This window comes from Pleurodeles waltl, chromosome 6 (genome assembly GCF_031143425.1).
Source record: "Pleurodeles waltl isolate 20211129_DDA chromosome 6, aPleWal1.hap1.20221129, whole genome shotgun sequence".
Lineage (NCBI taxonomy): Eukaryota > Metazoa > Chordata > Amphibia > Caudata > Salamandridae > Pleurodeles > Pleurodeles waltl.
Window position 1 is genome coordinate 83,367,236 of NC_090445.1, and position 72,089 is coordinate 83,439,324.

Sequence of the window (72,089 nt, forward strand, 5' to 3'; positions counted from 1 at the left end):
AGGGATGCCCAGCATGGCTGCATGGGCATAAAACTCTACATCAGCCCAACCTGAGGCCTCTAGGTCATTACCTAAGAGACAGTCTACAGGTAAGCTAGGTGATACCACCACCTGCTTAGGGCCAGTAACTCCACCCCAACTAAACTGAATTATAGCTAAGGGAAGAAACTTAGTGGCGTTATGGACATCTATAATTTTAAACTGTTGTCCAATGATGTGTTGATCATTGTGCACTAGGTTTTCAGTCACCAAAGTGATACTGGCACCTGTGTCCCTGTAGGCCAAGGCCTCAACACCATTTATTGAAACTGTCTGCCTGTACTTATCCATTGTAAGGGGACAAGCAGCCAGTGTGGCAAGGCCAATGCCACTAGGTGTGACAGAAACTGTCTTGGGAGTGACTACCCCAGTTTCTACTATGGACCCATAAGTGAACCCAACTACACCCTTAACTTGACTGTTGCCAGCAGTCCCACCACTAGTACCACTACTGCTAGGGGCACTAGAGCTTGATGTATTAGTGGTGGTAGGCTCAGGGGGTTTACCTTGACAGGACTTATCCCCTGGCCTATGGTCTCTATTTTTACACACAAAGCACCAAGTCTTTTTAAATTGTGTAGGTTGAGAAGAAGAGGAAGAATTTGTTTTTTCTCCACCCCCTGAAGAGTGTTTAAGATTAGAAGTGGGATCTTTGGTTTTACCCTTATCCCTATGCTTATCTTGAGATTTTTCACCATCTTTCTTCTTATTGTTCTCTTTGTCACCCCCTGTATGAACTTTTCTGTTCACCCTTGTTCTGACCCATTTGTCTGCCTTCTTTCCCAATTGTTGGGGAGAGGTCAGATCAGAGTCTACCAGGTACTGGTGCAACAAATCAGACACACAATTATTAAGAATATGCTCTCTCAGGATCAAGTTATACAGGCTGTCATAATCAGTAACTTTACTGCCATGTAACCACCTCTCCAAGGCCTTCACTGAATGGTCAACAAAATCAACCCAGTCTTGTGAAGACTCCTTTTTGGTCTCTCTGAACTTTATCCTGTATTGTTCAGTGGTTAAGCCATAACCATCCAGGAGTGCATTCTTAAGAACTGTAAAATTATTGGCATCACTTTCTTTCACAGTAAGGAGCCTACCCCTACCTTTTCCACTAAATGATAGCCATAGGATAGCAGCCCACTGCCTTTGAGGGACATCCTGTACAACACAGGCCCTCTCAAGTGCAGCAAACCACTTGTTAATGTCATCCCCCTCCTTGTAAGGGGGAACTATCTTGTGCAGATTCCTTGAATCATGCTCTCTTGCAGGATGACTATGGGGAATACTGCTGCTGCCACCATGGGTTTCTAAACCCAATTTCTGTCTCTCCTTCTCTACTTCTAAGGTCTGTCTATCCAAATCCAGCTGTTGCTTCTTGAGCTTCAGTCTGGTTTGTTCCACTCTCAATCTATTGAGCTCCCTTTCTAACAATCTGTCTTCAGGGTGGGTGGGAGGGACATTCCTAGACACAGAAGTATGGTGAGAATGGACAGAAGGAGACCTGTCCCTTACAGAAGGCACCCTAACAGCTTGGCTAACAGAAACATCAGTTCTACTGTGGTGAGAAACAATGCTCTTGCTATGATGTGAGACAACACTATCTGTATGGTGTGACTCTACATCAGTACCAACTATGCTAGACTGTCTAGTAATGGGCAGGTTGAGAAGTTTCTTTCCTGAATCTTTTCCTGGGGGAGTCCCTGGATCAGATTGGGAACCATTAGCTACTTTTTCAACAGATGGGGCACTTTTAGCCTTATCTTGTTCTCTAAGCATGTTAAGTAACAATTCCAAGGAAGGATTCTTCCCTACACTCAAACCTCTTTCTATACAAAGACTCCTTCCTCCTTTCCAGCTAAGGTGGTCATATGCAAGTTTGGACAGATCAACATTTTGGTCTGTGCCAGACATTTTAGAAAGAGTTTAAGTGATAGAAAAAGTGAAGAAAAAGGTTTTCAGAACTTTTAGAAAGAGAAAAAAAACTTTTTAAACTTTTAAAGAACTTTTTAGAAAGTTAGAAGTACTTTTCAGCACTTAGAAAAGAGTGAAAAGAAGAAATGCAAAACTTTTAGCAATGTGTACACACGCTGAACTTGTTTTATATATTTTTCTCTTATGAAAAGTACAATGACAAGAGTGGTAAGTAGTCTCAAAGCACTTATCCCACCGCTGCACAACCAATGTAGGAGGCTGGACTGGCTTGTAGTGAGTACCAAGGGGTACTTGCACCTTGCACCAGGCCCAGTTATCCCTTATTAGTGTATAGGGTGTCTAGCAGCATAGGCTGATAGATAATGGTAGCTTTGCAGAGCAGCTTAGGCTGAACTAGGAGACGAGTGAAGCTCCTACAGTACCACTAGTGTCACTTGCACAATATCATAAGAAAACACAATACACAGTTATACTAAAAATAAAGGTACTTTATTTTTATGACAATATGCCAAAGTATCTCAGAGTGTACCCTCAGTGAGAGGATAGGAAATATACACAAGATATATGTACACAATACCAAAAATATGCAGTATAGTCTTAGACAACAGTGCAAACAATGTATAGTTACAATAGGATGCAATGGGGACACATAGGGATAGGGGCAACACAAACCATATACTCCAAAAGTGGAATGCGAACCACGAATGGACCCCAAACCTATGTGACCTTGTAGAGGGTCGCTGGGACTATTAGAAAATAGTGAGAGATAGAAAAATAACCCTCCCCAAGACCCTGAAAAGTGAGTGCAAAGTGCACTAAAGTTCCCCAAAGGACAAAGAAGTCATGATAGGGGAATAATGCAGGAAAGACACAAACCAGCAATGCAACAACGGTGGATTTCCAATCTAGGGTACCTGTGGAACAAGGGGACCAAGTCCAAAAGTCACAAGCAAGTCGGAGATGGGCAGATGCCCAGGAAATGCCAGCTGTGGGTGCAAAGAAGCTTCTACTGGACAGAAGAAGCTGAGGTTTCTGCAGGAACGCAAAGGGCTAGAGACTTCCCCTTTAGAGGACGGATCCCTCTCGCCTTCGAAAGTCGTACAAAAGTGTTTTCCCGCCAAAAGACTGCCAACAAGCCTTGCTAGCTGCAAATCGTGCGGTAAGCGTTTTTGGGTGCTGCTGTGGCCCAGGAGAGATCAGGATGTCGCAAATTGCGTCAGGAGAGAGAGGGGACGTCGAGCAAGACAAAGAGCCCTCTAAGCAGCAGGTAGCACCCAGAAAAGTGCCAGAAATAGGCACTACAAGGATGCGTGAAACGGTGCTCACCGAAGTTGCACAAAGGAGACCCACGTCACCGGAGACCAACTTAGAAAGTCGTGCAATGCAGGTTAGAGTGCCGTGGACCCAGGCTTGGCTGTGCACAAAGGATTTCTGCCGGAAGTGCACGGAAGCCGGAGTAGTTGCAAAAGACGTGGTTTTCCAACAATGCAGTCTGACGTGGGGAGGCAAGGACTTACCTCCACCAAACTTGGACTGAAGAGTCACTGGACTGTGGGAGTCACTTGGACAGAGTTTCTGGATTCAAGGGACCTCGCTCGTCATGCTGAGAGGAGACCCAAGGGACCGGTAATGCAGCTTTTTGGTGCCTGCGGTTGCAGGGGGAAGATTCCGTCGACCCACAGGAGATTTCTTAGGAACTTCTAGTGCAGAGAGGAGGCAGACTACCCCCACAGCATGCACCACCAGGAAAACAGTCGAGAAGGCGGCAGGATCAGCGTTACAGAGTTGCAGTAGTCGTCTTTGCTACTATGTTGCAGTTTTGCAGGCTTCCAGCGCGGTCAGCAGTCGATTCCTTGGCAGAAGGTGAAGAGAGAGATGCAGAGGAGCTCTGATGAGCTCTTGCATTCGTTATCTAAAGTTTCCCCAGAGACAGAGACCCTAAATAGCCAGAAAAGAGGGTTTGGCTACCTAGGAGAGAGGATAGGCTAGCAACACCTGAAGGAGCCTATCAGAAGGAGTCTCTGACGTCACCTGGTGGCACTGGCCACTCAGAGCAGTCCAGTGTGCTGGCAGCACCTCTGTTTGCAAGATGGCAGAGGTCTGGAGCACACTGGAGGAGCTCTGGACACCTCCCAGGGGAGGTGCAGGTCAGGGGAGTGGTCACTCCCCTTTCCTTTCTCCAGTTTCGCGCCAGAGCAGGGCTAAGGGGTCCCCTGAACCGGTGTAGACTGGCTTATGCAGAATTGGGCACATCTGTGCCCATGAAAGCATTTCCAGAGGCTGGGGGAGGCTACTCCTCCCCTGCCTTCACACCATTTTCCAAAGGGAGAGGGTGTACCACCCTCTCTCAGAGGAAGTCCTTTGTTCTGCCATCCTGGGACAAGCCTGGCTTGACCCCAGGGGGGCAGAAACCTGTCTGAGGAGTTGGCAGCAGCAGCAGCTGCAGTGAAACCACAGGAAAGGCAGTTTGGCAGTACCAGGGTTTGTGCTACAGACTACTGGGATCATGGGATTGTGCCAACTATGCCAGGATGGCATAGAGGGGGCAATTCCATGATCATTGACATGTTACATGGCCATATTCGGAGTTACCATTGTGAAGCTACATATAGGTAGTGACCTATATGTAGTGCACGCGTGTAATGGTGTCCCCGCACTCACAAAGTCCAGGGAATTGGCCCTGAACAATGTGGGGGCACCTTGGCTAGTGCCAAGGTGCCCTCACACTAAGTAACTTTGCACCTAACCTTTACTAGGTAAAGGTTAGACATATAGGTGACTTATAAGTTACATAAGTGCAGTGAAAATGGCTGTGAAATAATGTGTGCATTATTTCACTCAGGCTGCAGTGGCAGGCCTGTGTAAGAATTGTCCGAGCTCCCTATGGGTGGCAAAAAAAATGCTGCAGCCCATAGGGATTTCCTGGAACCCCAATACCCTGGGTGCCTCAGTACCATATACTAGGGAATTATAAGGGTGTTCCAGTATGCCAATGTGAATTGGTGAAATTGGTCACTAGCCTGTTAGTGACGATTTGTAAAGAGAGAGCATAACCACTGAGGTTCTGGTTAGCAGAGCCTCAGTGAGACAGTTAGGCATCACACAGGGAACACATACATATAGGTCACAAACTTATGAGCACTGGGGTCCTGGCTAGCAGGGTCCCAGTGACACATAACAAACATACTGAAAACATAGGGTTTTCACTATGAGCACTGGGTCCTGGCTGGCAGGACCCCAGTGAGACAGTGAAAACACCCTGACACACACTCACAAACAGGCCAAAAGTGGGGGTAATAAGGCTAGAAAGAGGCTACCTTCTCACAGAGCGGTCCTAGGCCGAGCCTTTCCTGAGCCCTTTCCTAGCCTGAGCCGCCCGTGCTTACAGCGAGCTCGGAGTCCGCTCCGGTCCGTCCTGTCCTCCCCCATCCTTTCAAAAAGAGGATTTTAAGGTCTCATCCCCGCTGGTGTTATGATTAAAGTAGGTATGAAAACTACTTTATGTCGGAAGCAGGATTTGATCACGGGAATGGGGAAGATACTGCTCTTGAATGTGGCGCCTTACAACGCTCGGCCAATCCAGCAGCCCGCGGCAGGCCTCTGGAACACGGCTCTGGAGTCCGACTGCCACCTCGCGACACAGGGAGAGTTCACACTGTTCTCTACTGGACACTTATCACAACACCCTCAGCAGCACGGGCCTCCTCAACAGACATCAGGGAGACGCTGCTGCAAGACGGGCATCGAAGGACCAAATGTTTAACAATAAACACCAGCACTTCAACCTTCTACATCACACACCCAACCCCAATGCTTTTACAGCACATACCACGGCTTGCTCATTCAAGGACGCGTCAGAAAAGGCATATCACATCAGGAACTAGAAAAATCATTGTCAAATTTACACATCTCTCCATCTAGAGCAGGTGTCAGACCCTAAAGGCCACAGAGCCCAAGGCTGCCGCTTAATATTACACAACTGCCCTTACTAATCCACCCTGCCCCTTCAAACCCGGCACCAGACCTTTCTGACATAAACGTCATTCATGGCAAATTCACTGCCAGGAACACAGTGGCAGCTCGTCCTTATGGACTTCAGTTTGGGCTCCACTCTTTGTAGTCTGTCAATTTTTTTATTACACTAATAGTGAAAAATAATATATTATTCACTATTAGTGTAATAAAAATGGAGTACAGTTAGCTGGGATATGCCTGTCCATGGCAGCTGAGGTAAGTAAAAAATGCTTGTAAATGTCTATTGTGTGCATGCTTGCGGGTGAGAGGGTATTTATGTGAGAGAGAATGTATGCAAGTGTCAATTTGTATGTTTTTATAAGTATGTGTGTGTGAGTGAAAGTGGAGGTCAAAGGTCGTGTGATGTCACTTCTGCTCCCCCCGGCATTTCGGTGAATTGACGTTCATGAACATAAACCAATGATTTAATATCATTTCACTGACATCTCCAGTGAGATATTCTAGTTCAGACATCTGGAACCCAGATCTCTTGGAACAGGCATCTGGCACTGAAGTCACAGTAAGAGCACAGCCGTTGGCATCTGCTGTACCAGACATTTATGCCACAGGCATCGCCTCTTTTTAGCAGAGATAGCAGCATGTAAATGTTTCACAACAGACATCTTGAGCATACTTCCCGAAACAGCTATCAGCAATGCCAGGTTCTCTATCTCACATTCACAATTGAGAAGAATGTCACAGACTTACGGTATAAACTGTCCCCTAAGCCACATCTAAATGGACTGTTCCCAGAAGGTTCATCAATAGTGAGATATTTTCGATTACAAATCAAATGTTGCAGTAAAGACATCGCTAATGGCGTCTGCCATGAGAGCCCGATGGCAACGCATCCTGGGTCAGACATACTTCATGGAGCTCTAGAAGAGACACCTAGATTTAAACGCCTCAGGGTAGACACATACAGCACACAAGACAAAATAACTATTACATATGTAATATTGTCACCGGCCATGTAGTATAGAGGATTCTTGCAAAGACATCAGGGGTTAAATGTCACACAACAGATGTTAGCACGTCAGACCGTATTAAGTAAACTTACAAGGGGAGGCAAGTAGGTCGATGAACCTTTTGACTAACGCTTGAGATGTTCCCACCATAAAGAAACAATACCAACACTGATCAATCACCAATTTGTCAATTTCAACAATAATCAATAACATTAGTAATCATTAAAAGTCAGTAATTGACACACCATGACCTCGCAGTCATGAATAACCACACCTTTATTTAAAAGTTAGGATGTTTATTTCCCTATATTAACAATGCTAATGTCATGGAGGTTGTCCTCCTCAGGCCAAAACAAAAAAGATAATGACCAGGCATTGTTTTCCTGTTATTTAGAGACATTGTTCTTTTTCACTTTCATTGTCAGAAAGCCTGTAAACTTCCCTTCCGATGATGCTGGGTATAATTATATAGCAAAGGTGTGGGTAATTGCTATTACAGATTTATTGTGTGATAATATAAGATTTTTTTCCAGCCATTACAGGGGTGAAACTCTTCAGTTATCAGTATTGGGGATATTTACCGGCCTATGCTGAGAAAATGTGTGGCCTATTTCTAAACACTGTGTGGGTAAAACTGTCCTCCTCTCGGGTGATGAATGCTTTGCTTATTTTCATACCATCCCTGATGTAATGTACAGTTTGTACCCAGTCACTACACAGGTATAACCAGGTAGATCTCAGGATGGTGAAGCTTTGGTTACATTCCCTCTCTCCGTAGCCAGATCAGTGTAGCAATGTAAGGTTGTTTTGAAGTCAGATTATGTAATCCAAAACTAACTTAAATAAAAAGGTTTTTGTAGAATCTTGGGTTGTCCTTATATTGATTGACTGTCTTTGAGGAACTGTTTTCAAAAAGGTCTAATATATCCTAGAGACTGTGCAGTGAGGCAAAGTGTATAGGGGGATAGCGCAACAATGCATCCAGTGCAATAGGACTAAGGTGGGGTGATGGAGCACCCTTATCTTCCCTTCGAGAGGGTCCCCTCGGTTATTGTTACAGCACCGGCTCCTGGGAAGCATTTCATACCTTTTCAAGGCTAATTATTGGATGTGAAAAGCTGCAGAGCCAACGCAAACTAGACTCTAGGAACTTCAGGCATGGAAAATATAGATTTCTAAAAGTAACTTTTCCTCCATTTCTATTAAAAATCTGACCCCACCATTGAATTGGATTTTTTTTAACTATTAAAATAGTTGTTTAAATTTTTTGGTAACTAGTTCCATCCCCAAAATATAGTATTAGTATTTTAATCTGTACTCTGGTTTTCTAAATAGGACAGCTAGGCATCCCACAGTGGAAAATAGTTTGTGGGTGCTAATCACTGTAAGGACATGTTAACATTAAAGTTCTACATGCCCTATGGTTAAATACCATGTTCCCTGTCTAGCGGACTACCACACCTACATTGGGATGAGTTGTTAATATTTAAAAGGGAGGTTTTTACTTATTGAGAGGGTTTATTTTGACTGATTGAATGGCATCTTCCATATGCTACAGTCAGGCTATAATGATGAGCCTGAAGCCAGGTTTGCACTGTGACTGTAGTGGATGTCACAATATGTGCTGCATAGCACTAGTGACATTTAACTTCCATGTCTTTGGTACACTTTGTACCATATACCAGGACCTTATTGGCAAGTTAACTATGCCATTAACAAGTATGCCAATTCAACCATGTTCAAAGGGGGAGCACAGGCACTTTACTACTTAATAGCAGGGGTAACCTGCACAGAGTTCTAAAACCAGCAAAAATATAGGGTCCATTGTAGTTACTATGCAGAAAAGGCAGATATTCTACAGTTCACATCTATATTGTATCTCTCTGCATGTCGCCAGTTTGCCCTGCATCAGTCTGCGCCAGTGATACTTCATATCAGTGCTGCGGCTGTCTGCATTGTACAAGTCTACCCTGCAGGTTCCTCTGATACTTCACATCAGTGCTGTAGTTATCTGCATTGCACAAGTCTGCCCTGTGCCAGTCTGTATCTTGACACTTAACATCAGTCCTGTACCTCTCTGCATTGCACCAGTCTGACCTGCACCAATCTACCGCTTTAATACTTCTACACATCCTGTGTGCAGCACTTTGCATTACACCAGTCTATACCTGCAATGCTTCTTGACTACCCTGATGTAGCTCTTTGCATTGTGCCAGTCTGCCCTGTGCAAGTCTGTACCTGCGGTGCTTCTTGACTACCGTGGTGTTCAAGTCTGTACCTGTGATGCCCTGGGAGGCGCCGCTGGGAGCAGTCCTAGTCCGAGCCTTTCCTGCGCCCTTTCCTAGCCTGAGCCGCCCGTGCTTACAGCGAGCTCGGAGTCCGCTCCGGTCCGTCCTGTCCTCCCCCATCCTTTCAAAAAGATTAGTTTAAGGTCTCATCCCCGCTGGTGTTATGATTAAAGTAGGTATGAAAACTACTTTATCTCGGCAGCGGGATTTGATCACAGGACTGGGGAAGATACTGCTCTTGAATGCGGCACCTTACACCGCTCGGCCATTCCGGCAGCCTCTGGAACACTGCTCTGGAGGCTGACTGCCACCTCGCGAAACAGGGAGAGTTCATGCTGTTCTCTACTGGACATTTAAGTATGTGCCCAGAGACAGGTTGAGAGGACAGATGCATGTATGTACCAGAGTGAGCTCCAGAGAGACTGATGGGGACATAAGACTGGGGTAGAGCGAGAGATGGAGAAAGAGAAAGGTGCCTGTGTCGAGTCAGCAGCAGAGAAAATGAAACAAAGGGGCCTCCTGGGATAACCACACACTACTTCCTCACAAAGAACACACAGAGGGTGTGTGAAATGACATAGGCACAGCAGCCCGGCTAGCTCAGTCGGTAGAGCATGAGACTCTTAATCTCAGGGTCGTGGGTTCGAGCCCCACGTTGGGTGTGATGCTTTTTAAAGGCTTCTCCATTTTCGGGTTTAACATTAACTCTCACCTTTTTCAGATATTTCGCTGAGGCTTAAAACTAAACACACACACATACTGCAGTTTGCCTCACGATTCCCACAGGACTTCACACAACGCAGCACTTCCCCCCCTGGGAGGCGCCGCTAGGAGCGGTCCTAGGCCGAGCCTTTCCTGTGCCCTTTCCTAGCCTGAGCCGCCCGTGCTTACAGCGAGCTCGGAGTCCGCTCCAGTCCGTCCTGTCCCCCACCCATCCTTTCAAAAAGAGGAGTTTAAGTTCTCATCCCCGCTGGTGTTATGTGTTAGACCTGACAGCCTTAGGGTGGTCACCCCTAACTTTTTGCCTGCCTCCCTCCACTTTTTGGACACTGTTTTTGCTGGCTTTTACACTCTGCGCACTTCTGCACACTCTGCTATTGCTAACCAGTGCTAAAGTGCATATGCTCTCTCCCTTAAAACATGGTAACCTTGAATCATACCTGATTGGACTATTAATTTACTTATAAGTCCCTAGTAATGTGCACTCTATGTGCATAGGGCCGGTAGATTAAATGCTACTAGTGGGCCTGCAGCACTGGTTGTGCCACCCACTTAAGTAACCCCTTTCCCTTGTCTCAGGCCTGCCATTGCAAGGCCTGGGTGTGCAGTTTCACTGTCACCTGGACTTGGCATTTAAAAGTACTTGCCAAGCCTAAACCTCCCCTTTCTCCACATATAAGTCACCTCTAATGTGTGCCCTAGGTAACCCCTAGAGCAGGGTGCTGTGTGGGTGAAAGGCAGGACATGTACCTGTGTAGTTTACATGTCCTGGTAGTGTAAAACTCCTAAATTCGTTTTTGCACTACTGTGAGGCCTGCTCCCTTCATAGGCTAACATTGGGGCTGCCCTCATACAGTATTAAAGTGGTAGCTGCTGATCTGAAAGGAGTAGGAAGGTCATATTTAGTATGGCCAGAATGGTTTATATATAATATCCTGCTGACTGGTGAAGTTGGATTTAATATTACTATTCTAGAAATGCCTGTGTTAGAAAGTGAGCATTTCTTTGCACTTAAATCTTTCTGTGCCTTACAATCCACGTCTGGCTGGACTTAGTTGACAGCTCCTTGTGCATTCACTCAGACACACCTCAAACACAGGGTACTCAGCCTCACTTGCATACATCTGCATTTTGAATGGGTCTTCCTGGGCTGGGAGGGTGGAGGGCCTGCTCTCACACAAAGGACTGCCACACCCCCTACTGGGACCCTGGCAGACAGGATTGAACTGAAAGGGGACCTGGTGCACTTCTTAGCCACTCTTTGAAGTCTCCCCCACTTCAAAGGCACATTTGGGTATAAAAAAAGGGCCTCTGCCCTACCTCATCAGACACTTGCTGGAGAAGAAACCTGAACCAGAAACTACATCCTGCCAAGAAGAACTGCCTGGCTGCTCAAAGGACTCACCTGTCTCCTTTCTACAAAGGACTGCTGCCTTGCTGTTGGCCTGCTGCCTTGCTGAACTCTTGTCTGGCTGTGAAAGTGCTCTCCAAGGGCTTGGATAGAGCTTGCCTCCTGTTCCCTGAAGTCTCAGGACCAAAAAGACTTCTCTTTTTCACTTGTATGCTCCGTGCGCCGAAATTTCGACGCACAGCTTGTTCCGCGGCGACAAAAACGCCGCACACCGACGCTGATCGACGCGACGCCTTCAGGACGACCAGAACTTCGATGCACGGCTTCGCAAGGACAACGCTGCCCGGCCTCTAGAGGAGAAATCGACGCGACGTCTGCCGTGAGATCGTAATTTTGACGCGCAGCCCTGCAGAACGACGCGCAGCCGGAAAACAAGCAGGAAAATCCACGCACAGACCCGGGACATCTGGTAATCCCCGCGATCCATAGAAAGAGACTGTCCGCGCGCCGGAAAACGACGCACGACTTCCCCGTGTGAAAAATAACGACGCAAGTCCGTGTGTGCTGAAGAGAAATCGACGCACACACCCTTTTTCCACGTATCTCTTCTTCTGTGGCCCTCTGAGGAGATTTTCCACTCCAAACCAGGTACTTTGTGCGTGAAAGAGACTTTGTTTGCTTTTTAAAGACTTAAGACATTTCATATCACTTTCCAGTGATATCTCTACAAATTTACATTAAACTTTATTTCGTTTTGACCTACAATTATCCTGATAAATATTATATATTTTTCTAAACACTGTGTGGTGTATTTTTGTGGTGCTATATGGTGGTATTGTATGATTTATTGCACAAATACTTTACACATTGCCTTCTAAGTTAAGCCTGACTGCTCATGCCAAGCTACCAGAGGGTGGGCACAGGATAATCTTGGATTGTGTGTGACTTACACTGACTAGAGTGAGGGCTTTTGCTTGGACAGGGGGTAACCTGACTGCCAACCAAAAACCCCATTTCTAAGATTGGTGATCAGCGGTGAGGATAGGACTTGTATTTGTGCAGTGACATACAGTAGCTAAGTATTTCACTACCTACCCACAGTTGAAGGTCAACTTGATTTTTATCTCTTTTTGCAAATTCGTTTTTTCCTGACAATTTTCAAAAACTAAATCCTCACTCAACATGTCTCTGACTGGGTCTCAGATAGGAGACTTTGACCTAGTCCTGTTGGATACATATACGTTAAAACAACTAAAAGGATTCTGCAGGGCAATGAGGGTACCCACCCAAGAGGCCTCCAAAAAGGAGGACTTTCAAGTGGCGCTGAGGGCCTGGGCAGAAGCCCATTTAGAAGAGGATGATGAGGAAGAGGAGCCAGAAAATGGCCCCTCAGAGAATTTGTCACTATCTGTGGATGGTGTTACCACTGCAATTGTGCCCCCTTCCAGACTAGGGAGCAGTGTCTCTGTGCAAAGCCTGACCGCAGAGGAAAGGAGAGAGGAAAGGGAGTTGCAAATGGCAAAACTGAAAATTGAGGCTCAACAGGAGGAAAGAAGGGCAGAGAGAGAAGCCAAGCAAGCTGAGGCTGAAAGAGCAGCCAAACAGATTGAAGCTGAAAGAGCTGAAGCTGCAGCTGAGAGAGCCTTGGCTGAAAAGAAACTGTTATTGGCTCATGAACTGAGTCTCAAGGAGCTGGATCTCAAGGCAAAGCAGTCTGAATCCAGCAATAATGGTGGCAGCATACTGACAGGACCTGCTGGACAAAAGAAGGTTCGTATACCCAAAAATGTGGTGCCCAGTTTTGTGGTGGGAGATGACATAGATAAATGGTTAGCTGCTATGAAGTTGCACTAAGGGCTCATGAGGTTCCTGAAGGGCAATGGGGGGTAGCTATGTGGGGTTATGTACCGCCATTGGGGAGGGACACACTTCTCACATTGGATCAACCTGATCAAAACACATACCCACTTCAGAAAGCCACTTTACTTGCCAAGTTTGGGCTGACCCCTGAGGGATACCGTCAGAGGTTCAGGGACAGCACCAAAAAAACCACACAAACATGGGTAGATTTCTTTGACTTCTCCAGTAAGGCACTGAATGGATGGGTGCGGGGCAACAAAGTAGATGATTATAAAGGTTTATATGACTAGATTCTGAGAGAGCATATGCTTAATACTACTTATACAGAGTTGCGCCAGCACTTAGTGGATAGTAAGCTGACTGATCCCAGGAATCTTGCCGAGGAGGCGGACCTCTGGGTTAGCACCAGAGTGTCCAAGAAGGTACCTGGGGGGGACACTCACAAAGGGGGTCAGGGTTCCCAACAGAAGAAAGAGGGGGGAGATAAACTTACAGATAAGGAACTCTCCAAAGGCCCCCAAAAGAATTCCCAGGAGGGGGTGGCAACCCTTCCTTTTCCAGATTTGGGAAAAAGCCAGGGACATATGATAGGTCAGGAAAATCCAACCCCAAATGCATGGAGTGTTACCAGTACGGTCACTATAAAGGCGACCCCCAGTGCTCCAGGAGAGCACCGTCCACTACCGGACAGACACCTGGGTTGACTAGTGTAGTGATCGGGGGGAGATGGACCCAGATAGCTTTGGGGAACAAGTAGAGATTTCCCTAGTGTCCCTGGGAGAAGGAGAAATGGTGCCCAAAGCCTACATGCCCCAAAATACTTCCAAGTACAGGCAGTGGGTCACCATTGATGGGCAGAAGGTGGAGGCTCTGCGTGACACAGGAGCCAGTATGACTACTATCAAGAGTCAGCTGGTGTCAACAGAGCAGATAGTCCCTAATACATTCCACCAGGTCATAGTCTCTGACAATCGTGAGAATCACCTACCGGTGGCTCTGGTTCCCTTTGAGTGGGGGGGGGGGGTCTCTGGTACTCTGAAAGTAGCTGTGAGTCCTGCCATGCCTGTAGATTGTCTGTTAGGCAATGATCTTGAGCATACTGCTTGGAAAGAAGTAGAGCTCAGGTCTCACCTGGAGATGTTAGGATTACCTGAGTGGGTCTGCATGACCACACGGTCCATGGCTGACCGCGAGGGAAGTCAAGGGCGTCTGGAGCCTGGAACAATGGCCCAGAGAGCTGCCAAGAGGAGGGGCAAGGGGCGCGGGAAACCGGCCCCAGAAGTTCCCGCAGTGGCTGACGGGGCTCCTGAGGAGGAGGCTCCCGAGGCAACTGGGGAAGACATTGCCACCCTAGGTGACTTACCTGAGCTTGCTGGCTGGCAAGTTGAGGGTGGACCCACCAGGGAGAAATTCTGCAAAGCGCAGAAAGAATGTCCCACTCTGGAAGGTCTGAGGAAACAAGCCTCAGACAAGGCGGCAGGTGAAACCTCTGGCGATCACCACATATATTGGGAGAATGATCTCCTCTACAGTGAGCCTAAGGTTCCGGCCTTTGGGGCAGCGCGTACGCTGGTGGTCCCCCAGTGTTACCGAACCTTCCTACTGGGTCTGGCTCACGACATTCCCCTGGCAGGACATTTGGGGCAAGGCAAGACCTTTGACAGGCTTGTCACCCACTTTTATTGGCCCAGAATGAGGACAAACTCAGATAAGTTCTGCAGATCTTGTCCTACCTGCCAGGCCAGTGGTAAAGCAGGAAAAAGGGTTAAAACCCCCCTGATTCCACTTCCTGTCGTTGGCATCCCCTTTGAAAAGGTGGGCATCGACATTGTTGGTCCATTGGACCCCAAAACTGCCTTAGGCAACAGGTTTATCCTGGTTTTGGTGGACCATGCCACCCGTTACCCAGAGGCAATCCCTCTGAGGACCGTAACTGCACCGGTGGTGACCAGAACTCTGATGGGGATATTTACCCGTGTGGGATTCCCCAAGGAGATAGTGTCTGACAGAGGCACTAACTTCATGTCTGCATACATGAAGTCTCTGTGGGATGCGTGTGGTGTAACCTACAAGTTCACCACACCCTATCACCCCCAGTCTAATGGTCTTGTGGAGAGATTCAACAAGACCTTGAAAGGCATGATTGGTGGCCTCCCTGAGGCCATGAGGCGTAAGTGGGACGTCCTCTTACCATGCCTTCTCTTTGCTTACAGAGAGGTCCCCCAGAGGGGGGTAGGGTTCAGTCTCTTTGAGCTTCTCTATGGGTACCCTGTCAGGGGACCCTTAAGCATTGTCAAGGAGGGGTTGGAGAAAGCTCCAAAGGCACCCCCTCAGGACGTGGTCAGCTACATGTTGGCCCTCTGCAACCAGATGACCCGCTTCTGGAAAGAGGCCCAAAGTAACCTTGAGGCCAGTCAAGAGGTAATGAAATGCTGGTATGACCAGAAGGCCGCCCTGGTAGAGTTTCAACCTGGAGACAAAGTGTGGGTAATGGAGCCAGTAGAGCCTAGAGCTCTCCAGGACCGCTGGTCTGGCCCATTTGAAGTAAAGGAGCGGAAAGGGGAGGCCACTTACCTAGTGGACCTCCAAACCCCTAGGAATCCCCTAAGGGTGCTCCATGATAACCGACTAAAAGCTCATTTTGAAAGGTCTGAGATCAACATGCTTCTGGTCACAGATGAAGGAATGGAAGAGGAGAGTGAACCTCTCCCCGACCTCCTCTCTGCCCAAGAAGGTGATGGGTCAGTGAACGGGGTCATTCTTTCTGACTTCCTGACTCTAAACCAGAAAGGAGACTGCTATGAGCTGTTGGAGCAGTTCTCCCCCCTGTTCTCCCTTACTCCTGGACTGACCCACCTCTGTGTTCATGACATTGACACCAGTGACAGTCTCCCTGTGAAGAACAAAATTTACAGGTTATCGGATAAGGTGAAGGCCAGCATCAAGGAGGAGGTCTCCAAGATGTTAGCTCTAAGGGTTATCGAGAAATCCAGTAGTCCCTGGGCCAGCCCAGTGGTGTTGGTCCCTAAGGCTACTGCCCCAGGTGCAAAGCCAGAACTCCGGTTCTGTGTGGACTACCGGGGTCCCAACTCAGTCACACGGACTGATGCTCACCCCATCCCCCGAGCTGATGAGCTCGTTGACAGGCTGGGCGCTGCCAAGTTCCTGAGTACGTTTGATCTTACTTCAGGGTACTGGCAGATCGCCCTGACTGAGGGGGCTAAAGAAAGATCCGCATTTTCAACCCCTGATGGCCATTACCAGTTCCGGGTGATGCCGTTTGGATTGAAAAATGCCCCCGCTACCTTCCAACGGTTGGTTAACGGGGTCCTAGCTGGCAAGGATGCCTTCTGTGCAGCCTACCTGGATGACATAGCTGTCTACAGTTCCAGCTGGGAGGAACACCTGCTCCACCTCAAGGATGTGCTTCAGGCCCTGCAACAGGCAGGCCTGACCATCAAGGCTAGTAAGTGCCAGATTGGGCAGGGTTCCGTGGTGTACTTGGGACACCTAGTGGGTGGTGGCAAGGTGCAGCCACTCCAGGCCAAGATTGAAACTATCAAGGCCTGGCAACCACCTAGAACTCAGACTGAGGTGAGAGCCTTTTTAGGCCTCACAGGATACTACCGCAGATTTGTCAAGGGCTATGGTACCATTGTGTCACCCATGACAGAACTCACTTCCAAGAAACAACCTAGGTTGGTGAATTAGACAGAGGCTTGTCAGAAAGCCTTTGACTCCCTGAAGGAAGCCATGTGCACGGCCCCGTGCTCAAGGCCCCTGACTACTCCCAGGAATTTATTGTGCAGACAGACGCTTCAGAGCATGGCATAGGGGCAGTCCTAGCACAGCTAAATGAGGAGGGCCTAGACCAACCAGTAGTCTTTATTAGCAGAAGGCTATTAACACGGGAACAGAGGTGGAGTGCTATTGAGAGAGAAGCTTTTGCTGTGGTCTGGGCACTGAAGAAGCTAAGAGCCTACCTGTTTGGGACTCACTTCCGGGTTCAGACAGACCACAGGCCCCTCAGATGGCTCATGCAGATGAGGGGTGAGAATCCAAAACTCTTGAGGTGGTTTATTTCCCTACAGGGGATGGACTTTACAGTGGAACATCGCCCAGGGGTTGACCACGCCAATGCTGATGGTCTCTCCAAATACTTCCGCCTTAGCGATGAGAGCTCCCAGGAGGTCGGGTAGCTCTCCCCACTTTCAGCTGGGGGGGACACATGTTAGACCTGACAGCCTTAGGGTGGTCACCCCTAACTTTTTGCCTGCCTCCCTCCACTTTTTGGACACTGTTTTTGCTGGCTTTTAGACTCTTCGCACTTTACCACTGCTAACCAGTGCTAAAGAGCATATGCTCTCTCCCTTAAAACATGGTAACCTTGAATCATACCTGATTGGACTATTAATTTACTTATAAGTCCCTAGTAATGTGCACTCTATGTGCATAGGGCCGGTAGATTAAATGCTACTAGTGGGCCTGCAGCACTGGTTGTGCCACCCACTTAAGTAGTCCCTTTTCCTTGTCTCAGGCCTGCCATTGCAAGGCCTGGGTGTGCAGTTTCACTGTCACCTCGACTTGGCATTTAAAAGTACTTCCCAAGCCTAAACCTCCCCTTTCTCCACATATAAGTCACCTCTGATGTGTGCCCTAGGTAACCCCTAGAGCAGGGTGCTGTGTGGGTGAAAGGCAGGACATGTACCTGTGTAGTTTACATGTCCTGGTAGTGTAAAACTCCTAAATTCGTTTTTGCACTACTGTGAGGCCTGCTCCCTTCATAGGCTAACATTTGGGCTGCCCTCATACAGTATTGAAGTGGCAGCTGCTGATCTGAAAGGAGTAGGAAGGTCATATTTAGTATGGCCAGAATGGTAATAAAAAATCCTGCTTACTGGTGAAGTTGGATTTAAAATTACTATTCTAGAAATGCCACTGTTAGAAAGTGAGCATTTCTTTGCACTTAAATCTTTCTGTGCCTTACAATCCACGTCTGGCTGGGCTTAGTTGACAGCTCCTTGTGCATTCACTCAGACACACCCCAAACACAGGGTACTCAGCCTCACTTGCATACATCTGCATTTTGAATGGGTGTTCCTTGGCTGAGAGGGTGGAGGGCCTGCTCTCACACAAAGGACTGCCACACCCCCTACTGGGACCCTGGCAGACAGGATTGAACTGAAAGGGGACCTGGTGCACTTCTTAGCCACTCTTTGAAGTCTCCCCCACTTCAAAGGCACATTTGGGTATAAAACAGGGCCTCTGCCCTACCTCATCAGACACTTGCTGGAGAAGAAACCTGAACCAGAAACTACATCCTGCCAAGAAGAACTGCCTGGCTGCTCAAAGGACTCACCTGTCTGCTTTCTACAAAGGACTGCTGCCTTGCTGTTGGCCTGCTGCCTTGGTGAACTCTTGTCTGGCTGTGAAAGTGCTCTCCAAGGGCTTGGATAGAGCTTGCCTCCTGTTCCCTGAAGTCTCAGGATCAAAAAGACTTCTCTTTTTCACTTGGACGCTCCGTGCGCCGAAAATTTCGACGCACAGCTTGTTCCGCTACGAGAAAAACGCCACACACCGACGCTGATCGACGCGACACCTTCGGGACGACCGGAACTGCGACGCACGGCTTCACAAGGACAACGCCGCCCGACCTCTAGAGGAGAAATCGACGCGACGCCTGCCGTGAGATCGTAATTTCGACGCGCAGCCCCGCAGAACGACGCGCAACCGGAAAACAAGGAGGAAAATCCACGCACAGACCCGGGACATCTGGTAATCCCCACGATCCACAGAAAGAGACTGTCCGCGCACCAGAAAACGACGCACGACTTCCCCGCGTGAAAAATAACGACGCAAGTCCGTGTGTGCTGAGGAGAAATCGACGCACACACCCTTTTTCCACGTATCTCTTCTTCTGTGGCCCTCTGAGGAGATTTTCCACTCCAAACCAGGTACTTTGTGCATGAAAGAGACTTTGGTGGTCATTCTGACCTCGGCAGTAAAAGGCGCTTACCGCCGGTCAGAAGACTGCCATAACACCGCCGTGGTCGCGGTAAACCGCCACGGTCATTCTGACCCGCAACTGGCAAGCCGCCAAAAACCCGACATCAACAAAAGTCCGCCACAGCAACGGCCAGCGAAAAACTGGCGATGACCAAACCTCCACCGTCACGCCAACAGAAATACGCCCATGCCATTCTGACCCACAAATCCCCGCAGTGGTCTTTCAACCGCGGTATTCCATTGGCGGTACACACCGCCGCGCTCAAAATACACACACCTTTACAAAACACTACCACATTGGACAATTCAAAATACACACACCTGAGACACATACACACACCACTCCCACACACCCAATTAAATATAAAACACACACCCACATCACCCACAAACCCTTACGACCACAATTGCGACTGAAGGACAGAGAGAGACAGCACAGCATAGAGTAGACCATCACACAGAGGCAAATCACAACATCACCCACACAATTTCCACGCACAAAACATCATACACCACCACACTCACCACACTCTACAACACATACACCACCCCTCACCTCCTCCACACCACCCCATGGCACCCCAAAGACACCCCAGGTTCTCTGACGCCGAACTCAGGGTCATGGTGGAGGAAATAGTTTGTGCAGAGCCCCAGCTCTTCGGGGCACAGGTGCAGCACACCACCATTGCCAGGAAGATGGAGCTATGGAGCAGAATAGTGGACAGGGTCAACGCTGTGGGACAGCATCCACGAAATCGGGACGACATCAGGAAGAGGTGGAACGACCTACGGGGGAAGGTGCGTTCCATGGTATCAAGGCACAACATCGCGGTACAGCGGACTGGCGGCGGACCCCCACCTACTCCCCCAGAATTCACAGCATGGGAGGAGGAAGTCTTGCACATCCTGCATCCTGAGGGCCTCGCAGGAGTAGGCGGAGGAATGGACTCTGGTAAGTCAAATCTTCACTACTTCATTCCCCCCACCCCACCTGCATGCCAAATCATACCCCCACCCTCACCCCCACCCCCATCACACCAACTCCTTGCAAATGGCTCACCATCACAACCCACCCATCCCAAAACCTAGCCCTGCATGCCTCCCCAAAGCATGGACACCCATCACCAAAGCATGCCCACTGCACATACCCATCTCCCCCACAAGCCACCGTCACAAAAGCCCCCACAAGGGAATGCCAGCACTGGGGTACACGGCCACCCACCCATTACACGAAATGGCACACACAGAAGAAATAACCATACTCTTATACCCCTGCAGGACCCGAACGCCACCACACCGCCCAGGAGGGTCCAGAGATGTCCATCCCACCCCCAGAAGAGGCCCCCAGTGATGACAGCAGCTCTGTCTCCCTGGACCCAGATGACCAGCCCAGCCCATCGGGGACCTCAGGACAGTCGGTTCCCCACAGACAGCCACAGGCTACAGCAGACCTAACCCCCTCTGGGAACACCAGCACAGCTCCCACCCAGCGGGCCCATGCCTCTGTCTCCAGGACACATCAATCAGCGGTGTGTCCACCACTACAGGGCACCCAGGTTGACCCAACAACAACAGGGACCTGGGGGCAGTGGTAGTGGGCACACGGTCCAAGGGACAGAGGCCCAGGGAAACAGGGGAACTGGGAGGGCTGCTGTGCGACAGGGGGGGGGACAGGCCCAGGGAACCGACTCTCCAAGAAGACCTCTCCTCCATCATGGGAGCATACCACCGCTCCCAGGAGACGATGGCTACGGTACTGGCCAGGTTCCAGGAGATCCAGGTACTGCAGGAGGAACAGTACATGGGGTTCAGAGAGGAACTGAGAAACATTAGTTCCGCAATGGGGACCATCGTCGTGGCCCTTAACCAGATAGTCACCACATTGCAGGGCCATGTGGCACCACAAAGGGCCCCTGTCACTAGCCTGGACCAGGAACAGCCTACCACCTCCGCCGGCGCTAGTGTACAGGAGGCCCCCACACAACGACAGGCCACCAGAACCCCACCTCCTGCAGAAGAAGAACCACCCCGCAAGCGGTACCTGAGATCTCACAAGAAGACAGAGTAGGATGCCAAGACCCCCGCCAGCAAACGATACCCCCTGATGTCATCCCACTGTCCCACATTGTCACCCTGTCCAAACTTAAACTGCCCCTGCTCCATCCTTCCACAGGCATATGGACAATGCACCTGTGAGACTGAAAACTGGACTCTGCCATGGACATTACTCCACCATCACCCATCACCGTTTTTCAATCATGTCCCTAAATTTAGCACTTTAATAAAATCACTTATTGCACTTTAAAAATCTGGAGTCTGCTTGTATTTTGAACAAATGTATCAGACATAACGGTGCCAAAATGTTCAGTTACATTGTGATGACAACATACCACTGTCACACAGCTGTAGTCCATGGGCAAACAAAGCAGAGGTCACGCAGTGGGGCCCACAGCTCTGAAAACGGAAGGGAAAGTCACAACTCAGTTAACAGGAACTGGGGGGAAACACAGACAGTAGAGAGGCAGGAGACTTTAAGTAAATGTAAAATGGCGGGGTTGATTCGTACCTGTGTGCTACTGAAAATACTGTTGTATCACTGTGTCCCTGTTGTCTGTGTCGTCCCCGTCGTCTTCCTCCTCTTCACTCTCCACAGGCTCCACAGCTGCTACAACACCACCATCTGGACCATCCTCCTGCAGGAAAGGCACCTGGCGTCGCAAAGCCAGGTTGTGAAGCATACAGCAGGCCACGATGATATGGCACACCTTCTTTGGTGAGTACATTAGGGATCCACCTGTCATATGCAGGCACCTAAACCTGGCCTTCAGGAGGCCGAAGGTCCACTCGATCACCCTCCTAGTACGCCCATGGGCCTCATTGTACTGTTCCTCTGCCCTTGCCCTGGGATTCCTCACTGGGGTCAGTAACCACGACAGGTTGGGGTAACCAGAGTCACCAATTAGCCACACACGGTGTCTCTGTAGCTGTTCCATCACGTAAGGGATGCTGCTATTTCGCATGATGTACGCGTCATGCACTGACCCAGGGAACTTGGCATTTACATAGGAGATGTACTGGTCAGCCAAACAGACCACCTGGACATTCATCGAATGATAACTTTTTCTGTTCCTGTACACCTCCTCACTTTCACTGGGGGGAACCAAAGCCACATTGGTCCCATCAATGGCACCAATGATGTTGGGGATATGGCCAAGGGCATAGAAATCACCCTTCACTGTAGCCAAATCGCCCGCCTCAGGGAAAACAATGTATCTCCGCATGTATTTCATCAGGGCAAACAACACTCTGGACAAAACCTTAGAAAACATAGGCTGAGACATCCCTGATGATATGGCCACTGTTGTTTGGAATGATCCACTTGCCAAAAAATGGAGTACTGACAGAACCTGCACCAGAGGGGGAATCCCTGTGGGTTGGCGAATGGGGGACATCAGGTCTGGCTCCAGCTGGGCACACAGTTCCGGTATAGTGGCTCGGTCAAGTCTGTATGTCAGTATGACATGTCTTTCTTCCATTGTCGACAGGTCCACCAGCGGTCTGTACACGGGAACATTCCTCTGTCTCCTCGCAAGTCCCAGCGGACGGTGCCTAGGAAGGACAACATGGAGCACAGAGTCAAGCAACCCACAGGTACGTAACCACAGCTTGCACAGAACACGATTCGCTATGCATTGAATGGCTTGTATGAGTGGCAATGCAAGGCCTAGGCCTGTGGGACGCAGTACAAATTAAGCCATGTGGGCCCTTGAAATGGCGGCTGCCTGACCTGTAAAGTGTGACAATGGGATGTGAGGTCAATGCGCTGGCGTGGCACACCGTGGCGGTAGACGCTCGAAGACCACGGCGCAAAGCAGCATTGGTTAACATCGAACCCTATGGGTCTCAGGAGCCAATGACGATGTGCGCCGGCGGTCGCGGTACGCATCGCTGCGGTACGCACCGCCGCGGGCGTGACCGCCATCTTCTATCTGCTTAATCACTCGAAACCTGATCATCCACAGGAGAGGACCTATACTGCAAGTGCTGCTGTGACCTCGGTCTGGAAGATACAATGGCTGCTGCGACTGGGGAAAGGGCCCCTGCCTTCACATCTGAGGAATTGGAGAAACTTGTTGATGGGGTCCTCCCCCAGTATGCGCTACTCTACGGTCCTCCAGACCAACAGGTAAGTAAACTGGGACCATGCTTTGGGGGCAATGCCTGTGTTGAGTGGGGTGGATGAAAGATGGTGGGGAGGGGAGCGAATGAGGCATGCATCGCACAACAGATGAGAGCATGTGCCATATGGCAAGGTTGGGGAGAGGGGGCCAGTCACATCGACCATGCAGAAAATGATGATTTTTTTTTCCCACCCTGTCCATGTCACATAGGTCAGCGCCCATCAGAAGATCGACATTTGGCGGGCCATCGCCAAGGACGTCAGGACCCTGGGGGTCCACAACAGACGGGGCACCCACCTCCACAAGAGGTGGGAGGACATCCGCTGCGGGAGCAGGAAGACCGCGGAGGCTCTGCTGGGGATGGCCTCCCAACGTAGGAGCGGTGGCTCCCGTCAATTGACCCCCCTGATGTCCCGGATCCTGGCGGTGGCCTACCCCGATTTGGATGGGCGCGTGAGGACATCACAGCAGACACAAGGGGATGAGTACCAGCACATTCTGCTATGTTAGCGCACAGTGGAGGTGTCTGGGTGGGGAGGAGGGCTGTGGGTATCTCTAGGCCAGGGCGACTTCTGTAGGCTGGTCCCCTCCGTAAGGCATGGCCCTGTGCCCCCGCCCCCCCACCTCTGTAGGGTGCTAAGTACAGCTATCCATGGCCCTGGGTCACCTATGTGTGCAGTTGTCGTCCATAGGCTTGTAGGCCAAGTCACAATAATTGAGTAGTGTACACCGAGTGCGCGGTGTAGTGCAGGGGGCTTCTGTGTCTGTCCTCTCTGCCAACGGTGTCGCCAATACATGCACTCAACATGTCATTTTTTCTCCCCCCCCTTTTTTGTGGTCTTCCTGTTCATGTGTGCATTAGCATCATCAGGCGGAGGAGAGGTGGCATCGGAGCATGAGGGAGCTGCATCTCACATGGCCCCAGAGGGCCATGCAACCGACTCCGAGTTCACCAGTGAGACGGAGGGCGAGGGGAGCTCCACAACAGGGACCCGTGGAGACGTCAGCGACACAGACACGTCCTCGGAAGGGAGCTCCCTTGTGGTGGCGGCAACATCCGTGCCCACCGCTACAACAGGTACAGCCGCCACCCCGCGCACCAGCTCTGCCCTCCAAGCAGCCCCTCAGCGTTCGCCCCATGCCCGCTCGGCCAGGAAGGCGGGCATCTCCTTCGCCCCAGGCACCTCAGGCCCTGCCCCAGTTACCCCTGCTGCCCTCAGTGAGGAGATCATTGACCTCCGCCAGACGCTCATTGTTGGGCAGTCTACCCTTCTGAATGCCATCCAGGGTGTAGAAAGGGAGGTGCACCGGAGCAATGCATACCTGGAGGGCATTCATTCGGGTCAGGCTGCCCATCAGCGATCGTTCAACGCTCTGGCCTCAGCACTGACGGCAACCATTGTCCCTGTCTCCTGCCTCCCCCCTCCAATTTCCTCATCCCAGTCCCACTCCCCTGTTCCTCTGCCTATCCCAGCCACACCTACAGACCAGCCTGCACACACATCAACACCCAAGGGCAGCTCATCCAGACATAAGCACCACAGATCACACATGCAACATCCACATACAGACATGCCAACAGCCACTGCCTCCTCTGTGTCCCCCTCCTCCTCGTCTCCCTCCTCCCTCCCTGTGACGTCTCCACTCACACCTGCATGCACGCCACCATCAGCCAGTACGTCCATCACCAGCACACCCACCAGAACACTCTGCACACGTGCAGTCACCACCCCCACTGCCATTTACACGTCCCCTGTGTCCTCTCCCAGTGTGTCTGTCACCCCCTCTTCCAAACCACACAAACGCAGGCAGCCACCCACCCAACAGCCATCCACCTCACGACAGCCTCCGTCACAAGCACCTGCACCCAAAGACAGCACACTTGACTCTCCTACAACCACATCCTCTTCCTCCACTCCCATACCCACTGCACCTACCCTTCCCACTGCTCCTAAAAAGTTTTTCCTCTCCAAAATTAACCTCTTTGCATCACCTGACCCACCCCCTCCATCTCGTAAGAGTCCAAACAGCACCTCAGCCACCACAAGCCCTGCACCTACAAGGACCATAGTCCAGGGCTATTGGAGTCCACCAGCTTCTAGGGCAGCAACATCAGCCAGCAGCAAGAGGACAGGCAGCCCACCCCCCTGGGAAAAAAACTAAAAAAGGGAAGGGCCGGCGCGAGAGGCCAGAGACGGCAGCCCCCAAAGGCAATACCCTGGCACCGTCACCTGGCACATCCACAAAGGGAGGCAAGGGCCCCAGAGAATTGGCGAAGGAGGGCAAGGGCAGCAGGCGAGCTGCCAGGAGTGCCCCACCAGCCCCATTTCGGGTGTGAAGGAGGACACCCACGGGCCCAGGACTCCAGCAGAGGAGGGCCCCGCAAGCGAAAGGTCGGATGGCGACTGAGCGGACAATATTGGCCCGATCTGGTTCCCTGGGAACACATGTCAAGCACCGCTGAACAGGGCCCCGCCGTGACAAGCACCGCTGAACAGGGCCCCACCGTGACAGGTACCGCCGAACTGGGCCCGCCGTGACAAGCACCGCTGAACAGGGCCCCGCCGCGACAAGCACCGCTGAACAGGGCCCCGCCGTGACAAGCACCGCTGAACAGGGCCCCGCCGTGACAAGCACTGCTGAACAGGGCCCGCCGTGACAAGCACCGCCGAACTGGGCCCCGCCGTGGCAAGCACCGCCGAACAGGGCCCCGCCGTGACAAGCACCACTGAACAGGGCCCCGCTGTGGCAGGCACCACCGAACTGGGCCCCGCCGTGGCAAGCACCGCTCCGCTGGGCCCTTCATCTCAAGCACCGCTCCGCTGGGCCCTTCCTGTCAAGCACCGCTCCGCTGGGCCCTTCATCTCAAGCACCGCTCCGCTGGGCCCTTCATCTCAAGCACCGCTCCGCTGGGCCCTTCATTTCAAGCACCGCTGGCCCATTGGCAGGGCCGGATCTGTGTCGGCCAGGGCTTCACGAAGCACTCTGGGCACCATGCCTCCTCCAGAACCAGTGGAGTCTGTAATCCACTTGATGGACTGTGGCTTTGCACTCCCCAGGATGGTACAGTGGGCAAACCACCCAATGTAGAGACTTGTGAGACTGTGGCTTTGCACTCCCCAGGATGGTACAGTGGGCATGGAGGCCCCTCGTGGATCTGGCGTCGTGGACTGAACTGGCTGAGGTGCCCCCCTTCCCTTCCCCCTGAGGTGCCTGTAGTTTTACTATCTGATGCCCCTGCAGTGTTCTCTCCAATGGCCCACGAACAATGGATGATAGCCAATATGGGCCGGACTTTTGACCTATGTATATATTGTTCATGATGTAATATATTTTATTTATATTTTCATATTTCACTTAACTTCAATTATGCTATAATATACTTCATTTTTAATCATCATTTTATTTTGTCTTTGCATTCTTCCGGGGAGGATGGGGGGTGTCACTCTGACTTGTTGCTCTGCATTGATGTGTGTGTTGTAGTGGGTGAGGGTGGGGGTGGGTGTGTGGCGTATGTGTGTCCCCGTAATTTTTTGCCTCCCCTGTGTCGTAGGTGCAGTACTCACCGTTGTCTTCTGTGCCGGCGTTCGTGCTCCTGGTAGAGGAGCAGGTAGACAATAGCTGGTAGGATGTGTAGTTCGGGTTCCATGCTGTCCAGATTCCTCGTGGGGTGTATGGAGGTGAGCGTTTTCCCGTTCGAAGTCTGTTTCCGCTGTGTTTTATCGAGGGGCTCCCGCCCCGGAAAAGGTGGCGGATTGGTGAGTTGTGATACGGTGGGCGGTACATTGTCTGCCGCCTGTCTGTTGGCGGTGACCGCCGCGCTGCTTGTCTGTACCGCTGTGGCGGTCGGAGTGGTAAAGTGGCGGGCTGTGTTGGCGGTTCCCGCCAGGGTCGGAATTCAATTTTTTTGGCCGCCTGCCTGTTTGCGGGTTGGCCGCCGCTTTAACACCGACCGCCAGGGTTGGAATGACCCCCTTTGTTTGCTTTTTAAAGACTTAAGACACTTTATATCACTTTCCAGTGATATCTCTACAAATTCACATTGCAACTTTATTTCGTTTTGACCTACAATTATCCTGATAAATATTATATATTTTTCTAAACACTGTGTGGTGTATTTTTGTGGTGCTATATGGTGGTATTGTATGATTTATTGCACAAATACTTTACACATTGCATTCTAAGTTAAGCCTGACTGCTCGTGCCAAGCTACCAGAGGGTGGGCACAGGATAATTTTGGATTGTGTGTGACTTACCCTGACTAGAGTGAGGGCTTTGCTTGGACAGGGGGTAACCTGACTGCCAACCAAAAACCCCATTTCTAACATTATGATTAAAGTAGGTATGAAAACTACTTTATGTCTTCAGCAGGATTTGATCACAGGACTGGGGAAAATTCTGCTTTTGAATGTGGCGCCTTACACCGCTCAGCCATTCAGGCAGCCCATGGCAGGCCTCTGGAACACGGCTCTGGAGGCTGACTGCCACCTCGCGAAACAGGAAGAGTTCACAATCTTCTCTACTGGACATTTAAGTATGTGCCCAGAGACAGGTTGAGAGGACAGATGCATGTATGTACCAGAGTGAGCTCCAGAGAGACTGATGGGGACATAAGACTGGGGTAGAGTGAGAGATGGAGAAAGAGAAAGGGGCCTATGTCAAATCAGCAGCAGAGAAAATGAAACAAAGGGGCCTCCTGGGATAACCACACACTACTTCCTCACAAAGAACACACAGAGGGTGTGTGAAATGACATAGGCACAGCAAACTGGCTAGCTCAGTTGGTAGAGCATGAGACTCTTAATCTCAGGATTGTGGGCTCGAGCCCCATGTTGGGTGTGATGCTTTTTAAAGGCTTCTCCATTTTCGGGTTTAACTTTAACTCTCACCTTTTTCAGATATTTCGCTGAGGCTAAAAACTACACACACACACATCCTGCAGTTTGCCTCACGATTCCCACAGGACTCCACACAACGCAGCACTTCCCGCCCTGGGAGGCACCACTGGGAGCGCTCCTAGGCCGAGCGTTTCCTGCGCCCTTTCCTAGCCTGAGCCGCCCGTGCTTACAGCGGGCTCGGAGTCCGCTCCGGTCCGTCCTGTCCCCCCCCCCATCCTTTCAAAAAGAGGAGTTTAAGGTCTCATCCCCGCTGGTGTTATGATTAAAGTAGGTATGAAAACTACTTTATGTCAGCAGCAGGATTTGATCACAGGACTGGGCAAGATACTGCTCTTGAATGTGGCGCCTTACACCGCTCGGCCATTCCGGCAGCCTCCGGAGCACACCTCTGGAGGCTGACTGCCACCTCGCGAAACAGGGAGAGTTCACACTGTTCTCTACTGGACATTTAAGTATGTGCCCAGAGACAGGTTGAGAAGACAGATGCATGTATGTACCAGAGTGAGCTCCAGAGAGACTGATGGGGACATAAAACTGGGGTAGAGCGAGAGATGGAGAAAGAGAAAGGTGCCTGTGTCCAATCAGCAGCAGAGAAAATGAAACAAAAGGGCCTCCTGGGATAACCACACACTACTTCCTCACAAAGAACACACAGAGGGTGTGTGAAATGACATAGGTACAGCAGCCTTGCTAGCTCAGTCGGTAGAGCATGAGACTCTTAAACTCACGGTTGTGGGCTCGAGCCCCACGTTGGGCGTGATGCTTTTTAAAGGCTTCTCCATTTTCAGGTTTAAAATTAACTCTCACCTTTTTCAGATATTTCGCTGAGGCTTAAAACTACACACACACACACACATCCTGCAGTTTGCCTCACGATTCCCACAGGACTCCACACAACGCAGCACTTCCCGCCCTGGGAGGCGCCGCTGGGAGCGGTCCTAGGCCGAGCCTTTCCTGCGCCCTTTCCTAGCCTGAGCCGCCCGTGCTTACAGCGAGCTCGGAGTACGCTCCGGTCCGTCCTGTCCCCCCCCATCCTTTCAAAAAGAGGAGTTTAAGGTCTCATCCCCGCTGGTGTTATGATTAAAGTAGGTATGAAAACTACTTTATGTCGGCAGCAGGATTTAATCACGGGACTGGGGAAGATACTGCTCTTGAATGTGGCGCCTTACACCGCTCTGCCATTCCGGCAGCCTCCGGAATACGTCTCTGGAGGCTGACTGCCACCTTGCGAAACAGGGAGAGTTCACACAGTTCTCTACTGGACATTTAAGTATGTGCCCAGAGACAGGTTGAGAGGACAGATGCATGTATGTACCAGAGTGAGCTCCAGAGAGACTGATGGGGACATAAGACTAGGGTAGAGCAAGAGATGGAGAAAGAGAAAGGTGCCTGTGTTGAGTCAGCAGCAGAGAAAATGAAACAAAGGGGCCTCCTGGGATAACCACACACTACTTCCTCAGAAAGAACACACAGAGGGTGTGTGAAATGACATAGGCACAGCAGCCCGGCTAGCTCAGTCGATAGAGCATGATACTCTTAATCTCAGGGTTGTGGGCTGGAGCCCCACGTTGGGCGTAATGCTTTTTAAAGGCTTCTCCATTTTCGGGTTTAATATTAACTCTCACCTTTTTCAGATATTTCGCTGAGGCTTAAAACTACACAAACACACACACACACATCCTGCAGTTTGCCTCACGATTCCCACAGGACTCCACACAACGCAACACTTCCCGCCCTGGGAGTGGTCCTAGGCCGAGCCTTTCCTGCGCCCTTTCCTAGCCTGAGCCGCCCGTGCTTACAGCGAGCTCGGAGTTCGCTCCGGTCCGTCCTGTCCCCCCACATCCTTTCAAAAAGAGGAGTTTAAGGTCTCATCCCCGCTGGTGTTATGATTAAAGTAGGTATGAAAACTACTTTAATGTCGGCAGCAGGATTTGATCACAGGACTGGGCAAGATACTGCTTTTGAATGTGGCGCCTTACACCTCTCGGCCATTCCGGCAGCCTCCGGAACGCGTTTCTGGAGGCTGACTGCCACCTCGCGAAACAGGGAGAGTTCACACTGTTCTCTACTGGACATTTAAGTATGTGCCCAGAAACAGGTTGAGAGGACAGATGCATGTATGTATCAGAGTGAGCTCCAGAGAGACTGATGGGGACATAAGACTGGGGTAGAGCAAGAGATGGAGAAAGAGAAAGGTGCCTGTGTTGAGTCAGCAGCAGAGAAAATGAAACAAAGGGGCCTCCTGGGATAACCACACACTACTTCCTCACAAAGAACACACAGAGGGTGTGTGAAATGACATAGGCACAGCAGCCCGGCAAGCTCAGTTGATAGAGCATGATTCTCTTAATCTCAGGGTTGTGGGTTTGAGCCCCACATTGGGCGTGATGCTTTTTAAAGGCTTCTCCATTTTCGGGTTTAACATTAACTCTCACCTTGTAGGAGGCTGGACTGGCTTGTAGTGAGCACCAAGGGGTACTTGCACCTTGCACCAGGCCCAGTTATCCCTTATTAGTGTATAGGGTGTCTAGCAGCTTAGGCTGATAGATAATGGTAGCTTAGCAGAGCAGCTTAGGCTGAACTAGGAGACGAGTGAAGCTCCTACAGTACCACTTAGTGTCACTTGCACAATATCATAAGAAAACACAATACACGGATATACTAAAAATAAAGGTACCTTATTTTTATGACAATATGCCAAAGTAACTCAGTGAGTACCCTCAGTATGAGAATAGCAATTATACACAAGTTATATGTACACAATACCAAAAATATGCAGTATAGTCTTAGAAAACAGTGCAAACAATGTATAGTTACAATAGGATGCAATGGGGACACATAGGGATAGGGGCAACACAAACCATATACTCCAAAAGTGGAATGCGAACCACGAATGGACCCCAAACCTATGTGACCTTGTAGAGGGTCGCTGGGACTATTAGAAAATAGTAAGGGTTAGAAAAATAGCCCACCCCAAGACCCTGAAAAGTGAGTGCAAAGTGCACTAAAGTTCCCCAAAGGACAAAGAAGTGGTGATAGGGGAATTCTGCAGGAAAGACACAAACCAGCAATGCAACAACTATGGATTTCCAAACGAGGGTACTTGTGGAACAAGGGGACCAAGTCCAAAAGTCACAAGCAAGTCGGATATGGGCAGATGCCCAAGAAATGCCAATGGTGGATGCAAAGAAACTGCTACTGGACAGTAGAAACTTAGGATTCTGCAGGAACGACAAGGGCTAGTAACTTCCCCTTTGGGGGATGGATCCGCGACGCTGTGGAGAGTCGTGCAGAAGTGTTTTCCTGTGGAAATACAGCCAACAAGCCTGGCTAGCTGCAAATCATGCGAAAAGGGTTTTTGGACGCTGCTGTGGCCCAGGAGGGACCAGGATGTCGCCAATTGTGTCTGGGGACAGAAGGGGCATCGAGCAAGACAAGGAGCCCTCTCAGCAGCAGGTAGCACCCACAGAAGTGCCAGAAACAGGCACTACAAGGATGTGTGAAACGGTGCTCGCCGAAGTTGCACAAAGGAGTCCCACGTCGCCGGAGACCAACTTAGAAAGTCGTGCAATGCAGGTTAGAGTGCCGTGGACCCAGGGTTGGCTGTGCAAAAAGGATTTCCACCGGAAGTGCACAGGGGCTGGACTAGCTGTAAAAGTCGCAGTTCCCAACAATGCAGTCTGGCGTGGGGATGCAAGGACTTACCTCCACCAAACTTGGACTGAAGAGTCACTGGACTGTGGGAGTCACTTGGACAGAGTTGCTGGATTCCGCGGACCTCGCTCATTGTGCTGAGAGGAGACCCAGGAGACCGGTAATGCAGTTCTTTGGTGCCTGCGGTTGCAGGGGGAAGATTCCGTCGACCCACGGGAGATTTCTTCGGAGCTTCTAGTGCAGAGAGGAGGCAGACTACCCCCACAGCATGCACCACCAGGAAAACAGTCGAGAAGGCGGCAGGATCAGCGTTACAGAGTTGCAGTAGTCGTCTTTGCTACTTTGTTGCAGTTTTGCAGGCTTCCAGCGCGGTCAGCAGTCGATTCCTTGGCAGAAGGTGAAGAGAGAGATGCAGAGGAACTCTGATGAGCTCTTGCATTCGTTATCTAAAGTTTCCCCAGAGACAGAGACCCTAAATAGCCAGAAAAGAGGGTTTGGCTACCTAGGAGAGAGGATAGGCTAGCAACACCTGAAGGAGCCTATCAGAAGGAGTCTCTGACGTCACCTGGTACCACTGGACACTCAGAGCAGTCCAGTGTGCCAGCAGCACCTCTGTTTCCAAGATGGCAGAGGTCTGGAGCACACTGGAGGAGCTCTGGACACCTCCCAGGGGGGTGCAGGTCAGGGGAGTGGTCACTCCCCTTTCCTTTGTCCAGTTTCGCGCCAGAGCAGGGCTAAGGGGTCCCTGAACTGGTGTAGACTGGCTTATGCAGAATTGGGCACAAATGTGCCCAAGAAAGCATTTCCAGAGGCTGGGGTAGGCTACTCCTCCCCTGCCTTCACACCATTTTCCAAAGGGAGAGGGTGTAACACCCTCTCTCAGAAGTCCTTTGTTCTACCATCCTGGGAAAAGCCTGGCTTGACCCCAGGAGGGCAGAAACCTGTCTGAGGGGTTGGCAGCAGCAGCAGCTGCAGTGAAACCCCAGAAAAGGCAGTTTGGCAGTACCCGGGTCTGAGCTACAGACCCGTGGGATCATGGGATTGTACCAACAATGCCAGGATGGCATAGAGGGGGCAATTCCATGATCTTAGACATGTTACATGGCTATATTCGGAGTTACCATTGTGAAGCTACACATAGGTAGTGAACTATGTGTAGTGCACGCATGTAATGGTGTCCCCGCACTCACAAAGTCCGGGGAATTGGCCCTGAATAATGTGGGGGCACCTTGGCTAGTGCCAGGGTGCCCACATACTAAGTAACTTTGCACCTAACCTTTACCAGGTAAAGGTTATACATATAGGTGACTTATAAGTTACATAAGTGCAGTGAAAATGGCTGTGAAATAATGTGGGCATTATTTCACTCAGGCTGCAGTGGCAGGCCTGTGTAAGAATTGTCAGAGCCCCCTATGGGTGGCAAAAGAAATGCTGGAGCCCATAGGGATCTCCTGGAACCCCAATACCCTGTGTACCTCAGTACCATATACTAGGGAATTATAAGGGTGTTCCAGTATGCCAATGTAAATTGGTAAAATTGGTCACTAGCCTGTTAGTGACAATTTGGAAAGAGAGAGCATAACCACTGAGGTTCTGGTTAGCAGAGCCTCAGTGAGACAGTTGGGCATCACACAGGGAACACATACATCTAGGTCACAAATTTATGAGCACTGGGGTCCTGGCTAGCAGGGTCCCAGTGACACATAACAAACATACTGAAAACATAGGGTTTTCACTATGAGCACCGGGCCCTGGCTGGCAGGATCCCAGTGAGACAGTGAAAACACCCTGACATACACTCACAAACAGGCCAAAAGTGGGGGTAATAAGGCTAGAAAGAGGCTACTTTCTCACACAACCCCCCCCCCCAAACGAAGGACAATAAGGCTAACCTTGGCCAGTTGAGACTTTATTGTCTAAGTGGTGATAAGTAGAGAGTAGCTCTGCAATAGACTGGTTACTCCCTTTATCATCCACTATATGGTTACTTCCCTGTGGGGATGTAAATCACCCTGTTTGAAGTTTTTTAGCTAAGCAACAATGTGAAGATGTATTTTCAGAGTCTCCATCAGTAAGTTTTAGTTTAGAGCAGTGGGAATTGTCCACTGAACCTATTTGTAATGATGGAAATGCCAGACAGGGATGCTGTCTCAGTAAAGCCATAGCTGGGCAAAAACTTTGTCCATATGGCTGGAAGAGAGAACAGGGATGCTGTTTCTCTTTAGTTGGAGCAGGGCAGGGATGCTGTCCTATGAGCTCCACACTAGGGCAGGGATGCTGTCCTAAGTGTTGTGAGGTAGTGCAGGGTTTCTGCACTAAAGTTTCTCTGGGAGGGTTGGAGGAATGCTCCAGGTTAACTAAAATGGTGCTCTTTTTTTCACCAATGTTAGTTATCCCACAGAGAGGTACTTCAACCTCAGGGAGTACAGTTTTGCCAACTGATGATTCCTTTGGAACAGGTGCCACCCCAGGAGAGGTTTCTCCCACCACAGGAATGGTATCCTGAATGGTATGGTGGTTAGGGGATACTGTGATACCCCTTTTACCTGTTGATGGAGAGGGATCCTGAGTTTTCAGGCCTTCTCTCCTTTGCTTTTTCATTTCAGTAGAAATGAGAGGGAACAATTCCTCAGGGATGCCCAGCATGGCTGCATGGGCATAAAACTCTACATCAGCCCAACCTGAGGCCTCTAGGTCATTACCTAAGAGACAGTCTACAGGTAAGCTAGGTGATACCACCTCCTGCTTAGGGCCAGTAACTCCACCCCAACTAAACTGAATTATAGCTAAGGGAAGAAACTTAGTGGAGTTATGGACATCAATAATCTTATACTGTTGTCCAATGATGTGTTGTTCAGGATGCACTAGGTTTTCAGTCACCAAAGTGATACTGGCACCTGTGTCCCTGTAGGCCAAGGCCTCAACACCATTTATTGAAACTGTCTGCCTGTACTTATCCATTGTAAGGGGACAAGCAGCCAGTGTGGCAAGGCCAATGCCACTAGGTGTGACAGAAACTGTCTTGGGACTGACTACCCCAGTTTCTACTATGGACCCATAAGTGAACCCAACTACACCCTTAACTTGACTGTTGCTAGCAGTCCCACCACTAGTACCACTACTGCTAGGGGCACTAGAGCGTGATGTATTAGTGGTGGTAGGCTCAGGGGGTTTACCTGGACAGGACTTATCCCCTGGCCTATGGCCTCTATTTTTACTCACAAAGCACCAAGGCTTTTTAAATTGTGTAGGTTGAGAAGAAGAGGAAGAATTTGTTTTATCCCCACCCCCTGAAGAGTGTTTAAGATTTGAAGTGTTGGTTTTACCCTTATCCCCATGCTTATCTTGAGATTTTTCACCATCTTTCTTCTTATTGTTCTCTTTGTCACCCCCTGTATGAACTTTTCTGTTCACCCTTGTTCTGACCCATTTGTCTGCCTTCTTTCTCAATTCTTGGGGAGAGGTCAGATCAGAGTCCACCAAGTACTGGTGCAACAAATCAGACACACAATTATTAAGAATATGCTCTCTCAGGATCAAGTTATACAGGCTGTCATAATCAGCAACTTTACTGCCATGTAACCACCCCTCCAAGGCCTTCACTGAATGGTCAACAAAATCAACCCAGTCTTGTGAAGACTCCTTTTTGGTCTCTCTGAACGTTATCCTGTATTGTTCAGTGGTTAAGCCATAACCATCCAGGAGTGCATTCTTAAGAACTTTGTAATCATTGGCTTCACTTTCTTTCACAGTAAGGAGCCTATCCCTACCTTTTCCACTAAATGATAGCCATAGGATAGCAGCCCACTGCCTTTGATGGACATCCTGTACAACACAGGCCCTCTCAAGTGCAGCAAACCACTTGTTAATGTCATCCCGCTCCTTATAAGGGGGAACTATCTTGTGCAGATTTCTTGAATCATGCTCTCTTGCAGAATGACTATGGGGAATACTGCTGCTGCCACCATGGGTTTCTAAACCCAACCTTTGTCTCTCCTTCTCTACTTCTAAGGTCTGTCTATCCAAATCCAGCTGTTGCTTCTTAAGCTTCAGTCTGGTTTGTTCCACTCTCAATCTATTGAGCTCCCTTTCTAACAATCTGTCATCAGGGTGGGTGGGAGGGACATTCCTAGACACAGAAGCATGGTGAGAATGGACAGAAGGAGACCTGTCCCTTACAGAAGGCGCCCTAACAGCATGGCTAACAGTGTAATGTGAGAGCACAACATCTGTATGGTGTGATTCCACCTCTGTACCAACTATGCTAGACTGTCTAGCAATGGGCAGGCTGAGAAGTTTCTTTCCTGAATCTTTTCCTGGGGGAGTCCCTGGATCAGATTGGGAACCATTTGCTGCTTTTTCAACAGATGTGGCCCCTAAGGCCTTATCTTGTTCTCTAAGCATATTAAGCAACAATTCCAAAGAAGGATTCTTCCCTACACTCAAACCTCTTTCTATGCAGAGACTCCTTGCTCCTTTCCAGCTAAGGTGATCATATGCAATCTTGGACAGATCAACATTTTGGCCTGTGCCAGACATTTTAGAAAGGGTTTAAGTGACAGAAAAAGTGAAGAAAAAGTTTTTCAGAACTTTTAGAAAGAGAAAAAAACTTTTAAAACTTTTTAAGAACTTTTTAGAAAGTTAGAAGTACTTTTCAGCACTTAGAAAAGAGTGAAAAGAGGAAATGCAAAACTTTTTAGCAATGTGTACACACACTGAACTTGTTTTGTATATTTTTCTCTTATGAAAAGTACAATGACAAGAGTGGTAAGTAGTCTCAAAGCACTTATCCCACCGCTGCCACCAATGTAGGAGGCTGGACTGGCTTGTAGTGAGTACCAAGGGGTACTTGTACCTTGCACCAGGCCCAGTTATCCCTTATTAGTGTATAGGGTGTCTAGCAGCTTAGGCTGATAGATAATGGTAGCTTAGCAGAGCAGCTTAGGCTGAACTAGGAGACGAGTGAAGCTCCTACAGTACCACTTAGTGTCACTTGCACAATATCATAAGAAAACACAATACACGGATATACTAAAAATAAAGGTACTTTATTTTTATGACAATATGCCAAAGTATCTCAGTGAGTACCCTCAGTATGAGGATAGCAATTATACACAAGTTATATGTACACAATACCAAAAATATGCAGTATAGTCTTAGAAAACAGTGCAAACAATGTATAGTTACAATAGGATGCAATGGGGACACATAGGGATAGGGGCAGCACAAACCATATACTCCAAAAGTGGAATGCGAACCACGAATGGACCCCAAACCTATGTGACCTTGTAGAGGGTCGCTGGGACTATTAGAAAATAGTAAGGGTTAGAAAAATAGCCCACCCCAAGACCCTGAAAAGTGAGTGCAAAGTGCACTAAAGTTCCCCAAAGGACAAAGAAGTCGTGATAGGGGAATTCTGCAGGAAAGACACAAACCAGCAATGCAACAACGATGGATTTCCAAACGAGGGTAGCTGTGGAACAAGGGGACCAAGTCCAAAAGTCACAAGCAAGTCGGAGATGGGCAGATGCCCAAGAAATGGCAACGGTGGATGCAAAGAAACTGCTACTGGACAGTAGAAACTTAGGATTCTGTAAATTAAAATTAGCACTTGTATAGCGCACTACTCACCCGTTAGGGTCTCAAGGCGCTGTACTCATACCGCTATGGAACCCCTCCTGGCTTTTCCCTGTGAGGTGCCCACTCCTGAGCACCCCCAGGGTGAAGCCAGGCATCCAAGCGCTGTTGGGGCCGTTGTGGAGATTAAGCAAGCTAAATTAAGCAATTCTGCAGGAACGACAAGGGCTAGAAACTTCCCCTTTGGAAGATGGATCCCCCACGCCGTGGAGAGTTGTGCAGAAGTGTTTTCCTGTGGAAATACAGCCAACAAGCCTTGCTAGCTGCAAATCGTGCGAAAAGGGTTTTTGGATGCTGCTGTGGCCCAGGAGGGACCAGGATGTCGCCAATTGCGTCTGGGGACAGAGGAGGCGTCGAGCAAGACAAGGAGCCCTCTCAGCAGCAGTTAGCACCCGCAGAAGTGCCAGAAACAGGCACTACAAGGATGCGTGAAACAGTGCTCGCCGAAGTTGCACAAAGGAGTCCCACGTCGCTAGAGACCAACTTAGAAAGTCGTGCAATGCAGGTTAGAGTGCCGTGGACCCAGGCTTGGCTGTGCAAAAAGGATTGCCGCCAGAAGTGCACAGGGGCCGGAGTAGCTGCAAAAGTCACGGTTCCCAGCAATGCAGTCTGGCGTGGGGAGGCAAGGACTTACCTCCACCAAACTTTGACTGAAGAGTCACTGGACTGTGGGAGTCACTTGGACACAGTTGCTGGATTCAAGGGACCTCGCTCGTCGTGCTGAGAGGAGACCCAGGAGACCGGTAATGCAGTTCTTTGGTGCCTGCGGTTGCAGGGGGAAGATTCCGTTGACCCACGGGAGATTTCTTCGGAGCTTCTAGTGCAGAGAGGAGGCAGACTACCCCCACAGCATGCACCACCAGGAAAACAGTCGAGAAGGCGGCAGGATCTGCGTTACAGAGTTGCAGTAGTCGTCTTTGCTACTTTGTTGCAGTTTTGCAGGCTTCCAGCGCGGTCAGCAGTCGATTCCTTGGCAGAAGGTGAAGAGAGAGATTCAGAGGAACTCTGATGAGCTCTTGCATTCGTTATCTAAAGTTTCCCCAGGGACAGAGACCCTAAATAGCCAGAAAAGAGGGTTTGGCTACCTAGGAGAGAGGATAGGCTAGCAACACCTGAAGGAGCCTATCAGAAGGAGTCTCTGACGTCACCTTGTGGCACTGGCCACTCAGAACAGTCCAGTGTGCCAGCAGCACCTCTGTTTCCAAGATGGCAGAGGTCTGGAGCACACTGGAGTAGCTCTGGACACCTCCCAGGGGGGTGCAGGTCAGGGGAGTGGTCACTCCCCTTTCCTTTGTCCAGTTTCGCGCCAGAGCAGGGCTAAGGGGTCCCTGAACCGGTGTAGACTGGCTTATGCAGAATTGGGCACCTCTGTGCCCAAGAAAGCATTTCCAGAGGCTGGGGGAGGCTACTCCTCCCCTGCCTTCACACCATTTTCCAAAGGGAGAGGGTGTACCACCCTCTCTCAGAGGAAGTCCTTTGTTCTGCCATCCTGGGACAAGCCTGGCTTGACCCCAGGGGGGCAGAAACCTGTCTGAGGAGTTGGCAGCAGCAGCAGCTGCAGTGAAACCCCAGGAAAGGCAGTTTGGCAGTACCAGGGTTTGTGCTACAGACTACTGGGATCATGGGATTGTGCCAACTATGCCAGGATGGCATAGAGGGGGCAATTCCATGATCATAGACATGTTACATGGCCATATTCGGAGTTACCATTGTGAAGCTACATATAGGTAGTGACCTATATGTAGTGCATGCGTGTAATGGTGTCACCGCACTCACAAAGTCCGGGGAATTGGCCCTGAACAATGTGGGGGCACCTTGGCTAGTGCCAGGGTGCCCACATACTAAGTAACTTTGCACCTAACCTTTACCAGGTAAAGGTTAGACATATAGGTGACTTATAAGTTACATAAGTGCAGTGAAAATGGCTGTGAAATAATGTGGGCATTATTTCACTCAGGCTGCAGTGGCAGGCCTGTGTAAGAATTGTCAGAGCTCCCTATGGGTGGCAAAAGAAATGCTGCAGCCCATAGGGATCTCCTAGAACCCTAATACCCTGGGTACCTCAGTACCATATACTAGGGAATTATAAGGGTGTTCCAGTACGCCAATGTAAATTGGTAAAATTGGTCACTAGCCTGTTAGTGACAATTTGGAAAGAGAGAGCATAACCACTGAGGTTCTGGTTAGCAGAGTCTCAGTGAGACAGTTAGGCATCACACAGGGAACACATACATCTAGGTCACAAACTTATGAGCACTGGGGTCTTGGCTAGCAGGATCCCAGTGACACATAACAAACATACTGAAAACATAGGGTTTTCACTATGAGCACTGGGCCCTGGCTGGCAGGATCCCAGTGAGACAGTGAAAACACCCTGACATACACTCACAAACAGGCCAAAAGTGGGGGTAATAAGGCTAGAAAGAGGCTACTTTCTCACACACCTTTTTCAGATATTTCGCTGAGGCTTAAAACTACACACACACACACACATCCTGCAGTTTGCCTCACGATTCCCACAGGACTCCACACAACGCAGCACTTTCCGCCCTGGGAGGCGCCGCTTGGAGCGGTCCTAGGCCGAGCCTTTCCTGCGCCCTTTCCTAGCCTAAGCCGCCCGTGCTTACAGCGAGCTCGGAGTCCGGTCCGGTCCGTCCTGCCACCCCCCCCCTCCCATCCTTTCAAAAAGGAGGAGTTTAAGGTCTCATCCCCGCTGGTGTTATGAATTAAGTAGACATGAAAACTACTTTATGTCAGCAGCGGGGTTTGATCACGGGATTGGGGAAGATACTGCTCTTAAATGGGGCACCTTACACCGCTCGGCCATTACGGCAGCCTCCGGAACACGGCTCTGGAGGCTGACTGCCACCTCGCAAAACAGGGAGAGTTCACACTGTTCTCTACTGGCCATTTAAGTATGTGCCCAGAGAAAGGTTGAGAGGACAGATGCATGTATGTACCAGAGTGAGCTCCAGAGAGACTGATGGGGACATAAGACTGGGGTAGAGCGAAAGATGGAGAAAGAGAAAGGTGCCTGTGTCGAGTCAGCAGCAGAGAAAATTAAACAAAGGGGCCTCCTGGGATAACCACATATTACTTCCTCTCAAAGAACACACAGAGGGTGTGTGAAATGACATAGGCAAAGCAGCCCGGCTAGCTCACTCGGTAGAGCATGAGACTCCTAATCTCAGGCTTGTGTGTTTGAGCCCCATGTTGGGCGTGATGCTTTTTAAAGGCTTCTCCATTTTCGGGTTTAACATTAACTCTCACCTTTTTCAGATATTTCGCTGAGGCTTAAAACTACACACACACACATCCTGCAGTTTGCCTCACGATTCCCACAGGACTCCACACAACGCAGCACTTCCCACCCTGGGAGGCGCCGCTGGGAGCGGTCCTAGGCCGAGCCTTTCCTGCGCCCTTTCCTAGCCTGAGCCGCCAGTGCTTACAGCGAGCTCGGTGTCCGCTCCGGTCCGTCCTGTCCCCTCCCATCCTTTCAAAAAGAGGAGTTTAAACTCTCATCCCCGCTGGTGTTATGATTAAAGTAGGTATGAATACTACTTTATGTCGGCAGCGGGATTTGATCACGGGACTGGGGAAGATACTGTTCTTGAATGTGGCACCTCACACCACTCGGCCATTCCGGCAGCCTGTGGAACACCACTCTGGAGGTTGACTGCCACCTCGCGAAACAGGGAGAGTTCACACTGTTCTGTACTGGACATTTAAGTATGTGCCCAGAGACAGGTTGAGAGGACAAATGCATGTATGTACCAGAGTGAGCTCCCGAGAGACTGATGGGGACATAAGACTGGGGTAGAGCGAGAGATGGAGACAGAAAAAGGTGCCTGTGTCGAGTCAGCAGCAGAGAAAATGAAACAAAGGGGCCTCCTGGGATAACCACACACTACTTCCTCACAAAGAACACACAGAGGGTGTGTGAAATGACATAGGCACAGCAGCCCGGCTAGCTCACTCGGTAGAGCATGAGACTCCTAATCTCAGGCTTGTGTGTTTGAGCCCCATGTTGGGCGTGATGCTTTTTAAAGGCTTCTCCATTTTCGGGTTTAACATTAACTCTCACCTTTTTCAGATATTTCGCTGAGGCTTAAAACTACACACACACACATCCTGCAGTTTGCCTCACGATTCCCACAGGACTCCACACAACGCAGCACTTCCCACCCTGGGAGGCGCCGCTGGGAGCGGTCCTAGGCCGAGCCTTTCCTGCGCTCTTTCCTAGCCTGAGCCGCCCGTGCTTACAGCGAGCTCGGAGTCCGCTCCAGTCCGTCCTGTCCCCCCCCCCATCCTTTCAAAAAGAGGAGTTTAAGGTCTCATCCCGGCTGGTGTTATGATTAAAGTAGGTTTGAAAACTACTTTATGTCAGCATCGGGATTTGATCACAGGACTGGGGAAGATACTGCTCTTGAAAGTGGCACCTTACACCACTCGGCCATTCCGGCAGCCTCCGGAACACTTTTCTGGATGCTGACTGCCACCTCGCGAAACAGAGAGAGTTCACACTGTTCTCTACTGGACATTTAAGTATGTGCCCAGAGACAGGTTGAGAGGACAGATGCATGTATGTACCAGAGTGAGCTCCAGAGAGACTGATGGGGACATAAGACTGGGGTAGAGCGAGAGATGGAGAAAGAGAAAGGTGCCTGTGTCGAGTCAGCAGCAGAGAAAATGAAAAAAGGGGCCTCCTGGGATAACCACACACTACTTCCTCACAAAGAATACACAGAGGGTGTGTGAAATGATATAGGCATAGCAGACCGGCTAGCTCAGTTGGTAGAGCATGAGACTTTTAATCTCAGGGTCGTGGTTTCGAGCCCCACGTTCGGCGTGATGCTTTTTAAAGGCTTCTCCATTTTTGGGTTTAACATTAACTCTCACCTTTTTCAGATATTTCGCTGAGGCTTAAAACTACACACACACACATCCTGCAGTTTGCCTCACGATTCCCACAGGACTCCACACAACGCAGCACTTTCCGCCCTGGAAGGCGCCGCTGGGAGCGGTCCTAGGCTGAGCCTTACCTGCGCCCTTTCCTAGCCTGAGCCGCCCGTGCTTACAGCGAGCTCGGAGTCCGCTCCGGTCCATCCTGTCCCCCCCCCCATCCTTTCAAAAAGAGGAGTTTAAAGTCTCATCCCCGCTGGTGTTATGATTAAAGTAGGTATGAAAACTACATTATGTCAGCAACAGGATTTGATCACAGGACTGGGGAAGATTCTGCTCTTGAATGTGGCGCCTTTCACCGCTCGGCCATTCCGGCAGCCTCCGAAACACGGCTCTGGAAGCTGACTGCCACCTCGCGAAACAGGGAGAGTTCACACTGTTCTCTACTGGACATTTAAGTATGTGCCCAGAGACAGATTGAGAGGACAGATGTATGTATGTACCAGAGTGAGCTCAAGAGAGACTGATGGGGACATAAGACTGGGGTAGAGCGAGAGATGGAGAAAGAGAAAGGTGCCTGTGTCGAGTCAGCAGCAGAGAAAATGAAACAAAGGGGCCTCCTGGGATAATCACACACTACTTCCTCACAAAGAACACACAGAGGGTGTGTGAAATGACACAGACACAGCAGCCCGGCTAGCTCAGTCGGTAGAGCATGAGACTCTTAATCTCAGGGTGGTGGGTTCGAGCACCACATTGGGCGTGGTGCTTTTTAAAGGCTTCTCCATTTTCGGGTTTAACATTAACTCTCACCTTTTTCAGATATTTCATTGAGGCTTGAAACTACACACACATACATCCTGCAGTTTGTCTTACGATTCCCACAGGACTCCACACAACGCAGCACTTCCCGCCCTGGGAGGCGCCGCTGGGAGCGGTCCTAGGCCGAACCTTTCCTGCGCCCTTTCCTAGCCTGAGCCGCCCGTGCTTACAGCGAGCTCGGAGTCCGCTCCGGTCCGTCCTGTCCCCCCCCATCCTTTCAAAAAGAGGAGTTTAAGGTCTCATCCCCGCTTGTGTTATGATTAAAATAGGTATGAAAACTACTTTATGTCAGCAGCAGGATTTGATCACAGGACTGGGGAAGATATTGCTCTTGAATGTGGCACCTTACACCGCTCAGCCATTCCGGCAGCCTCTGGAACACGGGTCTGGAGTCTGACTGCCACCTCGCGAAACAGGGAGAGTTCACACTGTTCTCTACTGGACATTTAAGTATGTGCCCAGAGACAGGTTGAGAGGACAGATGCATGTATGTACCAGAGTGAGCTCCAGAGAGACTGATGGGGACATAAGACTGGGGTAGAGCAGGAGATGGAGAAAGAGAAAGGTGCCTGTGTCGAGTCAGCAGCAGAGAAAATGAAACAAAGGGGCCTCCTGGGATAACCACACACTACTTCCTCACAAAGAACACACAGAGGGTGTGTGAAATGACATAAACACAGCAGCCTGGCTAGCTCAGTCGGAAGAGCATGAGACTCTTAATCTCAGGGTTGTGGGTTCGAGCCCCATGTTGATGCTTTTGCTTAGGCTTCTCCATTTTCGGGTTTAACATTAACTCTCACCTTTTTCAGATATTTCGCGGAGGCTTAAAACTACACCCACACACATCCTGCAGTTTGCCTCACGATTCCCACAGGACTCCACACAACGCAGCACTTCCCGCCCTCGGAGGCGCTGCTGGGAGCGGTCCTAGGCCGAGCCTTTCCTGCGCCCTTTCCTAGCCTGAGCCGCCCGTGCTTCCAGCGAGCTCGGAGTCCGCTCCGGTCCGTCCTGTTCCCCCCCATCCCTTCAAAAAGAAGAGTTTAAGGTTGCATCCCCGCTGGTGTTATGATTATAGTAGGTATGAAAACTACTTTATGTCGGCAGCGGTATTTGATCACGGGACTGGGGAAGATACTGTTCTTGAATGTGGCACCTTACACCGCTCGGCCATTCCGGCAGCCTCTGGAACACGGCTCTGGAGACTGACTGCCACCTCTCGAAACAGGGAGAGTTCACAATCTTCTCTACTGGACATTTAAGTATGTGCCCAGAGACAGGTTGAGAGGACAGATGCATGTATGTACCAGAGTGAGCTCAAGAGAGACTGATGGGGACATAAGACTGGGGTAGAGCGAGAGATGGAGAAAGAGAAAGGTGCCTGTGTCGAGTCAGCAGCAGAGAAAATGAAAAAAGGGGCCTCCTGGGATAACCACACACTACTTCCTCACAAAGAATACACAGAGGGTGTGTGAAATGACACAGACACAGCAGCCCGGCTAGCTCAGTCGGTAGAGCATGAGACTCTTAATCTCAGGGTGGTGGGTTCGAGCACCACATTGGGCGTGGTGCTTTTTAAAGGCTTCTCCATTTTCGGGTTTAACATTAACTCTCACCTTTTTCAGATATTTCATTGAGGCTTGAAACTACACACACATACATCCTGCAGTTTGTCTTACGATTCCCACAGGACTCCACACAACGCAGCACTTCCCGCCCTGGGAGGCGCCGCTGGGAGCGGTCCTAGGCCGAACCTTTCCTGCGCCCTTTCCTAGCCTGAGCCGCCCGTGCTTACAGCGAGCTCGGAGTCCGCTCCGGTCCGTCCTGTCCCCCCCCATCCTTTCAAAAAGAGGAGTTTAAGGTCTCATCCCCGCTTGTGTTATGATTAAAATAGGAATGAAAAAAACTTAATGTCAGCAGCAGGATTTGATCACAGGACTGGGGAAGATATTGCTCTTGAATGTGGCACCTTACACCGCTCAGCCATTCCGGCAGCCTCTGGAACACGGGTCTGGAGTCTGACTGCCACCTCGCGAAACAGGGAGAGTTCACACTGTTCTCTACTGGACATTTAAGTATGTGCCCAGAGACAGGTTGAGAGGACAGATGCATGTATGTACCAGAGTGAGCTCCAGAGAGACTGATGGGGACATAAGACTGGGGTAGAGCAGGAGATGGAGAAAGAGAAAGGTGCCTGTGTCGAGTCAGCAGCAGAGAAAATGAAACAAAGGGGCCTCCTGGGATAACCACACACTACTTCCTCACAAAGAACACACAGAGGGTGTGTGAAATGACATAAACACAGCAGCCTGGCTAGCTCAGTCGGTAGAGCATGAGACTCTTAATCTCAGGGTTGTGGGTTCGAGCCCTATGTTGATGCTTTTGCTTAGGCTTCTCCATTTTCGGGTTTAACATTAACTCTCACCTTTTTCAGATATTTCGCGGAGGCTTAAAACTACACCCACACACATCCTGCAGTTTGCCTCACGATTCCCACAGGACTCCACACAACGCAGCACTTCCCGCCCTCGGAGGCGCTGCTGGGAGCGGTCCTAGGCCGAGCCTTTCCTGCGCCCTTTCCTAGCCTGAGCCGCCCGTGCTTCCAGCGAGCTCGGAGTCCGCTCCGGTCCGTCCTGTTCCCCCCCATCCCTTCAAAAAGAAGAGTTTAAGGTTGCATCCCCGCTGGTGTTATGATTATAGTAGGTATGAAAACTACTTTATGTCGGCAGCGGTATTTGATCACGGGACTGGGGAAGATACTGTTCTTGAATGTGGCACCTTACACCGCTCGGCCATTCCGGCAGCCTCTGGAACACGGCTCTGGAGACTGACTGCCACCTCGCGAAACAGGGAGAGTTCACAATCTTCTCTACTGGACATTTAAGTATGTGCCCAGAGACAGGTTGAGAGGACAGATGCATGTATGTACCAGAGTGAGCTCCAGAGAGACTGATGGGGACATAAGACTGGGGTAGACCGAGAGATGGGGAAAGAGAAAGGTGCCTGTGTCGAGTCAGCAGCAGAGAAAATGAAACAAAGGGGCCTCCTGGGATAACCACACACTACTTCCTCACAAAGAACACACAGAGGGTGTGTGAAATTACATAGGCACTGCATCCCGGCTATCTCAGTCGGTAGCGAGTGAGACTCTTAATCTCAGGTTTGTGGGTTTGAGCCCCATGTTGGGTGTGATGCTTTTTAAAGGCTTCTCCATTTTCGGGTTTAAAATGAACTCTCACCTTTTTCAGATATTTTGCTGAGGCTTAAAACTACACACACACACACATCCTGCAGTTTGCCTCACGAGTCCCACAGGACTCCACACAACGCAGCACTTCCCGCCCTGGGAGGCGCCGCTGGGAGCGGTCCTAGGCCGAGCCTTTCCTGCGCCCTTTCCTAGCCTGAGCCGCCCGTGCTTACAGCAAGCTCGGAGTCCGCTCTGGTCCGTCCTGTCCCCCCCGTCCTTTCAAAAAGTGGATTTTAAAGTCTCATCCCTGCTGGTGTTATGATTAAAGTAGGTATGAAAACTACTTTATGTCAGCAGCGGTATTTGATCACAGGACTGGGGAAGATACTGCTCTTGAATGTGGCACCTTACACCGCTCGGCCATTCCGGCAGCCTCCTGAACACAACTCTGGAGGCTGACTGCCACCTCTCGAAACAGGGAGAGTTCACAATCTTCTCTACTGGACATTTAAGTATGTGCCCAGAGACAGGTTGAGAGGACAGATACATGTATGTACCAGAGTGAGCTTCAGAGAGACTGATGGGGACATAAGACTGGGGTAGAGCGAGAGATGGAGAAAGAGAAAGGTGCCTGTGTCGAGTCAGCAGCAGAGAAAATGAAAAAAAGGAGCCTCCTGGGAAAACCACACACTACTTCCTCACAAAGAACACACAGAGGCTGTGTGAAATGACATAAGCATAGCAGCCTGACTAGCTCAGTTGGTATAGCATGAGACTCTTAATCTCATGGTCGTGGGTTTGAGCCCCACGTTTGGCGTGATGCTTTTTAAAGGCTTCTCCATTTTCGGCTTAACATTAACTCTCACCTTTTTCAGATATTTTGCTGAGGCGTAAAAACTACACACACACGCAAACATCCTGCAGTTTGCCTCACGATTCCCACAGGACTCCACACAACGCAACACTTCCCGCCCTGGGAGGTGCCGCTGGGAGCGGTCCTAGGCCGAGCCTTTCCTGCGCCCTTTCCTAGCCTGAGCCGCCCGTGCTTACAGCGAGCTGGGAGTCCGCTACGGTCCGTCCTGTCCCCCCCCATCCTTTCAAAAAGAGGAGTTTAAAGTCTCATCCCCGCTGGCGTTATGATTAAAGTAGGTATGAAAACTACTTTTTGTCAGCAGCGGGATTTGATCACGGGACTGTGGAAGATACTACTCTTGAATGTGGCGCCTTACACCGCTCGGCCATTCCGGCAGCCTGCGGAACACGGTTCTGACTGCCACCTTGCGACACACGGAGAGTTCACACTGTTCTCTACTGGACATTTAAGTATGTGCCCAGAGACAGGTTGAGAGGACAGATGCATGTACGTACCAGAGTGAGCTCCAGAGAGACTGATGGGGACATAAGACTGTGGTAGAGCGAGAGATGGAGAAAGAGAAAAGTGCCTGTGTCGAGTCAGCAGCAGAGAAAATGAAACAAAGGAGCCTCCTGGGATAACCACACACTACTTCCTCACAAAGAACACACAGAGGCTGTGTGAAATGCCATAGGCACAGCAGCCCGATTAGCTCAGTCGGTAGAGCATGAGACTCTTAATCTCAGGGTTGTGGGTTCAAGCCCCCCGTTGGGCATGATACTTTTTAAAGGCTTCTCCATTTTCGGTTTAACATTACCTCTCACCTTTTTCAGATATTTTGCTGAGGCTTAAAACTACACACACACACACATCCTGCAGTTTGCCTCACGAGTCCCACAGGACTCCACACAACGCAGCACTTCCCGCCCTGGGAGGCGCCGCTGGGAGCGGTCCTAGGCCAAGCCTTTCCTGCGCCCTTTCCTAGCCTGAGCCGCCCGTGCTTACAGCGAGCTTGGAGTCCGCTCCGCTCCGTCCTGTCCCCCCCCATCCTTTCAAAAAGAGGATTTTAAGGTCTCATCCCCGCTGGTGTTATGATTAAAGAAGGTATGAAAACTACTTTACGTTGGCACCAGTATTTGATCACAGGACTGGGGAAGATACTGCCCTTGAATGTGGCGCCTCACACCGCTCGGCCATTCCTGCAGCCTCCCAAACACAGCTCTGGAGGCTGACTGCCACCTTGCGAAACAGGGAGAGTTCACACTGTTCTCTACTGGACATTTAAGTATGTGCCCAGAGACAGGTTGAGAGGACAGATGCATCTATGTACCAGAGTGAGCTCCAGAGAGACTGATGGGGACATAAGACTGGGACAGAGCGAGAGATGGAGAAAGAGAAAGGTGCCTTTGTCGAGTCTGCAGCAGAGAAAATGAAACAAAGGGGCCTCCTGGGATAACCACGCACTACTTCCTCACAAGTAACACACAGAGGGTGTGTGAAATGACATAGGAACAACATCCCGGCTAGCTCAGTAGGTAGAGCATGAGACTCTTAATCTCAGGGTCGTGGGTTCGAGCCCCATGTTGATGCTTTTGCTTAGGCTTCTCCATTTTCGGGTTTAACATTAACTCTCACCTTTTTCAGATATTTCGCGGAGGCTTAAAACTACACCCACACACACATCCTGCAGTTTGCCTCACGATTCCCACAGGACTCCACACAACGCAGCACTTCCCGCCCTCGGAGGCGCCGCTGGGAGCGGTCCTAGGCCGAGCCTTTCCTGCGCCCTTTCCTAGCCTGAGCCACCCGTGCTTCCTGCGAGCTCGGAGTCCGCTCCGGTCCGTCCTGTTCCCCCCCATCCATTCAAAAAGAGGAGTTTAAGGTTGCATCCCCGCTGGTGTTATGATTAAAGTAGGTATGAAAACTACTTTATGTCAGCAGCGGTATTTGATCACGGGACTGGGGAAGATACTGCTCTTGAATGTGGCACCTTACACCGCTCAGCCATTCCGGCAGCTTCTGGAACACGGCTCTGGAGACTGACTGCCACCTCGCGAAACAGGGAGAGTTCACAATCTTCTCTACTGGACATTTAAGTATGTGCCCAGAGACAGGTTGAGAGGACAGATGCATGTATGTACCAGAGTGAGCTCCAGTGAGACTGATGGGGACATAAGACTGGGGTAGAGCGAGAGATGGGGAAAGAGAAAGGTGCCTGTGTGGAGTCAGCAGCAGAGAAAATTAAACAAAGGGGCCTCCTGGGATAACCACACACTACTTCCTCACAAAGAACACACAGAGGGTGTGTGAAATTACATAGGCACTGCATCCCGGCTAGCTCAGTCGGTAGCGAGTGAGACTCTTAATCTCAGGGTCGTGGGTTTGAGCCCCTTGTTGGGTGTGATGCTTTTTAAAGGCTTCTCCATTTTCGGGTTTAAAATGAACTCTCACCTTTTTCAGATATTTTGCTGAGGCTTAAAACTACACACACACACAGATCCTGCAGTTTGCCTCACGTGTCCCACAGGACTTCACACAACGCAGCACTTCCCGCCCTGGGAGGCGCCGCTGGGAGCGGTCCTAGGCCGAGCCTTTCCTGCGCCCTTTCCTAGCCTGAGCCGCCCGTGCTTACAGCAAGCTCGGAGTCCTCTCTGGTCCGTCTTGTCCCCCCCCGTCCTTTCAAAAAGAGGACTTTAAAGTCTCATCCCTGCTGGTGTTATGATTAAAGTAGGTATGAAAACTACTTTATGTCAGCAGCGGGATTTGATCACAGGACTGGGGAAGATATTGCTCTTGAATGTGGCACCTTACACCGCTCGGCCATTCCGGCAGCCTGCGGAGCACAGCTCTGGAGGCTGACTGCCACCTCGCGACACAGGGAAAGTTCACACTGTTCTCTACTGGACATTTAAGTATGTGCCCAGAGACAGGTTGAGAGGACAGATGCATGTATGTACTAGAGTGAGCTCCATAGAGACTGATGGGGACATAAGACTGGGGTAGAGCGAGAGATGGAGAAAGAGAAAGGTGCCTGTGTCGAGTCAGCAGCAGAGAAAATGAAACAAAGGGGCCTCCTGGGATAACCACACACTACTTCCTCACAAAGAACACACAGAGGGTGTATGAAATAACATCGGCACTGCAGCCCGGCTAGCTCAGTCGGTAGAGCATGAGACTTTTAATCTCAGGGTCGTGGATTTGAGCCCCATGTTGGTTGTGATGCTTTTTAAAGGCTTCTCCATTTTCGGGTTCAACATTAACTCTAAGCTTTTTCAGATATTTTGCTGAGGCTTAAAACTACACACACACACATCCTGCAGTTTGCCTCACGATTCCCACAGGACTCCACACAACGCAGCACTTCCCGCCCTGGGAGACGCCGCTGGGAGCGGTCCTAGGCCGAGCCTTTCCTGCGCCCATTCCTAGCCTGAGCCGCCCGTGCTTACAGTGAGCTCGGAGTCCGCTCCGGTCCGTCCTGTTCCCCCCCATCCTATCAAACAGAGGAGTTTAAGGTCTCATCCCCGCTGGTGTTATGATTAAAGTAGGTATGAAAACTACTTTATGTCAGCAGCGGTATTTGATCACAGGACTGGGGAAGATACTGCTCTTGAATGTGGCACCTTACACCGCTCGGCCATTCCGGCAGCCTCCTGAACACGGCTCTGGAGGCTGACTGCCACCTCTCGAAACAGGGAGAGTTCACAATCTTCTCTACTGGACATTTAAGTATGTGCCCAGAGACAGGTTGAGAGGACAGATACATGTATGTACCAGAGTGAGCTTCAGAGAGACTGATGGGGACATAAGACTGGGGTAGAGCGAGAGATGGAGAAAGAGAAATGTGCCTGTGTCGAGTCAGCAGCAGAGAAAATGAAACAAAGGAGCCTCCTGGGAAAACCACACACTACTTCCTCACAAAGAACACACAGAGGCTGTGTGAAATGACATAAGCACAGCAGCCTGACTAGCTCTGTCGGTAGAGCATGAGACTCTTAATCGCAGGGTTGTGGGTTCGAGCCCCACATTGGGGGTGATGCTTTTTAAAGGCTTCTCCATTTTCGGGTTTAACATTAACTCTCACCTTTTTCAGATATTTTGCTGAGGCTTAAAACTACACACACACACACACATCCTGCAGTTTGCCTCACGATTCCCACAGGACTCCACACAACGCAACACTTCCCGCCTTGGGAGGCGCCGCTGGGACCGGTCCTAGGCCGAGCCTTTCCTGCGCCCTTTCCTAGCCTGAGCCGCCCGTGCTTACAGCGAGCTCGGAGTCCGCTACGGTCCGTCCTGTCCCCCCCCATCCTTTCAAAAAGAGGAGTTTAAAGTCTCATCCCCGCTGGCGTTATGATTAAAGTAGGTATGAAAACTACTTTATGTCAGCAGCGGGATTTGATCACGGGACTGTGGAAGATACTACTCTTGAATGTGGCGCCTTACACCGCTCGGCCATTCCGGCAGCCTGCGGAACACGGTTCTGACTGCCACCTCGCGACACACGGAGAGTTCACACTGTTCTCTACTGGACATTTAAGTATGTGCCCAAAGACAGGTTGAGAGGACAGATGCATGTATGTACCAGAGTGAACTCCAGAGAGACTGATGGGGACATAAGACTGGGGTAGAGCGAGAGATGGAGAAAGAGAAAGGTGCCTGTGTCGAGTCAGCAGCAGAGAAAATGAAACAAAGGAGCCTCCTGGGATAACCACACACTACTTCCTCACAAAGAACACACAGAGGCTGTGTGAAATGCCATAGGCACAGCAGCCCGACTAGCTCAGTCAGTAGAGCATGAGACTCTTAATCTCAGGGTCGTGGGTTCGAGCCCCACGTTGGGCGTGATCATTTTTAAAGGCTTCTCCATTTTCGGGTTTAACATTACCTCTCACCTTTTTCAGATATTTTGCTGAGGCTTAAAACTACACACACACACACATCCTGCAGTTTGCCTCACGAGTCCCACAGGACTCCACACAACGCAGCACTTCCCGCCCTGGGAGGCGCCGCTGGGAGCGGTCCTAGGCCAAGCCTTTCCTGCGCCCTTTCCTAACCTGAGCCGCCTGTGCTTACAGCGAGCTTGGAGTCCGCTCCTCTCCGTCCTGTCCCCCCCCATCCTTTCAAAAAGAGGATTTTAAGGTCTAATCCCCGCTGGTGTTATGATTAAAGAAGGTATGAAAACTACTTTACGTTGGCAGCGGTATTTGATCACAGGACTGGGGAAGATACTGCTCTTGAATGCGGCACCTCACACCGCTCGGCCATTCCGGCAGCCTCCCAAACACAGCTCTGGAGGCTGACTGCCACCTCGCGAAACAGGGAGAGTTCACACTGTTCTCTACTGGACATTTAAGTATGTGCCCAGAGACAGGTTGAGAGGACAGATGCATGTATGTACCAGAGTGAGCTCCAGAGAGACTGATGGGGACATAAGACTGGGGTAGAGCGAGAGATGGAGAAAGAGAAAGGTGCCTGGGTCGAGACAGCAGCAGAGAAAATGAAACAAAGGGGCCTCCTGGGATAACCACACACTACTTCCTCACACAGAACACACAGAGGGTGTGTGAAATGACATAGGCACAGCAGCCTGGCTAGCTCAGTTGGTAGAGCATGCGACTCTTAATCTCAGGGTCGTTGGCTCCAGCCCCACGTTTGGCGTGATGCTTTTTAAAGGCTTCTCCCTTTTCGGGTTTAACATTAACTCTCACCTTTTTCAGATATTTCGCTGAGGCTTTAAAATACACAAACACACATCCTGCATTTTGCCTCACGATTCCCACAGGACTCCACACAACCCAGCACTTCCCGCCCTGGGGGTCGCCGCTGGGAGCGGTCCTAGGCCGAGCCTTTCCTGCGCCCTTTCCTAGCCTGAGCCGCCCGTGCTTACAGCAAGCTCGGAGTCCGCTCCAGTCCGTCCTGTCCCCCCCATCCTTTCAAAAAGAGGACTTTAAAGTCTCATCCCTGCTGGTGCTATGATTAAAGTAGGTATGAAAACTACTTTATGTCGGCAGCGGTATTTGATCACGGGACTGGGGAAGATACTGCTCTTGAATGTGGCACCTTACACCGCTCGGCCATTCCGGCAGCCTACAGAACACCGCTCTGGAGGCTGACTGCCACCTCTCGAAACAGGGAGAGTTCACAATCTTCCCTACTGGACATTTAAGTATGTGCGCAGAGACAGGTTGAGAGGACAGATACATGTATGTACCAGAGTGAGCTCCAGAGAGACTGATTGGGACATAAGACTGGGGTAGAGCGAGAGATGGAGAAAGAGAAAGGTGCCTGTGTCGAGTCAGCAGCAGAGAAAATGAAACAAAGGAGCCTCCTGGGATAACCACACACTACTTCCTCACAAAGAACACACAGAGGCTGTGTGAAATGACATAGGCCCAGCAGCCCGACTAGCTCAGTTGGTAGAGCATGAGACTCTTAATCTCAGTGTCGTGGGTTTAAGCCCCACGTTAGGCGTGATGCTTTTTAAAGGCTTCTCCATTTTCGGGTTTAACATTAACTCTCACCTTTTTCAGATATTTTGCTGAGGCTTAAAACTACACACACACACACACATCCTGCAGTTTGCCCCACGATTCCCACAGGAGTCCAAACAACGCAACACTTCCCGCCCTGGGAGGCGCCGCTGGGAGCGGTCCTAGGCCGAGCCTTTCCTGCGCCCTTTCCTAGCCTGAGCCGCCCGTGCTTACAGCGAGCTCGGAGTCCGCTCCTGTCCGTCCTGTCCCCCCCCCATCATTTCAAAAAGAGGAGTTTAAAGTCTCATCCCCGCTGGTGTTATGATTAAAGTAGGTATGAAAACTACTTTATGTCAGCAGCGGGATTTGATCACAGGACTGTGGAAGATACTACTCTTGAATGTGGCACCTTACACCGCTCGGCCATTCCGGCAGCCTGCGGAACACGGTTCTGACTGCCACCTCGCGAAACAGGGAGAGTTCACACTGTTCTCTAGTGGACATTTAAGTATGTGCCCAGAGACAGGTTGTAGGAAAGTACCATCTTGCCTGGCATGTTACCCCCATTTTTCACTGTATATATGTTGTTTTAGTTGTATGTGTCACTGGGACCCTGGTAACCCAGGGCCCCAGTGCTCATAAGTGTGCCTGAATGTGTTACCTGTGTAGTGACTAACTGTCTCACTGAGGCTCTGCTAATCAGAACCTCAGTGGTTATGCTCTCTCATTTCTTTCCAAATTGTCACTAACAGGCTAGTGACCATTTTTACCAATTTACATTGGCTTACTGGAACACCCTTATAATTCCCTAGTATATGGTACTGAGGTACCCAGGGTATTGGGGTTCCAGGAGATCCCTATGGGCTGCAGCATTTCTTTTGCCACCCATAGGGAGCTCTGACAATTCTTACACAGGCCTGCCACTGCAGCCTGAGTGAAATAACGTCCACGTTATTTCACAGCCATTTTACACTGCACTTAAGTAACTTATAAGTCACCTATATGTCTAACCTTTACCTGGTAAAGGTTAGGTGCAAAGTTACTTAGTGTGAGGGCACCCTGGCACTAGCCAAGGTGCCCCCACATTGTTCAGAGCCAATTCCTTGAACTTTGTGAGTGCGGGGACACCATTACACGCGTGCACTACATATAGGTCACTACCTATATGTAGCTTCACAATGGTAACTCCGAATATGGCCATGTAACATGTCTATGATCATGGAATTGCCCCCTCTATGCCATCCTGGCATAGTTGGCACAATCCCATGATCCCAGTGGTCTGTAGCACAGACCCTGGTACTGCCAAACTGCCCTTCCTGGGGTTTCACTGCAGCTGCTGCTGCTGCCAACCCCTTAGACAGGCATCTGCCCTCCTGGGGTCCAGCCAGGCCTGGCCCAGGATGGCAGAACAAAGAACTTCCTCTGAGAGAGGGTGTGACACCCTCTCCCTTTGGAAAATGGTGTGAAGGCAGGGGAGGAGTAGCCTCCCCCAGCCTCTGGAAATGCTTTGTTGTGCACAGAGGTGCCCAATTCTGCATAAGCCAGTCTACACCGGTTCAGGGACCCCTTAGCCCCTGCTCTGGCGTGAAACTGGACAAAGGAAATGGGAGTGACCACTCCCCTGACCTGCACCTCCCCTGGGAGGTGTCCAGAGCTCCTCCAGTGTGCTCCAGACCTCTGCCATCTTGGAAACAGAGGTGCTGCTGGCACACTGGACTGCTTTGAGTAGCCAGTGCCACCAGGTGACGTCAGAGACTCCTGCTGATAGGCTCCTTCAGGTGTTAGTAGCCTATCCTCTCTCCTAGGTAGCCAAACCCTCTTTTCTGGCTATTTAGGGTCTCTGTCTCTGGGGAAACTTCAGATAACGAATGCAAGAGCTCATCCGAGTTCCTCTGCATCTCTCTCTTCACCTTCTGATAAGGAATCGACTGCTGACCGCGCTGGAAGCCTGCAAACCTGCAACATAGTAGCAAAGACGACTACTGCAACTCTGTAACGCTGATCCTGCCGCCTTCTCGACTGTTTTCCTGCTTGTGCATGCTGTGGGGGTAGCCTGCCTCCTCTCTGCACCAGAAGCTCCGAAGAAATCTCCCGTGGGTCGACGGAATCTTCGCCCTGCAACCGCAGGCACCAAAAAGCTGCATTACCGGTCCTTGGGTCTCCTCTTAGCACGACGAGCGAGGTCCCTCGAATCCAGCGACTCTGTCCAAGTGACCCCCACAGTCCAGTGACTCTTCAGTCCAAGTTTGGTGGAGGTAAGTCCTTGCCTCACCTCGCTGGGCTGCATTGCTGGGAACCGCGACTTTGCAGCTACTCCGGCCCCTGTGCACTTCCGGCGGAAATCCTTTGTGCACAGCCAAGCCTGGGTCCACGGCACTCTAACCTGCATTGCACGACTTTCTAAGTTGGTCTCCGGCAACGTGGGACTCCTTTGTGCAACTTCGGCGAGCACCGTTTCACACATCATCATAGTGCCTGTTTCTGGCACTTTTCCGGGTGCTACCGGCTTCAGAGAGGGCTCCTTGTCTTGCTCGACGTCCCCTCTCTCTGCTGGTCCAAATTGCGACCTCCTGGTCCCTCCTGGGCCTCAGCAGCGTCCAAAAATGCTAACTGCACGATTTGCAGCTAGCAAGGCTTGTTGGCGTTCTTTCGGCGGGAAAACATGTCTGCACGACTCTCCACGGCGAGAGGGATCCGTCCACCAAAGGGGAAGTCTCTAGCCCTTTTCGTTCCTGCAGAAACCTCAGCTTCTTCTGTCCAGTAGAAGCTTCTTTGCACCCGCAGCTGGCATTTCCTGGGCATTTGCCCATCTCCGACTTGCTTGTGACTTTTGGATTCGGTCCCCTTGTTCCACAGGTACCCTAGATTGGAAATCCACAGTTGTTGCATTGCTGGTTTGTGTCTTTCCTGCATTATTCCTCTAACACGACTTCTTTGTCCTTAGGGGAACTTTAGTGCACTTTGCACTCACTTTTCAGGGTCTTGGGGAGGGTTATTTTTCTAACTCTCACTATTTTCTAATAGTACCAGCGACCCTCTACAAGGTCACATAGGTTTGGGGTCCATTCGTGGTTCGCATTCCACTTTTGGAGTATATGGTTTGTGTTGCCCCTATCCCTATGTTTCCCCATTGCATCCTATTGTAACTATACATTGTTTGCACTGTTTTCTAAGACTATACTGCATATTTTTGCTATTGTGTATATATATCTTGTGTATATTTCCTGTCCTCTCACTGAGGGTACACTCTAAGATACTTTGGCATATTGTCATAAAAATAAAGTACCTTTATTTTTAGTATAACTGTGTATTGTGTTTCCTTATGATATTGTGCATATGACACTAAGTGGTACTGTAGTAGCTTCACACGTCTCCTAGTTCAGCCTAAGCTGCTCTGCTAAGCTACCATTATCTATCAGCCTAAGCTGCTAGACACCCTATACACTAATAAGGGATAACTGGGCCTGGTGCAAGGTGCAAGTACCCCTTGGTACTCACTACAAGCCAGTCCAGCCTCCTACATTGGTTGTGCAGTGGTGGGATAAGTGCTTTGAGACTACTTACCACTCTTGTCATTGTACTTTTCATGAGAGAAAAATATACAAAACAAGGTCAGTGTATATACACATAGCCAAAAAGTTTTGCATTTCCTCTTTTCACTCTTTTCTAAGTGCTGAAAAGTACTTCTAAAACTTTCAAAAAGTTCTTAAAAGTTTAAAAAGTTTTTTTTCTGTCTTTCTAAAAAGTTCTGAAAACTTTTTTCTCTTTTTCTATCACTTTAACTCTCTCTAAAAATGTCTGGCACAGGCCAAAATGTTGATCTGTCCAAACTTGCATATGACAACCTTAGCTGGAAAAGAGCAAGGAGTCTCTGTATAGAGAGAGGTTTGAGTGTAGGGAAGAATCCTTCCTTGGAACTGTTACTTAACATGCTTAGAGAACAGGATAAGGCCATAGGTGCCTCATCTGTTGAAAAAGTACCTAATAGTTCTCAATCTGATTCAGGGACTCCCCCAGGAAAGGATTCAGGAAAGAAACTTCCTAGCCTGCCCATTACTAGACAGTCTAGCATAGTTGGTAATGATGATGAGCCACACCATATAAATAGTATTGTCTCACATCATAGCAAAAGCATTTATTCTCACCATACTGATAGTAATGTTTCTGTTAACCAAGCTGTTAGGGTGGCTCCTGTAAGGGACAGGTCTCCTTCTGTTCATTCCCATCATACCTCTGTTTCTAGGAATGTCCCTCCCACCAACCCTGATGACAGAATGTTAGAGAGGGAACTCAATAAGTTGAGGGTGGAACAAACCAGACTGAAGCTTAAAAAGCAACAGCTGGATTTGGATAGACAGTCTTTTGAATTAGAGAAGGAAAGACAGAAGTTGGGTTTAGATACCCATGGTGGCAGCAGCAGTATTCCCCATAGTCATCCTGCAAAAGAGCATGATTCCAGGAATCTGCACAAGATAGTTCCCCCTTATAAGGAGGGGGATGACATTAACAAGTGGTTTGCTGCACTTGAGAGGGCCTGTGTTGTACAGGATGTCCCTCAAAGGCAGTGGGCTGCTATCCTATGGCTATCATTTAGTGGAAAAGGTAGGGATAGGCTCCTTACTGTAAAAGAAAATGATGCTAATAATTTCCATGTTCTTAAGAATGCACTCCTGGATGGTTATGGCTTAACCACTGAACAGTACAGGATAAAGTTCAGAGAGACCAAAAAGGAGTCTTCACAAGACTGGGTTGATTTCATTGACCATTCAGTGAAGGCCTTGGAGGGGTGGTTACATGGCAGTAAAGTTACTGATTATGACAGCCTGTATAACTTAATCCTGAGAGAGCATATTCTTAATAATTGTGTGTCTGATTTGTTGTACCAGTACTTGGTGGACTCTGATCTGACCTCTCCCCAAGAATTGGGAAAGAAGGCAGACAAATGGGTCAGAACAAGAGTGAACAGAAAAGTTCATACAGGGGGTGACAAAGATGGCAACAAAAAGAAGGATGGTAAGTCTTCAGACAAGGGTGGGGACAAATCTAAAAATGAGTCTTCATCAGGCCCACAAAAACACTCTGGTGGGGGTGGTGGGTCCAAATCCTCCTTTAATCAGAACAAGGAAAAGAAACCATGGTGCTATTTATGTAAAATAAAAGGCCATTGGACAACAGATCCCAGTTGTCCAAAGAAAGGCACCACTGCTCCTACCACTACAACCCCTACTGCTACACCTAGTGTCCCTACTAATAGCAGTGGTGGTGGGAGCAAACCTACTAATAGCCAATCCAAGGGAGTAGCTGGGCTCACTTTTGGTAATTTAGTTGGGGTTGGCCTTGTTAGGGAGGCCACAGAGGCTGTGTTAGTCTCTGAGGGGGCTATTGATTTAGCCACCTTAGTTGCTTGTCCCCTTAATATGGATAAGTACAAGCAGCTACCCCTAATAAATGGTGTTGAGGTTCAGGCCTACAGGGACACTGGTGCCAGTATGACTATGGTCATAGAGAAACTGGTCCACCCTGAACAACACCTACTTGGTCACCAGGACCAAGTAACCGATGCTCACAACAACACACTTAGCCACCCCATGGCTGTTGTAAATCTCAACTGGGGGGGGGTTACTGGTCCAAAGAAAGTTGTGGTAACTTCAGATTTACCTGTAGACTGTCTATTAGGGAATGATTTGGAGACATCAGCTTGGTCAGATGTGGAGTTGGAGGCCCATGCAGCAATGCTGGGCATCCCAGGGCATATTTTTGCTTTGACAAGGGCTCAGGCCAAAAAGCAAAAAGGACAGGAAAGCTTGGATCCTGGAACAATGGACCAAGTGCTCCCTAAAGCTAGGGCTAGTAGAAGCAAACCACTTCCTACTATCCCTCCCTCTACAGTGGATTCAACTTCTGAGGAAGAAGAATTCCCTCCCTGTGCAGAACCTACACCAGAGGAGCTGGAAGCAGACACTGCTGAGCTTTTGGGTGAAGGGGGGCCTGCCAGAGAGGAGCTGAGTGTGGCACAGCAAACCTGTCCCACATTAGAGGGTCTCAGACAGCAAGCTGTCAAACAGGCTAATGGGGATGTCAGTGACTCTCACAGAGTTTACTGGGAGGACAACCTCTTGTACACTGAGCATAGGGATCCTAAACCTGGAGCTGCCAGGAGATTAGTGATTCCTCAGGAGTACAGAAAGTTCCTCCTAACACTGGCACATGACATTCCCTTAGCTGGGCATCTAGGACAAATGAAAACTTGGGACAGGCTTGTTCCCCTGTTTCATTGGCCTAGGATGTCTGAGGACACAAAGGAATTTTGTAAGTCCTGTGAAACCTGTCAAGCCAGTGGCAAGACAGATGGCACCCCAAAGGCACCCCTTATCCCACTGCCTGTGGTTGGGGTTCCCTTTGAAAGGGTAGGGGTTGACATAGTTGGCCCCCTTGACCCTCCTACTGCTTCAGGCAATAGGGTTATCTTAGTGGTAGTGGACCATGCCACAAGATATCCTGAAGCTATTCCTTTAAGGACCACTACAGCACCTGCAGTGGCAAAGGCCCTCCTGGGAATATTTTCCAGGGTGGGCTTCCCAAAGGAAGTAGTATCAGACAGGGGAAGCAATTTCATGTCTGCATACTTAAAGGCCATGTGGAAGGAGTGTGGTGTAACGTACAAGTTCACAACACCCTATTATCCACAAACAAATGGACTGGTGGAGAGATTTAATAAAACTCTCAAAGGCATGATTATGGGTCTCCCTGAAAAACTCCGCAGGAGATGGGATATCCTTCTACCATGCCTCCTTTTTGCCTACAGGGAGGTACCCCAGAAAGGAGTGGGCTTCAGCCCCTTTGAACTTCTTTTTGGACACCCTGTTAGGGGTCCACTCACACTTGTAAAGGAGGGTTGGGAACAACCTTTAAAAGCTCCTAAGCAGGATATTGTGGACTATGTACTTGGCCTCAAATCAAGGATGGCTGAGTACATGAAAAAGGCCAGTAAAAACCTTCAGGCCAGCCAAGAGCTCCAGAAGCAATGGCATGATCAGAAGGCTGTTTTGGTTCAGTACCAACCAGGGCAGAAAGTGTGGGTCTTGGAGCCTGTGGCCCCAAGAGCACTCCAAGATGAATGGAGTGGTCCCCACACAATTGTTGAAAAGAAGGGAGAAGTCACTTATTTAGTTGACTTAGGCACTGCCAGGAGTCCCCTTAGGGTGCTCCATGTCAACCGCCTGAAACCCTACTATGACAGGGCTGATCTCACCCTGCTCATGGCAACTGATGAGGGACAGGAAGAAGCCAGTGATCCTCTACCTGATCTCTTCTCTTCCACAGAACAAGATGCTCTTGTGGAAGGTGTAGTTTTGGCTGATTGTCTCACGGCTGAGCAGAAAGACAATTGCATAAATCTCCTAGATCAATTCTCTGAACTCTTCTCTACTGTGCCAGGTACCACTTCTTGGTGTGAGCACACTATAGATACTGGAGACAGTTTACCTGTCAAAAGTAAGATCTATAGGCAGCCTGACCATGTCAGGGATTGCATAAAGCAAGAGGTCCAGAAAATGTTAGAACTAGGAGTGGTTGAGCACTCTGACAGTCCATGGGCTTCTCCTGTGGTACTGGTACCAAAACCCCATTCCAAAGATGGAAAGAAGGAAATGCGGTTTTGTGTAGACTATAGAGGTCTCAACTTGGTAACCAAAACTGATGCTCACCCTATACCCAGGGCAGATGAGCTCATAGATACACTGGCATCTGCCAAGTATCTAAGCACTTTTGACTTGACTGCAGGGTATTGGCAGATCAAATTGTCAGAAGATGCTAAACCTAAGACTGCATTTTCTACCATTGGAGGACATTACCAGTTTACTGTAATGCCTTTTGGTTTGAAAAATGCACCTGCCACTTTTCAGAGGTTGGTGAACACAGTCCTGCAAGGGCTGGAAGCTTTCAGTGCAGCATATTTGGACGATATAGCTGTCTTTAGCTCCAGCTGGGATGATCACCTGGTCCACCTATGGAAAGTTTTGGAGGCCCTGCAAAAGGCAGGCCTCACTATCAAGGCTTCAAAGTGCCAGATAGGGCAGGGTAAGGTGGTTTATCTGGGACACCTTGTTGGTGGGGAACAGATTGCACCACTACAGGGGAAAATCCAAACAATTATTGATTGGGTTCCCCCTACCACTCAGACTCAGGTGAGAGCCTTCCTAGGCTTCACTGGGTATTACAGGAGGTTCATTAAGAACTATGGCTCCATTGCAGCCCCTCTTAATGACCTCACATCCAAGAAAATGCCTAAAAAGGTATTATGGACAGCAAACTGTCAGAAAGCTTTTGAGGAGCTGAAGCAGGCCATGTGCTCTGCACCTGTCCTGAAAAGCCCTTGTTACTCTAAAAAATTCTATGTCCAAACTGATGCATCTGAATTAGGAGTAGGGGCAGTCCTATCACAACTTAATTCTGAGGGCCAGGATCAACCTGTTGCTTTTATTAGTAGGAGGTTGACCCCTAGAGAAAAGCGTTGGTCTGCCATTGAGAGGGAGGCCTTTGCTGTGGTCTGGGCTCTGAAGAAGTTGAGGCCATACCTGTTTGGCACTCACTTCATTGTTCAGACAGACCACAAACCTCTACTTTGGCTAAAACAAATGAAAGGTGAAAATCCTAAATTGTTGAGGTGGTCCATATCCCTACAGGGAATGGACTATACAGTGGAACATAGACCTGGGAGTAGCCACTCCAATGCAGATGGACTCTCCAGATATTTCCACTTAGACAATGAAGACTCATCAGGTCATGGCTAGTCTTATTGTCCTTCGTTTGGGGGGGGGGGGGTTGTGTAGGAAAGTACCATCTTGCCTGGCATGTTACCCCCATTTTTCACTGTATATATGTTGTTTTAGTTGTATGTGTCACTGGGACCCTGGTAACCCAGGGCCCCAGTGCTCATAAGTGTGCCTGAATGTGTTACCTGTGTAGTGACTAACTGTCTCACTGAGGCTCTGCTAATCCGAACCTCAGTGGTTATGCTCTCTCATTTCTTTCCAAATTGTCACTAACAGGCTAGTGACCATTTTTACCAATTTACATTGGCTTACTGGAACACCCTTATAATTCCCTAGTATATGGTACTGAGGTTCCCAGGGTATTGGGGTTCCAGGAGATCCCTATGGGCTGCAGCATTTCTTTTGCCACCCATAGGGAGCTCTGACAATTCTTACACAGGCCTGCCACTGCAGCCTGAGTGAAATAACGTCCACGTTATTTCACAGCCATTTTACACTGCACTTAAGTAACTTATAAGTCACCTATATGTCTAACCTTTACCTGGTAAAGGTTAGGTGCAAAGTTACTTAGTGTGAGGGCACCCTGGCACTAGCCAAGGTGCCCCCACATTGTTCAGAGCCCATTCCCTGAACTTTGTGAGTGCGGGGTGTAGGAGGCTGGACTGGCTTGTAGTGAGTACCTAGGGGTACTTGCACCTTGCACCAGGCCCAGTTATCCCTTATTAGTGTATAGGGTGTCCAGCAGCTTAGGCTGATAGATAATGGTAGCTTAGCAGAGCAGCTTAGGCTGAACTAGGAGACGTGTGAAGCTACTACAGTACCACTTAGTGTCATATGCACAATATCATAAGAAAACACAATACACAGTTATACTAAAAATAAAGGTACTTTATTTTTATGACAATATGCCAAAGTATCTTAGAGTGTACCCTCAGTGAGAGGATAGGAAATATACACAAGATATATATACACAATAGCAAAAATATGCAGTATAGTCTTAGAAAACAGTGCAAACAATGTATAGTTACAATAGGATGCAATGGGGAAACATAGGGATAGGGGCAACACAAACCATATACTCCAAAAGTGGAATGCGAACCACGAATGGACCCCAAACCTATGTGACCTTGTAGAGGGTCGCTGGGACTATTAGAAAATAGTGAGAGTTAGAAAAATAACCCTCCCCAAGACCCTGAAAAGTGAGTGCAAAGTGCACTAAAGTTCCCCTAAGGACCAAGTAGTCGTGTTAGAGGAATAATGCAGGAAAGACACAAACCAGCAATGCAACAACTGTGGATTTCCAATCTAGGGTACCTGTGGAACAAGGGGACCAAGTCCAAAAGTCACAAGCAAGTCGGAGATGGGCAGATGCCCAGGAAATGCCAGCTGCGGGTGCAAAGAAGCTTCGACTGGACAGAAGAAGCTGAGGTTTCTGCAGGAACGAAAAGGGTTAGAGACTTCCCCTTTGGTGGACGGATCCATCTCGCCGTGGAGAGTCGTGCAGACGTGTTTTCCCGCCGAAAGGACGCCAACAAGCCTTGCTAGCTGCAAATCGTGCGTTTGGCGTTTTTGGACGCTGCTGGGGCCCAGGAGGGACCAGGAGGTCGCAAATTGGACCTGAAGAGAGAGGGGACGTCGAGCAAGACAGAGAGCCCTCACTGAAGCAGGTAGCACCCGGAGAAGTGCCAGAAACAGGCACTACGAGGATGCGTGAAACGGTGCTCGCCGAAGTTGCACAAAGGAGTCCCACGTCGCCGGAGACCAACTTAGAAAGTCGTGCAATGCAGGTTAGAGTGCCGTGGACCCAGGCTTGGCTGTGCACAAAGGATTTCCGCCGGAAGTGCACAGGGGCCGGAGTAGCTGCAAAGTCGCGGTTCCCAGGAATGCAGCCCAGCGAGGTGAGGCAAGGACTTACCTCCACCAAACTTGGGCTGAAGAGTCACTGGACTGTGGGGGTCACTTGGGCAGAGTCGCTGGATTCGAGGGACCTCGCTCGTCGTGCTGAGGGGAGACCCAAGGGACCGGTAATGCAGCTTTTTCGTGCCTGCGGTTGCAGGGGGAAGATTTCGTCGACCCACGGGAGATTTCTTCGGAGCTTCTGGTGCAGAGAGGAGGCAGACTACCCCCACAGCATGCACAAGCAGGAAAACAGTCGAGGAGGCGGCAGGATCAGCGTTACAGAGTTGCAGTAGTCGTCTTTGCTACTATGTTGCAGGTTTGCAGGCTTCCAGCGCGGTCAGCAGTCGGTTCCTTATCAGAACGTGAAGAGAGAGATGCAGAGGAACTCGGATGAGCTCTTGCATTCGTTATCTAAAGTTTCCCCAGAGACAGAGACCCTAAATAGCCAGAAAAGAGGGTTTGGCTACCTAGGAGAGAGGATAGGCTACTAACACCTGAAGGAGCCTATCAGCAGGAGTCTCTGACGTCACCTGGTGGCACTGGCCACTCAGAGCAGTCCAGTGTGCCAGCAGCACCTCTGTTTCCAAGATGGCAGAGGTCTGGAGCACACTGGAGGAGCTCTGGACACCTCCCAGGGGAGGTGCAGGTCAGGGGAGTGGTCACACCCCTTTCCTTTGTCCAGTTTCGCGCCAGAGCAAGGGCTAAGGGGTCCCTGAACCGGTGTAGACTGGCTTATGCAGAATTGGGCACCTCTGTGCCCAACAAAGCATTTCCAGAGGCTGGGGGAGGCTACTCCTCCCCTGCCTTCACACCATTTTCCAAAGGGAGAGGGTGTCACACCCTCTCTCAGAGGAAGTTCTTTGTTCTGCCATCCTGGGCCAGGCCTGGCTGGACCCCAGGAGGGCAGATGCCTGTCTGAGGGGTTGGCAGCAGCAGCAGCTGCAGTGAAACCCCAGGAAGGGCAGTTTGGCAGTACCAGGGTCTGTGCTACAGACCACTGGGATCATGGGATTGTGCCAACTATGCCAGGATGGCATAGAGGGGGCAATTCCATGATCATAGACATGTTACATGGCCATTTTCGGAGTTACCATTGTGAAGCTACATATAGGTAGTGACCTATATGTAGTGCACGCGTGTAATGGTGTCCCCGCACTCACAAAGTTCAGTGAATTGGCTCTGAACAATGTGGGGGCACCTTGGCTAGTGCCAGGGTGCCCACACACTAAGTAACTTTGCACCTAACCTTTACCAGGTAAAGGTTAGACATATAGGTGACTTATAAGTTACTTAAGTGTAGTGTAAAATGGCTGTGAAATAACGTGGACGTTATTTCACTCAGGCTGCAGTGGCAGGCCTGTGTAAGAATTGTCAGAGCTCCCTATGGGTGGCAAAAGAAATGCTGCAGCCCATAGGGATCTCCTGGAACCCCAATACCCTGGGTACCTCAGTACCATATACTAGGGAATTATAAGGGTGTTCCAGTAAGCCAATGTAAATTGGTAAAAATGGTCACTAGCCTGTTAGTGACAATTTGGAAAGAAATGAGAGAGCATAACCACTGAGGTTCTGGTTAGCAGAGCCTCAGTGAGACAGTTAGGCACCACACAGGGAACACATACATGCACACCTATGAGCACTGGGGCCCTGTGTGACAGGGTCCCAGTGACACATACATATAGGCCACAACCTTATGAGCACTGGGGCCCTGACTAGCAGGGTCCCAGTGACACATAACAAACATACTGAAAACATAGTGTTTTCACTATGAGCACTGGGGCCTAGCCATCAGGATCCCAGTGAGACAGTGAAAACAGTGACAAACATCCTGACATACACTCACAAACAGGCCAAAAATGGGGGTAACAAGGCTAGAAAGAGGCTACTTTCTCACACAACCCCCCCCCAAACGAAGGACAATAAGGCTAACCTTGGCCAGTTGAGACTTTATTGTCTAAGTGGTGATAAGTAGAGAGTAGCTCTGCAATAGACTGGTTACTCCCTTTATCATCCACTATATGGTTACTTCCCTGTGGGGATGTAAACCACCCTGTTTGAAGTTTTTTAGCTAAGCAACAATGTGAAGATGTATTTTCAGAGTTTCTATCAGTAAGTTTTAGTTTAGAGCAGTGGGAATTGTCCACTGAACCTATTTGTAGTGATGGAAATGCCAGACAGGGATGCTGTCTCAGAAAAGCCATAGCTGGGCAAAAACGTTGTCCATATGGCTGGAAGAGAGAACAGGGATGCTGTTTCTCTTGGGTTGGAGCAGGGCAGGGATGCTGTCCTATCAGCTCCACACTAGGGCAGGGATGCTGTCCTAAGTGTTGTGAGGCAGTGCAGAGTTTCTGCACTAAAGTTTCTCTGGGAGGGTTGGAGGGATGCTCCATGTTAACTAAAATGGTGCTCTTTTTCTCACCAATGTTAGTTATCCCACAGAGGGTTACTTCCACCTCAGGGAGTACAGTTTTGCCAACTGATGATTCCCTTGGAACAGGTGCCACCCCAGGAGAGGTTTCTCCCACCACAGGAATGGTATCCTGAATGGTAGGGTGGTTAGGGGATACTGTGATACCCTTTTTACCTGTTGATGGAGAGGGTTCCTGAGTTTTCAGGCCTTCTCTCCTTTGCTTTTTCATTTCAGTTGAAATGAGAGGGAACAATTCCTCAGGGATGCCCAGCATGGCTGCATGGGCATAAAACTCTACATCAGCCCAACCTGAGGCCTCTAGGTCATTACCTAAGAGACAGTCTACAGGTAAGCTAGGTGATACCACCACCTGCTTAGGGACAGTAACTCCACCCCAACTAAACTGAATTATAGCTAAGGGAAGAAACTTAGTGGAGTTATGGACATCAATAATCTTATACTGTTGTCCAATGATGTGTTGTTCAGGAGGCACTAGGTTTTCAGTCACCAAAGTGAAACTGGCACCTGTGTCCCTGTAGGCCAAGGCCTCAACACCATTTATTGAAACTGTCTGCCTGTACTTATCCATTGTAAGGGGACAAGCAGCCAGTGTGGCAAGGCCAATGCCACTAGGTGTGACAGAAACTGTCTTGGGACTGACTACCCCAGTTTCTACTATGGACCCATAAGTGAACCCAACTACACCCTTAACTTGACTGTTGCCAGCAGTCCCACCACTAGTACCACTACTGCTAGGGGCACTAGAGCTTGATGTATTAGTGGTGGTAGGCTCAGGGGGTTTACCTGGACAGGACTTATCCCCTGGCCTATGGCCTCTATTTTTACACACAAAGCACCAAGGCTTTTTAAATTGTGTAGGTTGAGAAGAAGAGGAAGAATTTGTTTTATCCCCACCCCCTGAAGAGTGTTTAAGATTTGAAGTGGAATCTTTGGTTTTACTATTATCCCCATGCTTATCTTGAGATTTTTCACCATCGTTCTTCTTATTGTTCTCTTTGTCACCCCCTGTATGAACTTTTCTGTTCACCCTTGTTCTGACCCATTTGTCTGCCTTCTTTCCCAATTCTTGGGGAGAGGTCAGATCAGAGTCTACCAGGTACTGGTGCAACAAATCAGACATACAATTATTAAGTATATGCTCTCTCAGGATTGTGTTATACAGGCTTTCATAATCAGTAACTTTACTGCCATGTAACCACCCCTCCAAGGCCTTCACTGAATGGTCAATGAAATCAACCCAGTCTTGTGAAGACTCCTTTTTGGTCTCTCTGAACTTTATCCTGTACTGTTCAGTGGTTAAGCCATAACCATCCAGGAGTGCATTCTTAAGAACTGTAAAATTATTGGCATCACTTTCTTTCACAGTAAGGAGCCTATCCCTACCTTTTCCACTAAATGATAGCCATAGGATAGCAGCCCACTGCCTTTGAGGGACATCTTGTACAACACAGGCCCTCTCAAGTGCAGCAAACCACTTGTTAATGTCATCCCCCTCCTTATAAGGGGGAACTATCTTGTGCAGATTCCTGGAATCATGCTCTTTTGCAGAATGACTATGGGGAATACTGCTGCTGCCACCATGGGTTTCTAAACCCAACTTCTGTCTTTCCTTCTCTAATTCAAAAGACTGTCTATCCAAATCCAGCTGTTGCTTTTTAAGCTTCAGTCTGGTTTGTTCCACCCTCAACTTATTGAGTTCCCTCTCTAACATTCTGTCATCAGGGTTGGTGGGAGGGACATTCCTAGAAACAGAGCTATGATGGGAATGAACAGAAGGAGACCTGTCCCTTACAGAAGCCACTCTAACAGCTTGGTTAACAGAAACATTACTACCAGTATGGTGAGAATAAATGCTTTTGCTATGATGTGAGACAACACTATTTCTATGGTGTGGCTCATCATCATTACCATCTATGCTAGACTGTCTAGTAATGGGCAGGCTAGGAAGTTTCTTTCCTGAATCTTTTCCTGGGGGAGTCCCTGAATCAGATTGAGAACTATTAGGTACTTTTTCAACAGATGGGGCACCTATGGCCTTATCCTGTTCTCTAAGCATGTTAAGTAACAGTTCCAAGGAAGGATTCTTCCCTACACTCAAACCTCTCTCTATACAGAGACTCCTTGCTCTTTTCCAGCTAAGGTTGTCATATGCAAGTTTGGACAGATCAACACTTTGGCCTGTGCCAGACATTTTTTTAGAGAGAGTTAAAGTGATAGAAAAAAAGAAAAAAGTTTTCAGAACTTTTTGGAAAGACAGAAAAAAACTTTTAAAACTTTTTAAGAACTTTTTGAAAGTTTAGGAGTACTTTTCAGCACTTAGAAAAGAGTGAAAAGAGGAAATGCAAAACTTTTTGGCTATGTGTATATACACTGACCTTGTTTTGTATATTTTTCTCTTATGAAAAGTACAATGACAAGAGTGGTAAGTAGTCTCAAGCACTTATCCCACCACTGCACAACCAATGTAGGAGGCTGGACTGGCTTGTAGTGAGTACCTAGGGGTACTTGCACCAGGCCCAGTTATCCCTTATTAGTGTATAGGGTGTCTAGCAGCTTAGGCTGATAGATAATGGTAGCTTAGCAGAGCAGCTTAGGCTGAACTAGGAGACGTGTGAAGCTACTACAGTACCACTTAGTGTCATATGCACAATATCATAAGAAAACACAATACACAGTTATACTAAAAATAAAGGTACTTTATTTTTATGACAATATGCCAAAGTATCTTAGAGTGTACCCTCAGTGAGAGGATAGGAAATATACACAAGATATATATACACAATAGCAAAAATATGCAGTATAGTCTTAGAAAACAGTGCAAACAATGTATAGTTACAGTAGGATGCAATGGGGAAACATAGGGATAGGGGCAACACAAACCATATACTCCAAAAGTGGAATGCGAACCACGAATGGACCCCAAACCTATGTGACCTTGTAGAGGGTCGCTGGGACTATTAGAAAATAGTGAGAGTTAGAAAAATAACCCTCCCCAAGACCCTGAAAAGTGAGTGCAAAGTGCACTAAAGTTCCCCCAAGGACCAAGTAGTCGTGTTAGAGGAATAATGCAGGAAAGACACAAACCAGCAATGCAACAACTGTGGATTTCCAATCTAGGGTACCTGTGGAACAAGGGGACCAAGTCCAAAAGTCACAAGCAAGTCGGAGATGGGCAGATGCCCAGGAAATGCCAGCTGCGGGTGCAAAGAAGCTTCGACTGGACAGAAGAAGCTGAGGTTTCTGCAGGAACAAAAAGGGCTAGAGACTTCCCCTTTGGTGCACGGATCCCTGTCGCCGTGAAGAGTCGTGCAGAAGTATTTTCCCGCCGAAAGGACGCCAACAAGCCTTGCTAGCTGCAAATCGTGCGTTTGGCGTTTTTGGACGCTGCTGGGGCCCAGGAGGGACCAGGAGGTCGCAAATTGGACCTGAAGAGAGAGGGGACGTGGAGCAAGACAAAGAGCCCTCACTGAAGCAGGTAGCACCCAGAGAAGTGCCAGAAACAGACACTACAAGGATGCGTGAAACGGTGCTCGCCGAAGTTGCACAAAGGAGTCCCACGTCGCCGGAGACCAACTTAGAAAGTCGTGCAATGCAGGTTAGAGTGCCGTGGACCCAGGCTTGGCTGTGCACAAAGGATTTCCGCCGGAAGTGCACAGGGGCCGGAGTAGCTGCAAAGTCGCGGTTCCCAGCAATGCAGCCCAGCGAGGTGAGGCAAGGACTTACCTCCACCAAACTTGGACTGAAGAGTCACTGGACTGTGGGGGTCACTTGGACAGAGTCGCTGGATTCGAGGGACCTCGCTCGTCGTGCTGAGGGGAGACCCAAGGGACCGGTAATGCAGCTTTTTGGTGCCTGCAGTTGCAGGGGGAAGATTCCGTCGACCCACGGGAGATTTCTTCGGAGCTTCTGGTGCAGAGAGGAGGCAGACTACCCCCACAGCATGCACAAGCAGGAAAACAGTCGAGAAGGCGGCAGGATCAGCGTTACAGAGTTGCAGTAGTCGTCTTTGCTACTATGTTGCAGGTTTGCAGGCTTCCAGCGCGGTCAGCAGTCGGTTCCTTATCAGAAGGTGAAGAGAGAGATGCAGAGGAACTCGGATGAGCTCTTGCATTCGTTATCTAAAGTTTTCCCAGAGACAGAGACCCTAAATAGCCAGAAAAGAGGGTTTGGCTACTTAGGAGAGAGGATAGGCTAGCAACACCTGAAGGAGCCTATCACAAGGAGTCTCTGACGTCACCTGGTGGCACTGGCCACTCAGAGCAGTCCAGTGTGCCAGCAGCACCTCTGTTTCCAAGATGGCAGAGGTCTGGAGCACACTGGAGGAGCTCTGGACACCTCCCAGGGGAGGTGCAGGTCAGGGGAGTGGTCACTCCCCTTTCCTTTGTCCAGTTTCGCGCCAGAGCAGGGCTAAGGGGTCCCCTGAACCGGTGTAGACTGGCTTATGCAGAATTGGGCACCTCTGTGCCCAACAAAGCATTTCCAGAGGCTGGGGGAGGCTACTCCTCCCCTGCCTTCACACCATTTTCCAAAGGGAGAGGGTGTCACACCCTCTCTCAGAGGAAGTTCTTTGTTCTGCCATCCTGGGCCAGGCCTGGCTGGACCCCAGGAGGGCAGATGCCTGTCTGAGGGGTTGGCAGCAGCAGCAGCTGCAGTGAAACCCCAGGAAGGGCAGTTTGGCAGTACCAGGGTCTGTGCTACAGACCACTGGGATCATGGGATTGTGCCAACTATGCCAGGATGGCATAGAGGGGGCAATTCCATGATCATAGACATGTTACATGGCCATATTCGGAGTTACCATTGTGAAGCTACATATAGGTAGTGACCTATATGTAGTGCACGCGTGTAATGGTGTCCCCGCACTCACAAAGTTCAGGGAATTGGCTCTGAACAATGTGGGGGCACCTTGGCTAGTGCCAGGGTGCCCTCACACTAAGTAACTTTGCACCTAACCTTTACCAGGTAAAGGTTAGACATATAGGTGACTTATAAGTTACTTAAGTGCAGTGTAAAATGGCTGTGAAATAACGTGGATGTTATTTCACTCAGGCTGCAGTGCCAGGCCTGTGTAAGAATTGTCAGAGCTCCCTATGGGTGGCAAAAGAAATGCTGCAGCCCATAGGGATCTCCTGGAACCCCAATACCCTGGGTACCTCAGTACCATATACTAGGGAATTATAAGGGTGTTCCAGTAAGCCAATGT

At 49.7% G+C, this 72,089-nt stretch overlaps 3 non-coding genes across 3 annotated transcripts; all 3 read left to right on the top strand.

Moving 5' to 3' along the window:
* Positions 1-9,833: 9,833 nt before the first annotated feature.
* TRNAK-CUU (transfer RNA lysine (anticodon CUU)) lies at positions 9,834-9,906 on the top strand. The gene has a single exon. It is a non-coding gene; the product is annotated as a tRNA-Lys (tRNA).
* Positions 9,907-42,324: 32,418 nt separating this feature from the next.
* On the top strand, positions 42,325-42,400 carry TRNAK-UUU (transfer RNA lysine (anticodon UUU)). Its single transcript has one exon. It is a non-coding gene; the product is annotated as a tRNA-Lys (tRNA).
* An 8,056-nt stretch (positions 42,401-50,456) lies between these two features.
* TRNAK-UUU (transfer RNA lysine (anticodon UUU)) lies at positions 50,457-50,536 on the top strand. The gene has a single exon. It is a non-coding gene; the product is annotated as a tRNA-Lys (tRNA).
* Positions 50,537-72,089: the final 21,553 nt, after the last annotated feature.